The 72,089-nt window shown below is 35.7% G+C and overlaps 2 protein-coding genes across 8 annotated transcripts; one reads left to right on the plus strand and one right to left on the minus strand.

The window, feature by feature from the left end:
- The first annotated feature begins 9,170 nt into the window (after positions 1-9,170).
- On the plus strand, positions 9,171-45,773 carry LOC132300448 (putative disease resistance protein RGA4). 7 transcript variants are annotated; one of them, XR_009480438.1, is made up of 10 exons: positions 9,171-9,498; positions 13,354-13,437; positions 13,681-13,755; positions 23,337-23,566; positions 23,655-24,484; positions 28,736-28,822; positions 28,975-29,037; positions 35,441-35,486; positions 36,038-36,161; positions 42,287-42,755. XR_009480438.1 is itself a non-coding variant. In XM_059797514.1 (9 exons), the coding sequence occupies exon 1, from the start codon at positions 11,770-11,772 to the stop codon at positions 12,754-12,756; it is 987 nt and encodes a 328-aa protein (XP_059653497.1). In that variant the 5' UTR covers positions 9,515-11,769; the 3' UTR covers positions 12,757-13,220; positions 13,354-13,437; positions 13,681-13,755; positions 23,337-23,566; positions 23,655-24,484; positions 28,736-28,822; positions 28,975-29,037; positions 35,441-35,486; positions 44,077-45,773. The 7 variants fall into 7 exon arrangements, 6 of the variants coding, with proteins under 6 accessions (XP_059653497.1, XP_059653496.1, XP_059653498.1 ...); XM_059797514.1 differs by lacking the exons at positions 9,171-9,498; positions 36,038-36,161; positions 42,287-42,755 and adding exons at positions 9,515-13,220; positions 44,077-45,773; XM_059797513.1 differs by lacking the exons at positions 9,171-9,498; positions 35,441-35,486; positions 36,038-36,161; positions 42,287-42,755 and adding exons at positions 9,515-13,220; positions 44,077-45,773.
- Positions 45,774-45,788: 15 nt separating this feature from the next.
- LOC132301576 (receptor-like protein EIX2) lies at positions 45,789-49,644 on the minus strand. The gene is made up of 3 exons (XM_059798817.1): positions 49,639-49,644; positions 46,552-49,553; positions 45,789-46,057 (listed from the first exon to the last, which is right to left on the minus strand). Exons 1-2 carry the CDS (start codon positions 49,642-49,644, stop codon positions 46,572-46,574), a joined length of 2,988 nt encoding a protein of 995 aa, XP_059654800.1. The 3' UTR covers positions 45,789-46,057; positions 46,552-46,571.
- Between the last annotated feature and the right edge of the window lie 22,445 nt (positions 49,645-72,089).

Below are 72,089 nucleotides of genomic sequence, written 5' to 3' on the forward strand. Positions count from 1 at the left end.
GGGTTTGAGCAAGAACCCGGTTAACGATTCGGAACCCCGGGTTCAGGTCGTTACAGAAGTCCTAATTTTGAAGAAATCAGCAAATTAAAGAAAAAGTTGTCTAGTGAATTCGAGATGAAGGATCTTGGTGTAGCAAAACAAATTCTTCGGATGAGAATTAACAGAGATGAGTATAAAGGTACTTTGTAGTTGTCTCAGACTGAGTACGTTGAACAGGTTTTGAAGAGGTTCAACATGAATAATGCTAAAGTAGTGAGTACTCCCTTAGTTAATCACTTCTGATTATCTCAAGATCAGTGTCCGAAGACAGAGGATGAGAAAAACTTCATGGCTAAAATTCCATATGCCTCAGCCATTGGAAGTTTGATATATGTCATGGTGTACACAAGACTAGACATTGCATATGCAGTGGGAGTAATAAATAGGTTCATGAAGGATCCGGGCAAGCTACACTGGGAAGCAGTGAAGTGGATATTGAGATATCTACAGGATACCATAGATATATGCCTATGTTTCAAAAGGGGCGAGGTGGAGCTTTATGGTTATGTAGATTCAGACTTTGCTGGTGAGATGGACCACAGAAGAATTACTACCGGGTATGTGTTCATGGTGGGTACAACTGTAGTTAGTTGGGTATCGCAAATACAAAGGATTGTAGCGTCATCTATTACAGAGGCAGAGTATGTGGCAATAACAGAGGGCAGTAAGGAGATGATTTGGTTACAAGGTTTGTTGACATAGTTGGGATTCGAACAGGTGAATAATGTTTTGCACAGTGATAGTCAGAGTATGTGATGGCTGTGTCATCTTTATCCTTTTTCTGACATTCATTTTATATATATATATATATATTATTTATTTAATTAATTTATCTATTTGTTCATTTCTTCACTTGTTGCCTTAGGATTTTGTGTTCGGGAGTATTTTCCGACATCGCTTGCATCCACTTCAATTTAATTTATTGTTAATGCCTAATTAAATTGTGTAGAAAAGCATGGTAGCTTGTTTTTATTTTAGAGGGGTGTGATTGCTTTTTTGCTTCAGAATCATATTCATTTTTCGGGGTGCTTTGTGTTATTAACTTTTTGAGATATTTTATCTTAGGAATCTTTTTACAATTATTTTGTGAGATATTTAGAAGAGGGACCATTTTATAATTTTTCAAAAGTGTGAAAGTGTCACCTTTTCTGTAATACCCCTAATTTTTAAAAGGATATAACTGGAATTTTTTTATTTATTTTATGTGCATTTTATTGATTTATTGATTAGTTGATTTATGTGCATTTAAATATGATTTATCTGGCTATGTGTTTAAGGGTTTTTATTTGCTTAATTGATAATTGTGTTTGTTTAAATTCATTGTAATTGTTTTTAATTTAATTATTGGTTAATTTAAAGTTTTGATTATTAGTGACTTAATTGACGTGTAGTTTTTGGTAGCTTATATAATTTAGGTGTGTTGTATTTATGGTTTAGATTTAGGGTTTTATTTTCGTGTAGTCGCCGACTTAAATTAGGTTTTACGTAAATCTTATAAATATACGGTTATATAATTTGACTTAAGGTTGGGACGTATATATATAAATCTTATACGTCTGCTAGGGTGAGGAAATTAAAACTCAATTCACGTAAGGGTTTATGAGGGGAAAAACAGAGAGGTTTCTTGAGAAGGAAAAACAGAGGGAAATTGAGAGAATCAATTAGGATTGCAGCCATGGATTGAAGGTGGGATCAAGGAAGAAAGATTCGATGGCTTGTGGAATAAAACTGGAACAGTGGGAGAGTTGTAGGTAGTCTACAGTTCGTTGCAGAATTTAGCAACGGCGATGAAGGTTTCAAACCGGAATCTTAAGGCAAGTTTCAGTCTATTCCTCTCCTGTAAACTTGTGTTCTGTGCATTCTAAATGGTCTCCAGGAAGTTAATTAAACATTAAAACGGATGTGTTATGCATGATTAAATCAAACTATAATCTGTAGTGTGCCTTTATTTAAACTGTAACTATTTCGATTGTGGCTAAGCTTTTGTCAAAAAAATTCATAAGGGATTTTAAAGAGTTTCTAGGACTGTTTGGATCTAAATTAGAACCTAAGAAGTTTTAAAAAAACAATTCAGACAGAGACTTGGAATTTTGCCGGTTTTAAATAACTAAAATCGGTTCGTACATAAACTGTTTTGGATTATGTATTAAACTTCTGTAAATTATTTTCCTAATGGAATGTGAGGAGTTTCTAGGATTGTTTAGATTTAAATTAGACCCTAAGAAGTTTAAAAACAATTGGGACAGTGACTGGAACCTTCGTCGGAAGTGAAGGGGATGAACGGACGAAGCAGAGGCAAGCAGAGACGGCTCTCAGGGAGAGAGCCGGCTCCCTAATGATGGGAGCCGGCTCCCATGAAGAGAGAGCCGGCTCTTCATGAGGAAGAGCCGGCTCTAGAAGCTTAGGAGCCGGCTCCAAGGGTTTCCAGAGCCGACTCCCCTGGTTGTTAACACCTATGGGTGTTTTCAGGCGGTTTTCTGGGTTTCAGGGACTTGGATGTGACTTTGGGAAAGTTGTGGGAGGTTTTAAAGGTTTAAAATTAACCTATTGAAGCTTGAAACCAGTTAGTATAAGCTAGTGTGCTAACCTTAAAAGGTGGATCATGAAAAATAAACACGTGATTATACATACTGTTAAAGAAGGAGGAAGGATGAAGTTGTTAATTTGTTTAGCAACCTAAACGAACTGTGAAATTTCTTATTTGATGTTATATAACGGATGTATATAACTTAATAAAGACCAAAAATATTGGTTTAGGATATGGTTATTGACCACATGAACTTTAGATGTTGAGTTGCATGCTGTCGGGAGTTGTAGAAGCTTTTGTTGCCAGTTTGGATTTAGTGATCTAAATGGACTGGTCTGGAATTTCATATAATGTGCTCAGCTCATATTTTCTGTGTATCATTATGTTATACTCTGGGATTATTGGAGGATAAATTAGACGTTATGAAATTTAATGTAATATGTTCAAGTTAAAATTCTGAATATTATTATGTCATGCTATATAGGTTAATTGAGGAACTGCTAAATTACTGTTCATTCAATTATGTGGATATGGATGATTTAAATTGTTGATTATGCTTTAGCAATTTAAATGGAAGTTTTATAATTATAATCATATACTGGATGCATAATAGGATTTTAATAATACCTGTTTTCTATTATGCTGGTTCATGGATATACTTGATGTTCTAATGAATGTGCATCATTGGTGGATCATTTACATTATATGTACCGGTATGGGACGGTGATATATCAGGGATGGATTAGATCAAAAAGCTAAGTCCTACCCCTTCATACATACGGAATGGATTAACTAAAATAGTTAAATCCTACATGGATGCATGGCCTGTCAACTAAAACAGTTGAACGACATAACGGATGTTTGTTTTATTTTTCTGCATTAGGAAAGAATTTATATATATTTATGGTACCGTGATACGAGCTTGAATCTCCTGATCACGGTTAGGGTGCGTATATTGCAAAGGTTGAGTAGCTAGATATAGCTAATGTTCCCTGGTAGGTCTAGGTACTTGACCGCTGAAAAGCGTGTTTTATATGTCACCTTCTACCCAGGCTGAACTATGTTATAGGCTAGTGAGCATCCTATAGTGTATGTATATATATATGGACTATGGTAAATATTGCCGAGCTATCAAGGATGTATCTGCGTATCGGGTTAATATACGGATTGTAGTAGATTGGAACTTGCATGTGGGCCTGACCCACTTCCGGTTACAGACACTCACTCTTCCGGTTACATAAGATTTCCTTTCTATTTTGGTTTTGGATTTTAATTCTGTAAATTTATTTAAAGTTTTGGAATTAGGGGTCCACTAGGTGGATTCCCGAGTTGTACGAATTTGGAGGATTTAAATAATATTGATTTATTATTCAAAGTTTGGGCATTGTTATTTTAGTTTCTTTCAGCGCATTATTCTTTATTAGTAATTCAGTTTTTTTTTTTTTTTTTTTTTTTTTTTTTTTCCTGCTTGTTTACATATTGATTGTTTGGTATCTCTCGGATCTGTGCTCGGACTTGATCACCCGTGGCTCTAGAATCGAGGGGTATCACATTTTCCTTGGAACCATTTGTTGACTTTTGGTTGAAATACTTGGAAGCTTAGAATGATAACATGTGTAGGGTTGTGATTAAACCTTGTGAGGATGCTTAGGATGGTGACAAGTGGAGGGGTAGGATTGAAGTGTGTATGTGAGAGATAGTGCTGGTGTGGTGAAGTGTATACAATACACTAAGTTAGTGGAAAAGTTAGAGAATTAAGTTGTCTTCTTCATTTCCACCATTGATGACACAGAACCCTAGACTCCATTGCTCTCTTTCAAGCCTCATCCCTTTGGCTTTTGTCTTACACCTTAAAGACAAAAGCTTCTTCAGTCCATTGTCTACGACACATTTTCTTGGATTTCCACTTTGCTTCCATTTCCTTGGGATTCTAGGGATTCAATTCTCTAGTGAGGTAGGGGTGTCCTATGTTTATATCTTTAGTGTTTTAATATGTTATTTGAGGTTAATATACACTGTATGCATGTTATTTAAATTCTAGGGTTGCATATAGATGAATCTTGTATGTATCTAACCTAGAGTTTCATTTTGTGCAAGACTTGTATATGATTAATCTGTTGTATAGTTGTTGTTTCATTTAGTAGAGAATTAAATTCTAGTATTATTTTGTTGTTGTAACTATAATATTCTAGAATTATTCCAGTCATTAATTATGTATGAAATTAAGCTATGTTGTTGTCTAAAATTAGGGATTTAAGCTTGTTTTGATAGCATGAATATATTACCTATGTTGACAACCTTATAGTAGTGTAGTTGTATTTACATTGAGAACTTGATATTTCAAATGCCATTGTAGTTTGATTGACTATTAAGTAGTTCACATTGTTTTAGTAATGTAAACTTATTGATATATAGTCTTTGTAAGTGAATCATTGTGTGTATATGTGCTACCTTGGCCTTAGGAGTATGGTGGTCATCATTTTGTTCAGAAAGTTCATGAGGTTATAAGTTGTGTGTGTACGACATGCATAACAAGGTTGAAGGATAGGCATTATCCGAACATTGAAACAGTGGACATCGAGTCAGTAGGGTGGAAGGTCCCTAAGAACACTTGGTCAGTAGGGTGTGTTGCTACACCAATCGTTTCATATACGGGATTTTAATTGATTCTGGCATGGATAATCATCACATTGCATCATGGAGTCGCATTCGTGAGTTGCATCATAGTGGAGTCTATGTCTGTGGGTTGAGTTATAGTTCTTGGAGTGGTATGAACTTTGTTATCCTACTAGCCTTGTGGTAGTTGCTTTTACAAAGTATTCTATTATGTGATTTCATAATTTAATTTCAGTTGACAACCAATTTATAATTGTAACTCGTGGTTTGGTACTTGATATTCTTAATTGGTTTAGCATACTCCTATGTTGTGGATTATAGTTAAAATGCTTCAAAGTTAGTTTTAGGATGATCCCCTAGCTTCACCTTGAAACTAGACATTTGGAAGCATGATCCACATGTGTTTGTTTATATTACACTTTTAAGACTTTTAAAACTTTAGGTTATACGCATATACATCCTCCTACGGAGTAATTCAAATTACTTACCCTAGTTGATCATTGTTTTTCAGGCAAGGAGACACTCTTCTTGGATGTTCATCATCCCTAGCTTGGCTTGAGTTTCATTTGAATACCTTTTGTATATTTTTGACATGCAAATGTTGGCATGATATAGCTCTTTTGAAGTAGTTAATCTATAACTTGTTTAGAAACATGCCTTGCTTCCCTTTGGATGTGTAATATGAATTTAAGTACTATATTTTGATGCTACTTTAATTTGTATGTATTGAGGCCAAGGGCGAAGAACTTTCTATGTATGTAAAGGATGTCATTTTTCAATATGCTTTTATCTTCTTGACATACCTTACACTCGGGGGCATTTAGGTTATTTTACATTATTTTTCATTTTTGGTTTGGACCATAGTTGATCAGAAGACTCATTTTTAGGGGAGGGTTTCTTCACAAACTTTTTTCAAAAAGTCTCATTTTAGCCCTGAAAATCAAGTGTTTTCGAAAAATTACTACTCGCAGCCAAATGTTTTTTCTTCTTGACATACCCTGCACTCGGGGGCATTTTGGTCATTTTACGTTACTTTTTATTTTTGGTTTGGACCATAGTTGATCAGAAGACTCATTTTTAGGGGGGGGGGGGGGGGGGGAAGGGTTTATTCACAATTTTTTTCCAAAAAGTCCCGTTTTAGCCTTGAAAATCACGTGTTTTTGGAAAAAAAAACTGCTCGGAGCCAAATTGATCGTACTAAGCACATTTTGGCAACTTTTTTTGTAAAACTTCAGAAATTCATATCTTCTTCGTTTTAACTCCAAATCAAGTGATTTTTGAGTCAAAGTTTATTAATTTTTCATTGTGTATCCAATGGTATGCACGGTTGCATCCATTTCTATTTGAAATGATAATTTTACCCCTAGTGGCGTCTTTGACCGTTTTAAACCCCAACTTCCGCATTTGTTTCCTTTTGAGTCTCGTGACTTCTCGGGAAGTCACTTTGGCATCTTAGAGGTGGTATTCATCTCTAAAGACTTCTTCTTTTTCATTGCTTCCGCATCTAGGATTCGTTATCGGGTCAGTTTTCGAGTTACTCGCTAACACACCTGGTTCTTTGAAATTCGGGCCGTCACAAAAGTGCGATACATCTGGCAAAGAATTTAGCATTTCATTCAAGGACCAAGCATATATGATGTCGGTATCACTTCATCAGATCTTTGTTAGAAGATGGGGTGTTGACACTTGAGCAAATACTTAGCACCAAGAATCCGGTTGACATGTTGACCAAGACAGTGACCATGGAGAAACTGAAGCTGTGCACAGCTTCAATTGGTTTTATAGCTTGAAGACAGAGAGAAACGCACCGACATACATGGGACATGGATGAGAAGAAGATGGAATGAGTTTATAAGTGCTCCAGTCTCCAAGTGGGAGATTATTGTGGCTTTGTGGAGTCTGACTAATTTTTAGGAAGATTTAATTATATTGAAAATTCAGTTTCCTGATCTATTTTTGATTCCTAATTGGTTTTGGACTCTATAAAAGCCAAGTTCTTGTAGGAAAAATTATTTGGGGCTATATATATCAACTATAATTAGATCTTAGAGTGTGGTAAAAATAGAGAGAAGAAAAAAGAGAAGATCATCTTACCTGTTGTGTGATTGACCAATACAAGAGAGAGCAATTGAGAGAGATTGAGAGAAAATTCTCCATTGTAATTCTTCATCTTCTTCATAGTGAATTTGTTCGGTGTGCTCCATGAACGTAGTTCTAAGATTTGGGTGAACCATATATATCTTGTGTTCTTATGTGTGATTTTTTTTGTTTTTTTGTTTTTTTTTTCGTGATTACTTATTTATTCCTTGAACAGAGTTGCTTATTTTGCGTTTCCGCTACAACAATTGGTATCAAATCCAGTTAATTGTGTAGAGCAACTCCAACACTAGCACATGTTGACATAATGACACTCGATATCATTGATTTATAGGAATCACTTTTTATAATAACTTTTAAAATATCAACAAATTAAATATTATTATGAAAAAATATGAAAAAAATTCAACAAGGTGAAAGAATACAAAAGAATAATTGTGTATACTTGCTTTGATATCGAGGCAATTCTAAATCTTCACTGGACATATTTTACTAATGTTTTCACACAAGTCCTTAACAATAATATTTTTGGTCTTGGTGACCAAGAAAGGGCATGCTCTGCCTAAAAGGTTCCTATTCAAAAATTTAAAACGATCAAAGTCAAACTTGTGTTGTGACGATTCACTAGGATTTCAACGAATCGGATATATATATATATATATATATATATATATATATATATATATTTTTTTTTTTTTTTCTTTTTGTGCCTTGAATCTTTGTAGTTATGCTATGAACAATATTTATCCATGAATATATTAACATCAATTACCAAGAAAAAATCTCATTGGTTTGTCTTGGTACTTTTTACTGCCAGTTCCTTGTTTCTTCATTTATAATGAAGCAATCAACTCTGGACTGTGTTACTACCAATGATCATTCTTAAAATACCTTCATATTTCTTGTCACTAATAATTTGGTGCTTATTCACTTCGTGTTCTATTTACTAGACTGTCACCATTTGTAGGCATGTTCAGGAGAAAAATGTTTAGTCTCATGCAGCGACGACCTAGAAATTTCTTTTAGTGGGTGTGATTTTAAACAATAATGAGGGCACGAGTGAGAGAAGAAAAAAATCAGTGGGGTAAAAGGATAAAGTTATGGGGCATTTATATATTTACCCCAAATTTTCTAGGTAAAAATAAAAAATTTTAAAATTCCCCACTGGTCCTCACATGGGCCCTTGGGTTCGTCCCTGGTCGCATGCTTGGGACGGTTATGTTTGCTTGGAACAACATGATAGGGATCATTTTAAATCATTCTCATAGCTGTGTACTCAAGTCTAATCTTAAAAAATATGTTGCCAAATGTCTGCTTCAAGCCAACAGTCTGACACTTGTTGTATACCTATGGACACGTTTCCGACATGAATTGAAATCTTTTTGAACTATGGTGGAGATGCCTGATCTTATTTTATGCATATCCTTCAAAAAATTTCAAGCATTTCAGTGTATGCTTGCATAATTCGAGAGTGTGTTTTTGAAGATACACTCTAATTACCGTTTTGTTAACATAGGATCTGTTTGTTTGGATATAATTTTTTTTAAAAATTTATGTTTTTAGTGTTTGGTTGTTGTAAACTAAAAAAATCTAACAAATAACTATAATTAACTCATTAACCCCACAAAATAAATTCGAACTACATTTTTATCAAAAATTAAATATATATATTTTACTTAAAAAAAAAAAAAAAATCTTTTCTAAAGAATAAGTGGGGTGACTAGATTATGGCATATGAATAATTAAAAATATCAGATTCATATTTGTAAAAGATAAGCAAATTTATGGTCTTTCTAGTGTCCATATTAATGAATTTATCTTTCTATTGTCATTCAAGAACTAAATATGCTAATGATAAAAAATAAAAAAATATATATATATATTTTTAATTTCGTCCTGAAAAGAACTTCCATAATGTTCTTAGGAAAACTTTTTCACTTACAAAAAAATTGATTGATAAACTAACCCCCTTGTATTTCAAAAAGTTACCCAATGCCCAATTCTACTACAGTATTTTTTATTTTATTTTTTCAGCAATTTACCACGCAAATCATCTGTGTCTTTTTTTTTTTTTCGAAAGATAAATCATCTGTCTTACGGAGTAGTACTAACTGCGGTTGAGAGAGAGTTGGATGGGCGCGAGGGAGAGTTGCAGGAATGAGCTTCGAACTGTATTCCGTCAGCTCAGCGATCGTTGCCTCTTCTCTGCCTCCAAAATGGTATCCAACAAAACCCAAAACCCAAAACCCTAATCCCCCATTCAAAACCCCTCTCTTCCATTTCAAAGTACAATCTTGAATTTTCACACACACACACACAACGCACACACACATATATTTATTCATGAGTACACGTTTCTGTGTATTTGTTTCAGATTACATTGAACTGATATATATATATATATATATATATATATATATATAATTCTACATTTGATTGTATAGCATTATTTATATGAGTTGAAATTTGAGACACAAAAACAATGTATTGTGTTTAGATGAATAAACAACTAGATCATGAATATTATAGTCAATCACTCGCCTAATTAGTTTCGAGTATTAAATTAATATCATCATCAATTCAATGGCGGAGTTTACGCCTAATTTGGAGAGGTGCACATGGTGTTTTGCTGGCCAATTTTCTTTTTGAGAATTGTTTAGAGAGATGCACATGGTGTTTTGCTGGGCAATTCTCTCCTTGTGAATTGTACTATTGACTATCCTTGTTCAATAGCTCCACAAACAATCTGTAAACCATCTATCTCATCAAGAAGAAATGGCTGAAACAATTCTCCACAACACTGTGACTGAAATTCTGAAGAAGTTGGGCTCGACAGTTCTCCAAGAGATCGCCCTGGTGTGGGTGGTAAAGGATGAGCTTCGCAGACTCAAAAACACGGTTTCTACAATCAGAGCAGTCATTGTTGATGCAGAGGAGCAGCAATCCACAAACCATGAGATTGCAGACTGGTTGGAAAAGCTCAATGATGCACTTCATGATGCTGATGACTTGTTTGATGACTTTTCCACCCAAGTTCTTCGGCGTCAGGTTAAGACTCAGAATAAAGGGCTAAAGAAGGTAGGCGTTTTCTTCTCAAGCTCTAACCAGCTTGCTTTTAGCCTTAAGATGGCTCATGAGATTAAAGCCATTAAGGAGAGACTAGATGAAATTGCAGAAGATAGGAAAAAATTTCACCTAACTGAGCAACCTTTAGAGATGCGAGTTGAGAATGGTAAAAGGGAGGAGACTCACTCTTCTGTTCATGCAGAAAGTGTTATTGGGAGGATGCTGATAAAACATCCATTATAGAACTTTTATTGGACGGTAACGTTCAAGAGAATGTGTCCGTTGTTGCATTAGTTGGAATTGGGGGACTAGGAAAGACCACACTTGCACAATTAGCATACAATGATGAGGGTGTCACTAAACATTTTGAACTTAAGATGTTGGTGTGTAAATTTGATGTTTTTGATGTGAAACTCATTGTAGAAAAGACCATAGAGTCTGCAACAGACGATAAGCCTGAAAACCTTTCCATGGATAAGTTGCAAGAAAAGCTTAAGAGAGAAATTATTGGAAAGAAATATTTGCTTGTGTTGGACGATGTGTGGAATGAGGATCGTGAGAGATGGCTAGAACTGAGAGTTTTGTTGATGGGTGGTTCTAGGGGAAGTAAGATATTAGTAACAACCCGTAGTGAATTAGTTGCAAATGTTATGGGTGCAAATTCACCATGTCTTTTTAAAGGCTTGTCTAAGGAGGAGTCGTGGTCTTTGTTTAAGCAAATGGCATTCAAACATGGGGAAGAGTCAGAGAATACATGTCGATTAACAATTGGGAAAGCGATTGCACAGAAGTGTAAGGGAGTTCCTCTTGCCATAAGGGCTATAGGAAGCCTACTATACTCTAAAGATACAGATGTTGAATGGTTGCTTTTCGAAAGTAATGATTTGGCAAAAATAGCTCAAGTAGAAGATGTTATTTTGCCAATATTAAAGTTAAGTTATGATCATCTTCCTTCAAATCTGAAGAAATGCTTTGCATTTTGTTCCTTATATGTGAAAGATGAAAAGATTGATAAGCAATCATTAATCCAATTGTGGATTGCAGAGGGACTCATTCAATCATTGTATGAAAATCAACACTTGTAAGATGTGGGAGATTTGTATTTTATGGATTTACTAAGAAGGTCCCTTTTTCAAGATGTTGAAAGAGATGAATGGGGCGATATAATAAGTTGCAAAATGCATGATCTAGTCCATGACCTTGCACAATTGGTGGCAAGGCTTGAGAACTCCACTTTGAGGAAAGCAGAAAATGTTACAGCAACAACTCGTCATGTGTCATTTGGTGTTTGTGATTCATCACGGGAAATTTCAACCCACTTGGTCCAAGCTAACAAGTGATGAACATTTATTTGGAAGAAGGATCAAGTTTTAGATGAATCAGTTTTTGAAAGAAATGTTTTAAGTTTTAAAAAGTTACGTGTGATGGTTGTCCACAAGTTGAAGATCCAGACCGTGCCAAGTTACATAAGCAAACTGAAACATTTAAGGTATCTTGATCTCAGTGACAGTGATATCTCGACTCTCCCAAATTCTATAACCAAGTTGCAAAGTCTGCAGACTCTAAAACTCAATCATTGTTACAGGCTTGTAGAATTGCCAAGAGATATAAGAAAATTGGTCAGCCTTAGGCATCTTGAGCTTCACTACTGTCATTATTTGAGTGGTGTGCCGTGTGGATTGGGCCAGTTGACCTCTCTTTTGACATTAACTAGATTTGTAACCGACTCAAATGGCAGTCGGTTGAATGAATTGCAAAGCCTAAACAATCTACGTGGAAGATTAAGTATTAGAATACTTGGACTTGGGGACTTAAGTAGCCGACAGTGTTCAAAAAATGCAACAACAGCAGAGGAAAGAATGGATGGAACAAACTACTTGGAGGAAAAAGAATACCTTAAGATCCTGGAAGTATATTTTTATAAGGATGAAGATAATCAGGTATTGTTGGAAACCCTACGTCCACACCCGAATCTGAAGGAGCTGAAAATATATTATTATCAGGGAGTGAGTTCCCCAAGTTGGATGATGGTTGACATTCATTTATTCATCCCAAATGTAGTCAATATTGATATAGAGAACTGGCATAGATGCAAACATCTTCCACTGTTTGGGCAACTTCCTTCTCTCCAATATCTTAAGCTTTATGATATGGATTCTATGGAGTACATAGACAACAATACTGGCTGTGGTGTGGAGACCCTCTCTTTATTGAGTGGAGAAGCAGCAGCAGCAAGAAAAAGAGAACCAACACTAACACCAACATTCTTCCCATTGCTGAAGACACGCACACTCTGGGACTTGCCTAATCTGAAGGGATGGTGGAGGAGCGATGCAGAAGAAGAAGCAACAAGAACAAGTACTATTGCAAGCTTACCAGACCAACAACATTTGAAGTCACTGCCTCATTAGCTCCCATCATTTCCTACTCTTTCCACATTATCCATTACTAATTGCCCTAATCTGGCATCAATCCCAATTCTGCAACCATGTCTTGAAGTACTACATCTAGATCGCGTCAGCAAGAAGCTAGTACAACAACTTCTAATGATGACGATGTCGTTGTCCTCTTCATCTTCTTTGCTTCTTCATCTTCCCAAATTAAAATGTCTGAGTCTTGGGAGAATTTACAATCTAGTTACACTACCAGAGTGGATAGGCAACCTCACATCACCTGAAAAGTTTCACATTTTTTACTGCCCCAAATTGACATCACTGCCCGAAGGGATGCGTTGGCTCACTACACTCCAAGAACTCAAAATTACATATTGTACTGACGTGTTAAATGATAGATGCCACAAAGAAACAGGGGAAGATTGGCCAAAAATTGTTCATATCCCAAATATTTATATATCACGATTACATTGACATGCAAGGTAAATCCTCTTTGGTCTGAAGTTTTTGATTACCATAAAACTCAGTCTTATTCTTCTATCTACTTGTTCATTGCCTCTCTATTTATTTAACTGCAATTGATTATTTATTTAATTTTTTTTTTAAATGGAACAGGTTCACAGGACTTGGTGGATGAATCATTGCTTGAAACAAAGAAGATAGCTCATTTTGTTCTTGGAATTGAAATTACCCCAGCTGGTAATTGTCCTCTCTTGTATTTTCTTTTTAGATTTTATTTTTGACTAGAAATATGTTGTTAATCCTCACTTTCCTTTATTTTTATATGATATATATGTTTTTAGCTTGTGAATTTCCGTGAATGACATATAGAAAGGAGACGATTCTTTCGAAATTTTCTTTAGTGTTATCATTTTTTTTTTCTTTTTTTTTTCTCACCTTCTTAGGAAATGTCAAATGTTCAATTTCTGCATGTGTTTTCAGGCAGCTTGAGGAGCACATAATTGGATTACTTTTAACTGTCTACTTCTTCCTGTTCGTGCTTGTTTAATATCAAAGGTGAGAAATCTTATTAGCTTTTTCCTTTTCTTCTCTCTCTCTTCCTCTCCCTTTTTTATTTTATTTTTTATTTTTTATTTTTTAACTTTTATGAACCAGGTTGTGAACTTTTTACATTTTTCCTACCATGGCAACTTAATAATTTAAGAAAAAATTCCATTAAACACAATGAAAAATGAACTGTCATTCTCTTGGTTGCTGGAAAAAATTGTGCAAGGATAATTGATTCAAGGTAGGGCCTAAATGACCTAAAACAATATATATATATATTTTTCATAATTTGTGTTTGTATAAAAAAGGAAAAAGAATAATTACAGGCGCACAGAGGGCATACCCTCAGAAAAGAATTGAAAGAACAATTCTTAAAATGAAAAAATTCAAATCAAAGCAAATCAACATTGTAGATATCAAGAACTTCAAATAAGATTTGTCTAGCAGCATCTTGAGGAAGTCTAAATAAATGACCATGCAACCTGCCGTTTCTTTCTTGCCAAATGCTCCACAATGCAGCCACAAAAATTGAATAAATCATCTTATTGGTCTGTTGAGAGAACCAGTAGAGCAAGTCTTCGAATGTGAAAAATAAAGAAATATCAAATTTCCAGCCCATAATATCCACAATCCATTTCCAGAAACTAATTGCATAAAAACACTCAACAAAAAGATGGTCTCTGGTATCACACTCCTGTAAACATAAAGAACACCTTGAAGCTAACTGCACCTTCCTGCTCTGAAGATTTACCATTGTACGAAGCCTATCTTGAAACAGAAAAACACCAAACACAGACCATCTAGGTCGAGATTTTCCCCAACAAAATTTAAACCAATCCACATCTGGATGAGTTAGTCTGCAACTTTCCCAAGCTGATTTGAAAGTAAAAGGACCTCCATCCCACATAAGACGATCTGCTCTAGCATGAATAATCAAAGTCTGTGCATAATCCTTAATTGGCCGAAACATAATGTCTTGTAAAAGCTCCAAATTCCATTCACCATTGTCCAAAAGATTAGACAAAGGAGTATCCCAAGTAAACCCCAGCCTTCTAACAATTCTATGACCAAATTTCTGAATCAATGTTTGGCCTTCACACCAAGGGTCTATCAAAATCTTAAAACTATGCCCAGTACCAATAGAAAAACTAATATTGAGATGCATAAGATCCCTGGAATTAATCAAATTCTTCCAAAGAATTGAATGAGAAAACTTTGGAACTGCATTCCAATAAGTAGAAGTAGAGGAGTACCTGTTCTTAAACCATGGAACCCAAATTCTGTCTGAGTTTTGCAAATAATTCCAAGCCAAAACGCACTAGGAAGTATGTTGTAAATCAAGCAATTTTCTGATACCCAGCCTACCTTCCTTTTTAGGTCGACACAATAGGCGATTTCAAGATTGAAAAGAATCTGTATATTGCCGTACTTTGAATGGTTTACAATGCTTTAGTTAAATAGGAAATACAAGGGGCCAAAAAAAGGAAACTACAGGCTGACTACAGGTTGTAACAGCAAACTACAGGCTGTAACTACAGGTTGTACACTAACAGAAGCTATAGGCTGTACACTAACAGAAGCTATAGGCTGTACACTAATAGAAGCTACAGGCTGTACACTAACAAAATTTCCTAATCTTACTCATTGACTATCTATATTTACACGCCTATTATATCCCCTAAAATCTGGTATTATTAAAACCGAATATCTCTTTTTCAACACTCCCCCTCAAGCTGGCTTGTACATGTCTTCTATAGCTAGCTTACTTTTTAAAACTTCAAACTGTCTCTTGTGTAGTCCTTTGGTAAGGATGTCTGCAGCTTGTTCAGTAGTAGAGACATAAGGAATGCAAATCATACCACAGTCAAGCTTTTCCTTGATAAAGTGTTTGTCAACTTCCACATGTTTGGTTCTGTCGTGGAGGACTGGATTATGAGCAATTGAAATGGCAGCCTTGTTGTCACAGTAGACTCTCATTGGAGGAGAAACAGTAACCTTCAAATCTTCAAGGAGTCTTTTTAACCATATAGCTTCGCAAATCCCATGGGCAAGTGGTCTGAACTCGGCTTCTGCACTACTCCTCGCTACTACATTTTGTTTCTTGCTTCGCCACATGACTAAGTTTCCTCCAACGAAGGTGCAATATCCTGAGGTAGATCCTCTATCAACTATACTGCCTGCCCAATCAGCATCTGTGTACACCTCCACTTGTAAATGACCTTGTTTCTTGAACATAAGTCCTTTACCTAGTGAGCCCTTTAAGTACCTTAGAATCCTGTACACTGCTTCGAAGTGTTCCTGTCCAGGAGAGTGCATGAACTGACTCACCATACTGACTGCAAATGCTATATCTGGGCGTGTGTGAGATAAGTAAATTAGTCTTCCCACCAATCTCTGATATCTTTCACAATCAACCATATTCTCGGGTTCAGCAGCTTCTAACTTCAGGTTGACTTCAATTGGAGTGTCAGCAGCTTTACACCCGAGTAGTACTGTCTCATTAAGCAAATCAAGTACATATTTTCGTTGATTCACGAAAATTCCTTCTCTTGACCTAGCAAATTCCATTCCAAGGAAGTATTTAATGCTCCCAGATCTTTGACTTCAAAATCTTTAGGAAGTTTCTTCTTCAGTCTGGTCAACTCTTTAATGTCATCACCTGTCAAAATTATATCATCCACATACACAATTAAAACGGCAATTTTCCCTTCCTCACCATGTTTGTAGAACATGGTATAGTCTGCCTGACTTTGATGATACCCATGACTCTTCACAGCCTTTCCAAAGCGTTCAAACCACGCTCTTGGAGACTGTTTCAAAACATACAAGGATTTTTGAGTTTACAGACTTTGCTCTGACCGTGTTTTCCTTCGAACCCAGGTGGCAAGCTCATAAACCCAGTAAACACTTCTTCTTCCAAGTCTCCAGTTAAAAAGGCATTTTTTATGTCCAATTGATGTAATGGCCAGTTAGAATTGATTGCCAACGACAATAAAACTCGGATAGAATTTATTTTTGCTACAGGAGCAAACGTCTCTTGGTAATTAATGTCGTACGTTTGCGTAAAACCTTTCGCCACAAGTCTTGCCTTGCACCTTTCCACACTACCATCAGCTTTACACTTAATAGTGAAAACCCATTTACACCCAACAGTTTTCTTTCCTTTGGGCAAGTCAACTATCTCCCACGTTCCACTCCTTTTAAGAGCATTCATCTCCTCTAACACTGCTAATTTCCAATTCAGATCATCTAGTGCTTCCTGAGTGTTTCTTGGAACAAACAAGTGAGAAATGTTTGAAGTAAAGGTCCTATGTTTATGGGAAAGTTTATCATAAGACAAGTATTTGGCAATGGGATGCTGGGTACAGGTTCGGATTCCTTTTCTAACAGCTATAGGGATATCAAGGTCTACAGGAACTTGGCTAGGTGACTCTGTACGATCAGAAATAGTAGAGACAACTGTAGACAAGTTAGGATTTAGAGTACCTTGAGTGTTCAGGGAGTCATTGCTCGGGACCTTTGATTGGCCTTGCTCAGGTACAATAGTAGGCTCTCTACTTTTTTGATGTGTCTTTTTCCTGTTATAAACCAGAAGCTCAGGATTCGGTTGTTTTGGAACCGTTGGTAGGATTTCTCCCCCTATTGGAGATACAGTAAGGCTCGACAGATTCGGACTAGGAGGCCCCGGGTTTCCAGATTCTAGAACATCATTTCCCTGTTTAAAAAGATCAGTGTTTGGAGTAATAGAGTGTGAGACAATAGTTTTAGGTAAGGGAATATTAGTAGAAATCTCCCAAAAATTTTCCTCACTCTCTTTCTCCCCCTGAAGAAAAGTTTTTTGAAAATAAGGATGATTTTCTAGAGAAAAGACATCCATACTAATAAATATTTTTTTTGTTTTCGGATTGAAGCATTTGTACCTCTTTTTATTCTGGGCATACCCAACAAATACACATTTTTCAGCCCGAGGATCCAATTTAGACCGAAGTCTACTAGGTAAATGGACAAAGACAGTGCACCCAAATACTTTCAAAGGCAGGTTGGAATAAATCCGAGTTTCAGGAAAAGATATTTTAAGGCTTTCAAGGCGTGTAAAATAGTTAAGAACACGAGTAGGCATCCTGTTAATCAAATATGTTGCTGTTAAAACGGCTTCACCCCACAAATACTTAGGAACATTCATTGAAAACATAATGGCACGAGAAACTTCAAGTAAATGTTTATTCTTTCTTTCAGCAATTCCGTTTTGTTGGGGCGTGTCAACACAAGTGGATTGGTGAAAAATTCCTTTTTCTGTTAAAAAACTTCCTAAAACTTCATTAAAGTATTCGGTGCCGTTATCAGTATGAAGAATGCGAATTTTTGTTTGAAATTGATTTTCAATCATCATATAAAAATCCTTGAATAATTTTTCAACTTTAGATTTTGCATTCATTAAATACACCCAACACAAACGTGTATGATCATCAATAAAAGTCACAAATCATTTTTTTCCAGAAAGAGTTGTGATCCTAGAAGGGCCCCAAACATCACTATGGATTAAATAAAATGGTTTTGATGTTTGGTAAGGTTTGGGAGAATACGTAGTACGATGACTCTTTGATAAAAAAACAATTCACATAATAAAAAGATGAACAATCCAATCCTTTAAACAAAGAAGGAAATAATTTTTTAAGATAAGGGAAACTAGGATGCCCTAGTCTAAAATGCCATAGCATTATTTGTTCTCTAACAGGGATAGAACGAAAACTACTCAAACCTTGAGCCTTTTTATTACTTGAAATATCATCTTCAAAATATTAGAGACCATCTATCATCTTAGCACTGCCAATCGTCTTCCCCAAGCTCTAGTCCTGAAATTCACAATAGGATTCAAAAAAGATAACACGACAATTAGAGTCTTTGGACAATTTACTAACTGGTAAAAGGTTACAAGCAAGCTTAGGGACATGAATTTAGACTTAAGATCAATAATTTTTGAAAGTTTTACCAAACCTTTGCCTGCAATAGAAGAATAAGAACCATCGGCTATTCTGATTTTTTCAGAGCTAGAACAGGGTGAATAAGTTTGAAATAAATGGAAAAAACTTGTCATATGGTCAGAAGCCCCTGAATCAATGATCCATGGGGTAACACTAGAATTTGAACGACAAGATAAGGCCTTCGGGTTGTTACCTGTTTGAGTAGGAGAAGCATTAGGAGTACCAGATGAGGAACTGAATTTCAGCAATTTTAGAAGATGATCCATCTATTCTTTGCTGAAGGGAAGTGCCTCAGCTTCATGAGCTGATGGGGCTCGGTTGAATCTGCCTTCCTGCTTACTCTTCCAATTCGCTAGTTTACCATGAATTTTCCAGCAGGTTTCACGAGTATGGTGAGGCTTGTTGTAGTGGTCACACCAAAGACGGGGCTTTTCATTATGTTTCCTGCCAATATTTGCTTCAGATGCAACCAGGGCAGAGGTCTCAACAACACCATTTGATAACTTTTTTCCAAGCATGACCAGCCTGCGACTTTCCTCTCTTCGAACCTCGGAGAAGACTTCACCGATTAAAGGCAAGGGTTGTCATCCAATTATTCTGCCTCTCACTTCATCAAACTCGACATTGAGTCCAATGAGAAACTTGAAGATGCGGTTGTCTTCCACCTTCTTTTTGTAATGGTTGCAATGTTCAGGCGATTTCCACTCATAATCGCTGAATAAATCAAGGTCCTGCCACAAACGTTTCAGAGAGTTGAAATATTTTGTAACACTATTATCTCCTTGACGGATCTCTCTGAGTTTCAGCGTTAGTTCATAGACTTGAGACTGATTTCCCAGGTCTGAATACATCTGGTTGACATTGTCCCAGAGTTCTTTTGCTGTGTGGTAACACATATAATTAGAACTGATGTCCTCCTCCATAGAATTCACCAACTAGGTCATTACCATCGAATTCTCTGCATCCCAGGTCGAGTAGGATGGATCTTCAGGTTTTGGTTCCTTCTTTTCTCATGTTAGGTAGCCGATTTTGCCTCTGCCTCGGATGTACATCCGCACGGACTGGGATCAGCGAAGGAAGTTTTCACCGTTTAGCCGAATTGTGGTAATCTGGCCGAATTGTGGTAATCTGGACCGAGTGTGTTTGAGAGTTTTGGACTTGGGACTCAAAGGTCTTGGTCTTGGACTTAGGTATGTCATTAAACATGGTGATTAGGGTTGTTTGGAAGAGAAAAAAAAAAAAAAAAAGAGACGGCTAGGGGTTTTTTTTCAAAAGAATCGGTAAGATGCTCTGATACCAAATAGGCGATTTCAAGATTGAAAAGAATCTGTATATTGCCGTACTTTGAATGGTTTACAATGCTTTAGTTAAATAGGAAATACAAGGGGCTAAAAAAAGGAAACTACAGGCTGCCTACAGGCTGTAACAGCAAACTACAGGCTGTACACTAACAGAAGCTACAGGCTGTACACTAATAGAAGCTACAGGCTGTACACTAATAGAATTTCCTAATCTTAGTCATTGACTATCTATATTTACACGCCTATCATATCCCCTAAAATCTGGTATTATTAAAACCGAATATCTCTTTTTCAACAGACACATTAAATCCCAACTCATAAGATGCAATTTCTTCATATTCTCTCTGCTGCCCCACAGAAAGTCTCTACACAACTTTTGAATGTGATTTAGAACAACAACTGGCAAGGGAAAAACACTACACCAATATAAACAAATTGGAGTAATAACAGTCTTAATTGACTCGGCCTTCCCTGCAACTGACAGTAAATTGTTACTCCAAACAGTGAGCTTTTTTGAAATTTTGTCGATAAGCACATTGCAATGAGCTTTCTTTAGACCTGTGGAACACAAAGGTATGCCTAAATATTTGAAAGGAAGCAACTCTTCTTTGCATTACAGCAAATCAATTATATTTCTTCTTCTTCTAACAGCCGTAGAAAAAATAACACTTGTCTTTTGATAATTAATCTTCAAGCCAGAGGCCTCACCAAAGATATTAAGCAAACCTTGCAAGGATCTAGAATTTGATATGGAAGCTTTACATGTGATCAATAGGTCATCTTCAAAGAAAATGTGACATGTAGTAGAACCAGCCTTCAAAGCCGTATGAAATAATTTAATCCTCCCATTATCAACTTCAGAGTTAATGAATTGAGTGAGTTGATCAGTCACCATAGTGAAAAGAATGGGGGAAAGAGGACATCCTTGATGCAGCCCCTTTGTAGGTTGAATAAATCCTGCAGGAGAGCCATTAAGGAGGACAGAATATCTTGTAGATGATAGAAGATTGGAGATCCATTTAATCCAATTGGAACTAAAACCAGCAGCTGTCAAAGTTTTTAAAAGAAAACTCCAAGAAACTGAATCAAAGGCTTTGGAGATATCAGCTTTCAGAGCCATAATAGGATGCTTATATTTGAATTCACTGACCATTTCATGCCCCATGATAATAGCATCCTGATTTTTTCTACCTTTTATAAAGGCATTCTGTTCCAATCCAACTAATTTAGGCAAAACCAGAGAAAGTCTAACAGCCAAAATCTTAGAAATGATTTTGTAAACTAAGTTACAAAGAGCTATAGGCCTATAGTCTTTTGGCTTAGCAGCATTACCTACTTTGGGAATCAAAGTAAGAAAGGAGCTAATCACCCCTGTAGGCAGATTTCCTGAATTAAAAAAGTGGTGAACAGCTGCACACACTTCAGTCTGCACAATAGACCAAAAAGATAAAATAGAGCAGGAAAGCCATCTGGACCTGGAGCCTTATCAGGTTTGAAATTCATAACAACAGCTTTAATTTCCTCATTAGTTATAGGGGCATAACCAATTGATCTTCAGCTGATAACAGATACCTAGTTTGAATATCAAATGGACCATCAACCTCTGCACCTTGGTAAATATCCTGATAATAATCCACAAAAGTTTTACTAACCACAGATGGATCAGTAGAGACATGTCCAGTATCAGTTTCAATAGATGTAATAGCATTGAATTGTTGATGCTGTTTCAACTTATGATAAAAGAAACCAGAACATCGATCATTCTCCTTTAACCATAAAATCCTTGACTTCTGCGCATATAGAATCTCCTGAGATGACAAAGCATCGTGATAGATGTCTCTAGCTTTTTGCTCTTCATCAAATAAGACATCTGTAGGGGAAGTTAAGAGGTCCACTTGAATATCTTCCAAATGCTGCTTTGATTGAAAAACCTTCTTTGCAATATCTCCAAATGTAGTCTTGTTCCAATACTTTATAGCTGCCTTAACATTTCTCAACTTTTTGACCAATATATGAATTGGATTCCCTGAAACCTCATCATCCCAAGCTTTTTGAATCACTTCCACAATACCCTCTTGCAAACACCAGATTTTTAACATTTTGAATGGCTTAGGACCAGTAGCAAATTGTCTAAAGATGTTGATAATGACCCCATAATGATCAGAAGAAGTAGAAGCTAAGTGAGACATTTTTGTACCTGTAAAAAGCTGAAGCCAAGCATCATTTGTAAAAACCCTATCAATTTTAGCTAGAATTCTTCTATCTTTTCTCTGTCTATTACACCAAGTCCACTTTCCATTAGAAGCAGTTAATTCCACCAGACCTGCTTTCTGAAGGCTTTCATTAAAATTATCAAGGAGTCTTTGAGGAACTGTTCGCCCTCCCTTTTTATCAGAGTGGTATCTAGTAGCATTCCAGTCACCAACAACAAACCAAGGACCAGTAACCATTGTAGCTTGCATAATCAAATGATCCCACAATCTTCTCCTACCTGTAACATAATTAGAGGCATACACTGGAGTACAAAAAATACCTCTCCAGTCTGGATTATATGAACTTGCAAAAGAATACTTTGATCCATCTCTGAAAGCACAGCAACTGAAAACATTATTGGATCCCAACCTATCCATAACTTGCCTAAGTCATGAGAATTATAATTGTGAAGCCAATTCCAAGATTTGTTAATTTTTCTGGAAATAGAATCAAATTTAGGCCTTCTCACCCTAGTCTCTTGTAATAGACAAAATGAGCTTCATTTGATTTAATCCATTGCGTCACCTCTTTTTGCCTTTTAGGCTTTTTCAAGCCTCTCACATTCCAAGAACAAATCATTCAGAATTTGGGGGATGGGAAGCACCCCCTTCACTTCTAGTCACTCTAGAAGTAGCCAACAATCCTGTGATATTCTTGTTCTTAATAATAGAAGGCTGTAAATCAACTTGAGGAGCAGCCTTTTCAGAGATATTAATCACTTCTTTCTCCTTAGGATCACCACAATCATCGACTTTTGCCTTATTATACCTAAAACAATATTTACTTGAGTTTTCATGGTATGTGCATTAAGTTATGGCAACTTTGCCTATTGTGATGAAACTAGATCCATAGACTGTGCCTAGAGGCATTATGCGTTAACAAAAGTATATGATGTCACTTCGATAGAAGAATTTCAAGCATTATGTACTTGCCATTTGACAGGCAATCCATTAAAACTTGTTGATCATCCGTACCTTAATCACAATTTACATTGATCGTTAAGGCGGGATTTTTTTTCCCTCACTTGATAGAAATTTTTTACTTGTTTGTTCAGCATATGAAGTTTCTGCAAATTTACAGAGAAACAGGGTGGAATCTGCCAAAAGGGTGATTACAAAAACCATCAAGCGTGAGCAGCCACAAAAAAATTGGACAAGGCTTAGGGATTATTATCAGTAGTCTATACTAGATTTTGTTTGATGAAGATGAGTCAGGAGAAAGAATCTTAGGCAGTTACTGGAGATTTGTTCTCATTGGTACTCGTGATCAAGGCTAAGAATTAAGGTTCCAAAACTTGATTCAGGTCACTATACATTTTATTTTACATTTTTCTGCCTGCATAAGACTTAATTTCTTTCTTCCCATGTTGCAGGAATGAAGCAATGGGCTTCTCTGTGGAGCACGGATATTCAATCCAGAGTGGGAGTATAAGCTGTGAACCTTAAGACATTTACAAGTCTAGGATTATCAGATTACTGGTAAGACGCTTTACCCTTCAGCAGATTTTTTCGAATTTTGCTTTACAACTAATAATACAGGTTGTCCTCCCTTATGGGGGAAATGATTGACCAACCTAGTGTCGTTTTTGTGAGTGATTTTATTAGTTCTCAGGCCAGAATTTGGATATTCTGAGTGGTTTGACAATATAAGTTTACCGTAATGCTGTGTTGCTCAAAAGTATGGCAAGTCAAGAACAGGAATGCTGTTTTGCTCCTCAGAATTTTCATAGATATGTTCTCTGCAACTTTTCCTTGTTTTCTGATATTCAGACGGTGCATTAAACACTATATTTCCCTATATTTTGTACTGATGTAAAGACAGTTTTTAGAATCAGTTATTTAATGATGAAATTCACTTGATGACAAAAGTTTAAGTATGACCACACCTTGAATGAGGTGAAAATTAAGAAAATATTGGTTGAAGATTACATGGATCTTACAATCACTAGAGATGCAGGACTAGATTGCTTGTAGACTGCAAGATCGTTCTAAATTTTATTAATTTAATACCACAACTCGACTTAATCCTGTGGATTGAATCTACATCACTTCATCTTAGATTCAAAGCATAATTCACAAGATTAGTAGGACTCGTTGACGTATCTTAACTTGTTTACTTCACAAATTGTTGCAGGAGAGTGTACCACAACCAGATGAAACAATGCCAGACACAATGGTGGGAAAACAGCTGATGAAGAAACAGGTAGAAAAACTCCTCCACCTGCTCTGTGATTGTCCTTACCCGAACCCGAGGTCAGCTCAGTCAAACTCATCATGTCTAGGGTCAACACATCATTCTCAAGTCTTAATTATGCTTAAAAAGGCTTTAAAACAACTCTCTAAGGCTTGGGGTTTAAATGAATCAAGGAAGGAACAAAAAAAGTTACCAGCTGCTACAGTTTGGTCGACCAGAATAGAGCACCGGTCGGCCGAAACGACACCCCCCCCCCCCCCCCCCCCCCCCCCCCGCGCGGAACCGGTAGACCGAAGTAGCCATTTCGGTCGGCCAGTTGTGACCCAAACAGTAGCTGAGGCTATTGGAATGGTCGGCCCCTTCGAGCTCAGAATCAGATACTAGATTGCTACAAGTGTAAAAATGAAGAAGAGCTTTGAATGGAACCCTGGAAACTGATCTAAATCTATCCCAAACACATTGAGAAGTAACATACTACGTTCCATGGTCATATACATCAAGAATAATTACAATGCAACATTTCTTTCCCCATTCAAATGAGAAATATGCAAGATCTTTACAATAGCCCCATTCACATCAAAATAGAGTCAAGAGTACTTAGTTATTTTACAAAGCCTTGTTAAACAAACTTGAATACATTCTTGCCATGAAGTTCTACAAATGAATGGCTCTCAATACAAAGGTTGCAAAATACACTTCTAATTCCTTTATGCTTGTGGTGGATTATCATCCGCCACCTTCTTTCTGTGACCTGAAAAATGTTAATATAAAGAGGTGAGCAAATTGCTCAGTAGGTGGTGCCTAAGACACACCTCTTGTGACCCCGTGGATCCATACAATGAATAGAAATAAAGACAACGGGATCATGCTATGCCGGGGAAAATACAACAACTTCAAATCGAAAATAAACAATGCCGTGCCATGAAATGCAATGCCATACTATGGATGTCTCATATATTTCAATGCCATGTCAATAGGAAATTCATGCCCTTTCAAATCAACATTCAATATCACACATGCCTTTCAAATTAAATTTCTAAAATACACATTTTAAGCCTTCATTCAACATTAATCTAGCTTGATAAGCATAATTTCTATTTCATAAAAGCATGTTTCATCTTAAGACGTCAATTAACGCACAACTACACATTTCACATACAACATCTAAGCAACTTTTGCAAGAATTTATATAAATTAAGCATGCTAGGCAATAATTTAAGAAGAAATAATTCACAAAAGTACAAGAACATGTGAATTAGGAACCCCTACCTCACTTAGATGCAAAAACCCCAATTCTCAAGCCCTAGATTCGAAATTGCAAGGTTGCCAAACAAGGAATTGTTTACATCAACGTGTAGATCTCGCCGAGCTCTCCGATTTGTCGCAAACGGCACCAACAATTTCTCAAAATTGAGAGAGAAATCAAAGTTGAAGTCTTGATAAAAAGGAAAAGAAAAATGGAAGGAAAAAGGGTGAGAGAGAGAGATAGCCGGGGAGAGCGAATGAGAGGCCAAAATGGCCTCTTGGCCACACTAATTACATTCCACCACTTCATAATATCTTTTTACTTCTTATTTCTACCACAAAATATATATATACAAACAATCTACATTATAACCACACAAATCACATTAAATAAAATAAATGAGATGCAAATGGATCCAAACAAAATCTCCGTACACGACAATTCCGGTAGCGGGTCCCATCCGGGACCGTCCGGCTTGAAAAATAAAAAAATGTCAGAATGGCAACTGATGCATTTCCAAGAGTCTTGAACTCAATGGAATGCCCCAACCAACTATTGGACACACCTAACACACCCGACGGTGTCTGGCACGCAAAACGAGAAAAGACAAAAATACCTTTTTAAAAATCAGAAAATTTCGGAAAAAGGAAAATGGTGAAAAACAGATATATTACAATCTCCCCAACTTAAAAGGATTTCGTCCCCGAAATCAACCCACCTCACAAGAGAAAGACGAAAGGATACAAAAACGGAGTACGTCTTTGAGTACCCCACGTAACATGCTATACCTCAAAATCCTAATCCAAAGAATCTCACATCCTACGTCACTCGTAACCTTGTGCTAGTGACCCAACGCAACCTCGACCGAACAGTGACCACAGCCACACATGATTACATCCTCTATTATACGACCCGAATCTGTGGGCCCGAACTGTTTAACCGGGTCCTTACCCGAACCCGAGGTCAACTAAGGGCAATTTCATCCTTTCCTACGCTCACTGGGGATACACAGATCATTCAAGGATCCAGAGTCTTTCTAAAACACAACTTAGAAGGAGAAGTCAAAGGTACAAGTTAATGGGCAGGGTTAGCCAGCTAATGGAAAGGTCAATCAGCTGATGGCCCTTCGTCAGCTGGTTGAAAGTGCGTAATCAGCCGGCTGATCCACAGGGTCGGTCGGCTGAAACGATCCCCAAAGTTGAATACTCTCGGGACTTTAGAAAAGAGGACTGTCGGCTGACCGATCATCTAACGTCGGTCGACTGACAAGGGGGGTTTGGTCGGCTGACTGTGCTTATTAGCCGGCCGAAACAAAATTTACTCTGACTCGACCTAGTGGAATACCAAAAATTGCACTGTCAGCCGGCTGATGGTCCTTGTCAACCGGCCGACAGGCCCTGAGAAGCTGCTATCTGCAGCAAATAACACTAAAAAGACTAGGCTTGTTATGAGCCAACCCGCACAAAACCTGATACGCAACCTAATTCCGAATTCAAAGCAAAACATACAATTGGAAGGCATTTATAATTTCTTAAAATATAACCTCATTTCCCCCATTGGCCCATTCAACATCATACATCTACATAGTCTCAAATTTACATCAAATTATTATCAAGTGTCATAATTACAGTACAACCATGCTTTACAAAAGAAATACATTTTTATGGTGACACTTTACAAAAGAATGGGTTTCCAAAATACAAAAGTTAGCAAAACTGAACTTCAAATCTCCGAACTAAGATTGTGGTGAACCGTCATTCGCCACTTCTTTCCCAAGCCCTGACAAATGTAGAGGAGTGAGCACAACGGCTCAGTAGAGATTGCCTCATCACCATCACATACAATGCAATGCATAAAATGTCAATGCAACCGCACCTCACACCATGCCCTTGCTTATTCACACATCCAATCCATACCATCATGTATCCACACTTCACTTCCCCACTATCACACATCTACACCCTCACCTCTTTTATACCTATCAATACCTTCTTCTATTCAACCCAATTAAAAAACAAGGCCAAGTATTTGGTGAAGATTGGATAAGGACAATATATTAAAATCCTATTATATTGGGCTGGACATGGGTGTAATCTTTATCAGGAAGAAGTTTGTGGTTATGAAGGTAGATCGCTTCTGCCCACACATATGCAAATATGGTACGAGTAGTGTACGCTTTCCCTAACCAAACCTTTAGCTGTATTAGGCCATCTCCAGCCCTCTTATTATAGGGCTGGTCTAGCGAGCCTGGCTAGCTCAATTTTGGGCCACAGCAGGCTCGCTTAAGGGAAGCGGGCCCACTAGTGCTCACGGGCCTGGCCTGGCGAGCTGGCACGTGATCGCTTAAATATTTTTTTTAAAATTCTTATTCAAAATGATGTCGTTTTGATGCTAGAATTAAAAAATAATAATAATAAAAATAAAAAATAAACAATTGCAAAACGGTGCCGCAACGGCTATTTTTTATTTTTATTTTTTTAAAAAGGAGGCAACGGTCCAAACAGTAAGGACCATGTTGCCCCCAAAAGCTATTTTTTCCATTTTTTTGGTATTTATTTTATTTAGAAAATTAATAAATAAATAATGTAGTCCTCAGGCACTATTTGATTGACCCAAATAGTGCCTAAGGACTATATTGACTTACAAAATAAATAAAAAATAATTTAAATTTTTTTTACCTAAAAAAAAGTGTTCCCCCCCCCCCCCCCCCCCCCTAACAACTATTTCTTTTGAAAAAAATGTGAAAAAAAAAAATATTATTCATCGTTATAAATAACTCCTATCATCATCCAAACCATATCCAACACATCTTTATTCTTCATTCTCTACTTTAAGCTTCATTTAAGAGAGCTCCAAATTTTTTGAAATTTTTTATGGTATCTTCCAAGAATCTCCTTTCATTCAAGTTCTTTGCCCTTTGAGTTTGTTGAGAATACTTCAATTTCAATTGTTGAGAACCCATATATTTGTTATGTGAATTGTGATATCTGTTTTTGGGCTCTGTTCTCATATAGGTATTCCAAATTGTTGTTATAAAGAAGAGAAGACTGTAGAAGAAATCAGAGGAAGTTTTTGTGTTCTGTGCTCATCTCTGATCTCCCGTACGTATGCGTGTGCATCTCTCTCTCTAAAACACACACTCTTTCTCTACCTCTTCTTCATCTCTCTCTAAATACACTTTTCCAATAATCTCCTTTCATTCAAGTTCTTTGCCCCTTTGAGTTTGTTGAAAATCAGAATAAATTTTCCGTAGGTATGCGTGTTCTTGCAGTCGACGATGATGGGTGTTCTTGTAGTCGACAATGCCAGTATCAGGGTTTGATTCCTTTTAGCTTCGCTTCCTTCATTTTATACGTATTTGTGTATTATCAAAGATAGGGTTGTTTTTATTGTTAAATTTTTGGCTTGTTTTGTCTATTTTAGTTTTTTATTTGTAATTGTTTTTAATTCATGATAATGGATATTGCATTATTTTTTTCGGTGAGGGCCGTGAGGCCAAAATTTGGAGAGCAGAAGTTTCTTACGTGGCTCTTGGAAAAACTGACGTGGCTCTGGAAAAAATTGAGAGGCGACTGCGGATGGCATTATGAACTAGGGATTATAAAACTGTCCACGAAAACTAGGTTTTCAAAAATTATCATAGAAATATGGGCTGACCTGTAACGACTCAAACTCGAGGGTCCGAATCGTTATCTGGGTCCTTAACCGAACCCAAGGTCATCTAAGGGCAATACAGTCATTTTCAAGGTTCAAGTATAATTAGAACGCATTCCTCGTCTTTATGGTACACCTTAGTATCGTGAAATAGGTTGGGACTGGGCAAAATGGATAAAAGAACAACAATTGGGGAAGCAACAAGAATCGTTCGACTTATCAATTTAGCAAGTGTCAGTGTTAAATTTCTGAGAAGACTGTTTTGATTTAACAAACTCAGTACTTAAATTATCAATTTTAAGTCCAAGTGATTTATTAAACATTTTTACCTGTTCAAGTTCCTTTTCCAGAAAATCAACCTTATGAAGAAGATTCAAATTTTTATGGCCAAGTTCTTCCAAATTTTTATTAGAGACAGAAACTTCTGACTTATAAATATCTCTATCAAGTTTTGCAAGATTCAATTTCTCTAACAAATTTTCAAAATCCTTTTTAAACTTAGACCACTCAATTTGCATGCTTGTGACAGAATAAAAAAAGGAAGGTAAATGCAACATATCAACAGAAGATATATTTTCATACATGATGCAAAAATTACAACAAATCAACAAATATGATCTACTCAATATATCGAGTAACCCGCTTTGATTCTAAATGTGAGGTTACGCGGTGCGGAAGCTGTTAGTTGATTTAATTGTTATTAACTTCTTTAATGACCTAGATGAGATTATTAGGTCAACTTGCCCAATTGTTGTGATTGATTAAATTACCTAAGCAATATGATCAATTAAACATCCATAATCACAAAGATAAATACTGAAAAGTAAAGCAAGTAGAGTTAGAGAGATGGCACCAGGATTTTTAGCGAGGAAACCCAATTGGTAGAATAGACCAATTGTTGTGGGAAAAACCTCGACTGTGCAGTCCAAAGTAAACCAATCCACTATGTTTGAAACAAAGTACAATGGACTTTGACTCAGACTCACACCCTATTGTTCTACCAAACACCAATCGCTGACAATCTTCTGGCTTTGCAAGGTCTCGTCCAACAGCTCTTGACCTCAGGCTTACTCTTGATCTCTGTAGAAGGATTGTTGGTAGATCAAACAACACTCCTCGAATGCTTTGACCCTTTCAAAGTGTGATCGTTTCACCCCTTTTCTTCAAGATTTGAACTTTGATGTAAAAGAAATAAATCTGTTCTTTTGGAATATTTGAATCTTTAATTAAGTTCCAATTTTGATAAGATAGAGAACAACACTACTAAGTTACTCATGAATATATGTGTGTGCTCTAAAAAATAAAATCAAAAAAATCAAATTTGATTTTCTGAAAAATCTCTCTCTAAAGGCTTTATCAAAATAATGAATTTTTGTTCCTTAAAGCCATACCTCAATAATGAATGAAAGAGGCATTATATAAAAGTTTGGAAGACCTAAGAATACTTGTAAAACAAGTGAAATTCGTGTATAGGTTTTAGAAGGAAATTTGGACCAAAAAGGAATCAAAACAGATCAGGAAACTGAAGTTACCAAACCTGATTAGAAGTCTTGAACTGGTTCAAAGAATCTTTGAACCGGTTCAAGATGGCCAGTGCACAATTCGAAGAACCCTTTTGATTCTTGAACCGGTTCAAGAAAGGCTGAACCGGTTCAAGATGGCCAGTCTTGTGCCGGTTCAGGATTCTTTGAACCGGTTCAAGATGGCTAGTGCATAATTCGAAGAACCCTTTTGATTCTTGAACCGGTTCAAGTTGGCCAGTCTTGAATTTTTCACAGAACCCTCAGATGTTAAACCTGTTCGAAAAATTCTTGAACTAGTTCAAGTTAGGCAGAATGTAATTTCTCCCTAAAAACTTTCAAAACTTCCTAAGTGTTCTCACACACTCACAAAACTTCCTAAAGCCTTGTTCTCATCATCCCGGAGTGTATTAAAACATGAACACTTGAACTTCTTCAAATCCGCATCCGATCTTCAATCTTGAATTTTTGAACTGAAAAATTACAACTCGATAGGACTTGTTTTGACAACGAAATTAGCCAATTACAAAATAAATATTTTTACAATCTCCTCAATATATATATATATATCTCACAATCAATTACACACACACATGCTTACATGTATGTGTGTGTATATATATTGCTATTTCAAATATATGGTTGGCCAGCATAGGATTTAAATCTAGTTGATTCCTCGTCAACCAAGTCCACAAATCAGTCCAGAAGGCTGTCATTGTTCTGCTTTTGTCCAATCAACTATGGAGACTAGGGTTCAATTATGGAGACTTTTCTCTACATTTTGTTTTCTAGCAATCAGTGATGAGGACCACTTGAGCATACCAGCATTCAAAATATTTGGAGAGGTCCACATGGTTCTTCACTTCCACCATTCTCTTTTTTATGAATTGTATTGGTAGACTTTTCTTCCATCACTCAATTATAAAACATTGAGGATAACTTGTTCAGCAGCTCCACAGAGAATCTATAAACCATCCATCTCAACAAGAAGAAATGGCTAGAACAATTCTGTACAACACTGTAACTGAAATTATCAAGAAGTTGGGTTCAGCGGTTCTCCAAGAGATCGGACTGGCGTGGGGTGTAAAGGGTGAGCTTCACAAACTTGAAAACACGGTTTCTACGATCAGAGCAGCACTTGTTGATGCAGAGGAGCAGCAAGCCACAACCTGTGAAGTTGCAGACTGGCTTGAAAAGCTCAATGATGCATTTTATGATGCTGATGACTTGCTCGATGACTTCCCTACTGAAGTTCTTCGGTGCCAAGATATGACTCAGAACAAAAGGCTAAAGATATGCTTTCAGTAGTTGGATGGCTCATGATATTAAGGTCATTGGAAAGAGACTAGCGACAATTGCCAAAAATAGGAAAAAATTTCACCTCATTGAACAGCCTATAGAGTTGCGTGTTGAGAATACAAAGAGGGAGGAGACTCACTCTTTTGTTCTTGTAGAAAGTGTTTTCGGGAGGGATGGTGATAAAAGTATCGTAGAAATGTTATTGGACAATAACATTCAATAAAGTGTGTCGGTTGTTGCAATAGTTGGGATTGGGGGGACTAGGAAAGACCACACTTGCACAACTAATATACAATGATGAAGAGGTCACTAAATATTTTGAACTTAAGATGTGGGTATGTGTTTCCGACCCCTTTGATGTGAAACTCATTGCACTAAAAATCATGGGTATTGAAGCTTGTAAAGGCCTCACGTTTGAAGATGTGCAAATTCGCTTGAGGGAAAAAATTGATGGGAAAAAATATTTACTTGTGTTAGATGATGTGTGGAATGAGAATCATTACAATTGGTTGAAACTGAGGGATATATTGATGGGTGGTTCAATGGGAAGTAAGATTTTAGTAACAACCCGTACTGAATTAGTTGCAAATGTTACAAGGGCAAATTCATCGTATATTTTAGAAGGCTTGTCTGAGATGGAGTCATGGTCTTTTTTTAAGCAATTGGCATTCAAACAAGGGGAAGAGTCGGAGAATCCATGTCGAGTAATAATGGGGAAGGAAATTGTAAAGAAATGTAAGGGAGTTCCTCTTGCCATAAAAGCTATAGGAAGCCTATTATACTCTAAAGATACAGATGCTGAATGGTTGCTTTTCAAAAACAATGATTTGTTGAAAATAGCTCAAGAAGAGGATGTTATTTTGCCAATACTAAAGTTGAGTTATGATCACCTTCCTTCGAATCTAAAGAGATGTTTTGCATTTTGTTCCCTATATTTGAAAGATGAAAAGATTAGTAAGCGAGAATTAATCAAATTGTGGGTTGCAAATGGATTCATTCAGTTAGGATATGAAAATCAACAACTGGAAGATGTAGGGGAACTGTATTTTATGAATTTACTGAGGCGGTCCCTTTTTCAAGACGTTGGAAGAGATAAATGGGGTGACATAATAAGTTGTAAAATGCACGATCTTGTCCACGACCTTGCACAATCGGTGACAAGGCTTGAGAACTCCACTTTGAATTCAGGTGCAGAAAATGTTACTGAAAGAAGTCGTCATATGTCATTTGTTTATCGTGTAAATTCATTATTTGAAATTCCAACCCACATGATGAGAGCCAACAAGTTACGCACATTTATTTTGAAGAATTAAGATTTATAAGAAACAGTTTTTGAAAGGATTGTTTCTACTTATAAATGTTTACGCGTGTTGGATCTATCCAAGTTGAACATCAAGACAGTGCCGAGTTACATAAGCAAGCTGAAACATTTAAGGTATCTTGATCTCAGTGGTAATGTTATCACAACTCTCTCAAATTCCATAACCAAGTTGCAAAATTTGCAGGCTCTAAAACTCAATAAGTGTTACACACTTGTAGAAGCCAAGAGATTTTCAAAAATTGGTCAGCCTCAGGCATCTTGAGCTTGATGAGTGCGATGCCTTGACTGGCATGCCGCATGGATTGGGGCAATTGACATCTCTTCTAACATTAACAAGGTTTGTAGTGGACTCAAATAGCAACGGCTTGAATGAATTGGGGAGCCTAAACAATCTACGGGGAACGTTAAAAATTGTACGCCCACATCGGGACTCAAGTAGTCAGTGTGTTGAAAATGCAACAGCAGCAGCAGAAATGATCAAGAAAACAAACTACTTGGAAGGGAAAGAATACGAATACCTTAAATCGCTGTTATTATATTATGGGGAAGAGTCATCGTTGGATTCCCTACGTCCACATCCGAATCTGAAGGAGTTGAAAAATAGGGTATTACAGGGGAGTGAGTTTCCCGAGTTGGATAATGGTTGACCAAATTGGCTTATCCCTCCCAAATATAGTCACAATTTATATGTATGGCTGTCACAGATTCAAACATCTTCCACCATTTGGGAAACTTCCTTCTCTCCAATATTTGACTCTTTCTTTTATGGATTCCCTGGAGTACATAGACAACAGTAGTAGTGGCAGTGGCAGTGGTAGTGAGCAGTCTTTACCCTCTTCTCCATCTTCATCCAGTGGAGGAGGAGGAGCGGCAACAAGAACAAGATCAGAACCAACACCAACATTATTTCCATCCCTCAAAGAACTTGAACTCTCTTGGTTGCCTGATTTGAAAGGATGGTGTAGAAGCGAATCCGTAGAAGCAGAAGCAACAGCAACGGCAACTTTACGAGACCAGCAGCAGCATCAACAACAACATTATTGGCTCCCATCGTTTCCTTCTCTTTCTAAATTAACCATTGAATATTGCCCTAACTTGGCATCAATGCCTATTCCATGTCTTGAACAACTACAACTCAATAAGGTCAGCAAGGAGCTAGTTGAACAAGAGTTAATGATGATGATAGTGTCCCACACCCCAACAATGTCTACGTCGTCCTCGTCCTATTCATCTTCTTCGTTTCTTCATCTTTCCAAATTAAAGTCTCTGACTTTAGGTTCAATTGAGGATCTAGTTACTCTGCCGAACTGGATTGGCAACCTCACATCACTGGAATAACATTCCATTCGCCACTGCCCCAAATTGACATCACTGCCCGAAGGAATGCGTTGGCTTGCTGCATTACAAGAACTGAGAATTACATTTTGTGATGACGTTTTATATGATAGATGCCAGAGAGAAATAGGGGAAGATTAGCCAAGGATTGCTCACATCCCATATGTTTATATTAAACAATAAGATTAGCATCCAAGGTAAATCCTTTCTCATCTTAATTTTTTTATTACCATAGAACTCCATTTTATTCTTCTATCTTCTTGTTCATTGTCATAATTTTTTACAAATCATTATTTCAACTCCTCAAGTAAACAAGATCACGGTTCATTCTACGAATTGCAACTACCAATTAATAATTGGCCTCTCTTGTATTTCTTTTTTTAGATTTTATACTCTTTATGATGCATTTTTGAGTAAAACTATATATATATATATATGTTTGCTTGTGCAACTACCATGGATGTAGAGTTAGAAAGGAGATCATACTTTTGAAATTTTCCTTTACCATGATCTTTTTTTTTTTTTTTTTTCCTTTTCCTTTTGACCTTCTTGGGATATGTCACATGTTCAATTTGTGCATGTGTTTTCAGGCAGCTTGAGGAGCACATAATTGGATTACTTTTACGGTCGCCTTCTGTAACGTTTCCAACTTTCTCCATTTTTCATTTTTCTGGGAATTTTGTCGTTGCAAGGGCATTTTTGTCTTTTCACATCTTGCGTACCGGACACTGCGGAGTGTGTCGGATGTGTCAGAGAGTTGTTTGGGGCATTTCATTGAGTTCAGAGCTCTTTGAAATGTAAGGGTTGCCGTTTCGGCATTTTTCCCTTTTTCTGGCCGGACGGTCCCGTCTGGGACCTGCTACCGGTATTGTCGCGTACGGGGATTTTAGTTAGGTCCATTTGCATATCATATATTTTATTTTATGTGCATCATGTGTTTTATGTGATATGTGTATAATTGTTGTATATTTACATGTGTGGTGGAAAAAGAAAAGTCAAAAATTTAAAATGTTGGTGGTGGGACCCACCACTCACATACTTAGTGGCCTAGAGACCACATTTGGTCTCTCACTCTCTCTCTCCCCGTAACTCACTCTCTCCTCCTCTAGTTCTTCACTTTTTCTTTTTCATTTTGGAAGCAAACTTCAAGTCTTGATTCCTCCTTCATTACTTGGAATTTTTGGAAGCTGTTTGCGGCGTAGCGGAGAGCACGGCGAGATCTTCACATCTATATAAGCAATTTCAGTTTTAGTGCACTCTAGGGATTCCGGTTTTGGGACCCATTTTGGGAGTTTTTTCATCCTCCTTGAGGTAGGGGTTTCTAATCCATGCATTCTTGTGCTTATGTGAGTTAAATTCTTGCTATTTGTCGTTGATATGCTAGATTGTGTTGATTTTGTTTTAAAATGGCTTAAATATGTATATGAAGCATGTAATTATGTGTATTACTTTATTTGGATGGAAAGCATGTTTAAGTGTTAATTTTCTATGCTCATTTTGTTGTTAATTTGCTAGAAATGTTACGTGAGAACATGTGAAATTTTCTTGTGTAGTTTAAGTTGAAGAATGATGAATACATATGTATAGCATGACATGTCCATGCATGAGTGTTGGGAGGAAAAATGGGAATGGTTTGTTGGAAATGAAAAAGGGGAATTTTTGGGAAGAAGTTTTGATTAAAATGTTTTTATGAAAACCCGGTCGCCGCGAAGTCACCAAAGGGCCGTGGCGTTAATATAGCCTAGAGGGAACTAGGAAGAGTACCCTAGCGTGGTTGAGCTATCTCGGCCCCAAATGATGTCGCGGAGGTACCAAGGGTCGGGAACAGTATTCAATCCTTCTCTCGTGTCGCTGCGGAGTCACCAACGGACGGGTTATATTAACAGTTTGAAAAGTGAAGGATGGTTTTTTTTTTTTAAATGGGGAGCGATATAGTAGAAATGGGGTTATATTAACGGACGGGTTATGATTTTTTAAAAGAGCGAATTGCGTAAAGGCTTGAATGAGATAAATTACCCATTCACAGCTCTAGTATTTATAGATAAAATAAGCACATGTTCATATTACAAGAAAGGAAACTAAATCAAATCATTGCATATTCTATGCCTAGACATATGCGTAAATAAAGTCAAATACATGATTTGTGGTCATCATATCTCACAAATAATATGGTAAATCACATCCCATGATTTGGGCCTATCATATCTCGGCTATTATGGTAAGTTATACCATAAATCATGATATCATAAATGCTAACACTCCCCCTCAAGTTAGTGCGTGGATATCTGAAACGCCCAACTTGGACAATGCATTCTCAAACACAATCTTGCTAACGCCCTTTGTAAGAATGTCTGCAAGCTGCTGAGAGCTTGTGACAAATGGAGTGCAAATTTGACCCGAGATTTGCTGCTATGCTAATAGCAGACTTGTTGTCGCAGTTGAGTGAGAATGGAAGCGACACTGGAAGGCACAAACCTGTCATCAAGGTTTTCAGCCAAAGCAACTCACCTACCCCAAGAGCCATAGCCCTATACTCTGCTTCTGCACTAGATCGAGAGACAACATTCTGCTTCTTACTGCGCCAAGTAACCAAGGTACCACCAATAGTGGTACAATAACCTGAAGTAGACCTCCTATCTGAAATTGATCCTGCATAATCAGCATCTGTCTAAGCCTCAACACGTTAAGTGACCATGATTAGCAAACAAAATACTATGGCCTGGACACCCTTTTAAGTAGTGAAGAATCCGAATAGCTGCATCAAGGTGTGGGGCACGAGGAGAGTGTATGAATTGACTCATGACACTCACGGCATAAGCAATGTCAGGTCGAGTTATGGATAAATAGATGAGCTTCCCCACAAGTTGTTGATTTTGACCAATATCTGACAACAACTCCCCCTCAGAATCAGCCAACCGATGATTCTGCTCAATTGGAGTATCAGCAGGACGAGCGCCAAGCTGACCAGAAGCAGAAAGCAAGTCAAGAACATACTTGCGTTGAGAGATGAAAATGCAAGTCTTGGAGCGAGCCACCTCAATGCCCAAGAAGTATCGTAGGGGACCAAGATCCTTAATCTCAAACTGACGGCCAAGATAGCTCTTAACCTCATTAATTCCGGTAGTATCATCGCCGGTAAGAATAATATCATCGACATACACAATGAGAACAACTGTCTTACCGCCTGAATGACGTAAAAACAAGGTATGATTAGCTGCACTTTGATGGAAACCAAACTTGAGCATAACAGTGCCAAAGCGATCAGACCAAGCTCAAGGAGACTGCTTGAGGCCATATAGAGAACGACGAAGATGACATACCATACCAAAATGAGCAGGAGAACGAAAGCCCCCCGGAGGAGGAACCATGTACACCTCCTCCTGCAAATCACCATTAAGAAAGGCATTCTTGACATCTAACTGAAATAGAGGCCAAGATCGAATTGCAGTAATGGAAAATAATACACGGATAGTATTCATCTTGGCAACAGGGGCAAAAGTCTCTTGATAATCTATGCCATAAGACTGAGCATAACCCTTGGCAACCAATCAGGCCTTGTAACGAGCAACTGACCCATCTGGATTATACTTGACTGTAAACACCCAACGACAACCCACAGCCTTTCGTCCAATAGGAAGCGGAACCATGTCCTAAGTCTGATTTTTCTCAAGCGCTTGTAGTTCTTCTGTCATAGCATCATGCCATTGAGGTTGTGCTAGCGCATCTGCAACACTGGAAGGAACAGGAACCGAGGCAATAGAAACAAGAAAACTCCGATAGGAGGGTGAGAGAGCATAATCAGAAACAAAATTAGAAATAGGGTAAGTACAAGAACGTTTTTCCTTTCGAAGAACAATGGGCGATCATCAAGCGAAACAATAGCTTGAGAAGGCGGAGCTGGTGCCGAAGGAATAGGGCAGTCGATCGTGGGAGTAGAAGCTTGTACCTGTTGTCTCCGATTATAAACCTATGAAATTGGAACAATTCCCCCTACTGGAGGGGTATCACGAGGAGGAATTATAGAAGAAGAAACAGGTAATGGTAGAGGAGTTGAAGACGGAAGAAGGTGATCATCCATTATATTCAATGGGAACCATTCACTCTGAGAACCAACTGAACCACTATAGTATGGTGCATGCTCAAAGAGAGAAACATCCATGGATATAAACCGCCGACGACTGGGAGGATGGTAACACCTATAACCTTTTTTAGAGTAAGAATAGCCCAAAAACACACATTTCAAAGCCTTGGGGTCAAGCTTTGTACGAGTTTGCCCCTACTGCTGAACAAAGCACACACACCCGAAGACTCGTGGAGGAATAAAAAATAGAGATCAATTGGGATGTAAGATTGAGAGTGGGGCTGCAAAGTTAAGAATCCTAGAAGGAGTCCTATTAATGATGTAAACAGCGGTAAGAACTGCATCTCCCCAAAAGGACTGGGGAACATTCATGCCAATGCAGATTGCTCTGGCTAAGTCAAGGATGTGGCGATTCTTTCTCTCAGAACGACCATTCTGTTGAGGAGTTTTAACATTAGCCAGCTGATGCGCAATCCCAAATTCTGTACATAACCGTTGTACCTCCCCATAAGTGTACTTTGTACCCTGGTCAGATTGGAATTTTTTAATGGTACAACCAAATTGAGTCTGAACCATTGTCATAAAATTTTTAAAAATGGTGTATACCTCATTTTTGGTTTTCATAAGATAAACCCAAGTAACACGACTGTGATCATCAATGAACAACACGAAATATCGAAATACAAGACTAGAAGTAACTGGGCAAGGACCCCACACATCTGAATGAACAAGATCAAAAGGTGTTAAAGCAGATTTATTCCTACTAGCAGGATAATTGGAACGAACATGTTTAGCCATATGACATGTTTCACAGGATAAATCTGACACTGCCACGTTACAAAATAAGGAAGGAAATAAATGTTTCAAATAACCAAAAGAAATATGTCCTAAACGCATGTGCCAACGCATAAGCTGGGTTTTATTAGATGAAACAGTATTAGAAAATGAAGCTGAATGTGCTTGCGATGACAAAGGAGCATCCAACAGGTATAAACCATCCACTTCACGCCCAGTGCCAATCGTCCGTTTCGACACCAAATCTTGAAAAATACAATGAGGGAAAGAACGTTACACTACAATTTAATTGTTTGGTAACGCTACTAACAGAAATAAGATTTGTAGTCAACTTTGGAACATGAAGTGTATTTGACAAAGTTAATGAAGGAGTAACTGATATATGACCCTTCCCAGCAATGGAAGATGGAGAGCCATCCGCAAGGCGGACCTAGCGTTGGCCAGAGCAGATACTATAAAATTGGAAGAGTGAGGACATACCAGTCATATTGTCTGAAGCACCAGAATCAATGATCCATGGTGTTGAAGATGTAGATACACTATGTGCAGACGCAATAGTACCTGAGTGGGCATAAGTGGAGGTTAGCTGAGATGATGCCTCCATTTGGTTGAAGAATTGCTTGAACTTGTCCAAATCAGCTTGAGTCAAGGTAACTGTGGCAGAAGATGTAGAGCGAGACTGGTTGTGTAACAGAATATGCAGAGGATCGAGGCTGTTGTTTTTGTTACGGTGGACGTCCATGTAGAGCATAACAACGAGATTTGATGTGACTAATTTTTTCGCAATGGTCACACCGTCCACGTTGTGGTCCCAGAGGAGGACCTGTGGTAGTGCTTTGAACTGACCGGGATGGTGAAGTTCCTGAAAGGTTGGGAATCCGAACTGCCATAGCAGAACGATCAACAGAAGCAACTCCTAATGGATGAGTCCGGCGGCTCTCATCTGACAACACATAGGAATATGCATCCCCAAGAGTCGGGAATGAAGATAAGCCCAATAAATGAACACGAGCATACTCAAACTCGTCGTTCAACTCGGCAAGAAACTGAAACACTCGATTCTTCTCCACAATTCCTGCCTATAAAACTGCATCATCTGGATCCTTCTAAGAGTGGAAGGAATCATAATATGACATCTCCTCCCAAATAGCACGAAGCTTGGCGATGTAACCTGAAACTGTCAAGTCACCCTGAGAAATCCTGGTGATATCTCGCCCCAGCTGGAAAATTCGTGCATTATTCTGCCTCTGAGAATAAGTGCATTGAACTGAATCCCAAATCTGCTTAGCAGTCTTCATAAACATATAGCCAACAGCTATGTTTGGTTGCATCGAATTGACTAGCCAAGACATAACCATAGCGTTATCTGCAAACCACTGTGGATATGCATTCTCTGACTCAGCTGGCTCTTTCTCAGAACCAGTAATATAGCCAATCTTGCCTTTGCCACCAATGAACATCTTGGCAGACTGTGCCCAAATCAAATAGTTGGAACCATCCAACTTCACTGTGGTGATTTGAAGTCCTGGATTTTTGATGAGTTGGTGGGAAAAATGGCACCACCACCCACAGAACATGAACCAAGAGAATTAACAGTCGAGGACCCTGAATCTGCCATAATATGTCACACGACAATAAAAAGAACTCCAAAAACACCACAAATTCTGTTAATAAATCAAAGGGTCTCCTCAGACCATAAACAATGTCTCCTCAAACCATTCCCGAAAAATCCAAATACATACCTTTTTTAAGGAGCGCTGCCCGCTTACATATAGCCAAACAGCCTCCTTTTTAATATTCGGAGCCTCTTTGTAAACTATATTTTTTTTACCCAAGCCCTTCTAGGTGTTGGAAACCAACTATCCCAATTTACCCAATCCTAGAAGAGTGAAAAAGAAATTGTAAAACTTAAAAATACCTGTTTTCGTTCACAAAATAGCAACACAGAAAAACATGTGTAGGCAACGTCACACGATGTCACAAACAGCCTAAGGTAGCTGTCGCACAAGTAGCAAGGCTGCTGAAAGGTGTGGAAAGGTGTTGGCTCTGATACCAAGTAGAAATATATAAAAAGAAGAGAAAAGAGAGAATTGCGTAAAGGCTTGAATGAGATAAATTACCCATTCACAGCTCTAGTAGTTATAGATAAAATGAGCACACGCTCATATTACAAGAAAGGAAACTAAATCAAATCATTGCATATTCTATGCCTAGACATATGCGTAAATAAAGTCAAATACATGATTTGTGGCTATCATATCTCACAGATAATATGGTAAATCACATCCTATGATTTGGGCCTATCATATCTTGGCTATTATGGTAAGTTATACCATAAATCGTGGTATCATAAATGCTAACAGACATACATAGCATTGCATTTCATGGCACATCATTGTTCACTTTGAATTTGGAATTGATGTTGTATTCTTTCTCGGCGTAGTATGACCTCTATCCTCTATTCCTATTCATTATTTGGATTCACGGGGTTACAAGAGGTGTGTCTTAGGCACCACCTACTGAGCAATTTGCTCACCCCTTCATATTTAACATTTTTCAGGTCATGGGGAGGAAGTGGCGGATAATAATCCACCGTAAGCTTGAGGGTGCTAGAAGTCCATTTTGTTAACTTTTGTATCTTAGAGCTATTCTTTTGTAAAAGCATATTTTGGGATGTAATTAAACTTGCTATCATGGCCTAGTGCTTCAACTATGTGCTTTAGCACCATTTTGATGTAAACTAAATTAAAAAGAAATGACTATGATGAATCCTTATTTAAAAGCACTTTAATGATGTTGTGTCTTGTTAGAATGTTGATGTTCATGACAATAGTATATGGTTTTAGCACTTGAAATGTTTTGAGATCAAGTCTAGAGCATTTTAAAAAGGGTCCCTACATCATTAGTCCATTTCAGCATTTTCCAGTAGCAGGTGGGGCGCGCAGAGCCATTTCGGTCGACTGAAATGCCTGCTTCGGTCGACTGGTTCGTCCAAAGACTTTAGGAGCGGCTGAAGTCCCATTTCGGTAGACCGAAATGTCTGTTTCGGTCAACCGGTCCGGAAGTTGCTTCGGCCGACCGAAGCTCCACTTCGGTCAACCGAAGTGCATCTGTTTTGCTCTTTTTGTTCCTTTCTTCAAAGTAATCTATCCGGAGTCTTGGAAAATTGAAATGAGCAGTCGTAAAGCTTAACCATGACCTTAAGGGTGATGTTTTGACATTAGAAATTATGGGTTTGACATAGATGACCTCGGGTTCGAGTAAGGACCCGGCTAACGGTTCGGACCTCGGGTTCGGGTCGTTACGCCTTCTTCTTCTTGCTGTTTGTGTTTAGTTAATGGCAAAAAGGTGAGACATTTTTTTTTTTTCACTTCTATGGACCAGGTTGTGAACTTGTTACACTTTTCCAACCATGGTAACATAATAATTTAATAACAATGAAAATGAACTGTCGTTCTCTTCAGTTGTTGGAAAAAATTATGCAAAATGTATAAGAGAGAAAAAAATCAGGATATTCAAGGCAGGGACGAAACGACCATCCTTAAAACAATATTTAGTCCAGTTTTCATGGTATGCATTAGGTTATGACAACTTTGCCTGTGATGATGCAACAAGGTCTATAGAGTATAGACTGTGCCTGCTGTCATTATGTACTAGGAAAAGCAGATTACGACACAGAATAATTTCGAAGATTATGCACTTGCCATTTAACAAGCAATCCCATACAAAAGATAGTTCTCAACTTCTCATATATCGTAACAAATCTTGAGATTAGATTTGGTTTCAGTGTCTTTTAAAGGGTGTTTGTTAGACTCAGATGTTTCACATATCATAATAAATCTTGAGAGATCGGAATCAGTTTCAAAATGTTTAATAGGGTGTTTGTTAGACTTAAATAAGCATTTCTGAATATTTGTTTATCCTAAATTAGAATTAATGCAATCATTAATATTCACTGTTCTCTAATTTCCCGGCATGTGTTCTATGCTAAACAGCAAATTAATTATTCAAAAGGATAACAGAAAAAGGTAAAAGCAAATCAGTTAAGAAAAAGAACAGAAAAGTAAAGATGATTCAAACCTGGTCAGGACACTTTTCTTCGTCTTTCCTCTTTCTCATAGTTGCTCAACCTATACAGAAAACGACTTCTTGGAACTTCAATGTAAACTTTGGGGATATGAGCTATTTTCCTGTAATCCTTGAACCTCCTTGTTTTTTTTTCCATAATCCTTTGAACTACGTCAATGCAAAGGATTAAGGTTGCAAAATCTGTTCAGGTCACTATACTTTTTTACATTTTTCTGTCTTGCAATATATGAAGACTTGAATTTCGTTCTTCCCACGTTGCAGGAAGGAAGCATCGACAGATATATTCAATCCAAAGCGGGAGTATAATCTGTGAACATTGTTAAGTGGTGGACAAGACAAGCTATTACCAAGGCAATACGAAACAAGCTTAGGATTATCAGAATACTGGTAAGACACTTTATCCTAGAGGAGATTGTTTCGAATTGTGCTTATATGAGTGATTTTTTTAGTTCTCAAGTTAGATTGACAAACCTGGTGTCTTCTTCGTTTGCTTATATGAGTGATTTTTTTAGTTCTCAAGCTAGATTTTATATATTATTAGTTTGTTTGGCAAGGGAGGTAATACGTTCTTTCAGCCTATCAGACAAAGCTAGAGAAGTGCATCCAAATCCAAGTATGGTGAACCTTAAAAGCCAGACATTGATTGAATTTAGTACGTTGTTTGGGATTTACAAAATAGAGATACAGGATCTTCGTAGACACATCACTAGGTTCTTTCATTATTTACACAAAATAGCTAAAAAATTGTGCCTTGTATATGCGTCATCATTCCTCACATGGGCCGGAGTTTGGGGCCTTACACAGTTACTCTAATGCAATTAACATTTACCTTTCCAAAAAAAAAAAAAAAAATGGTTTTAGAAGAGTTGAGTTTTTATTTTTGCAAATATCATATTTTTTTCTAAGCAAGAAAATAGATCTCCTATTCCATATCTTAAGTATATATGTAATCTTTTAGTAAAATATGTAGAATTATACAGTTCATTAAATTCTAGGTAAATAGAAATCGAAAATACAAGTTTTGGGTCAAATGATTTAAAATAGATTTTTTTATTTTGGAGTGGAAAATGAAATACTTAGAGGTAGTTACAGTTATATATTTTCATTTATTCATATGTAATAGGTGGTTTTAGTAACTATGGTGGTAAGCATTGAGAGACATGTTGGCATGACCCTTATATTTTTTGTTGAACTCATGCATGAATGCGTATAGATTACTGTGTATTATTTCCTTGGTCAATCTGTTCATAAATGTGACTTTTAAGTGTGCTCTTCTTTTTCTTTGTTTAAAATTGTGCAACTCACCTATGTTCACATAGAGCTTGTTTCAGATCTTTGAAGAGACAACCACCATGACTTCCAATTCTTTTCATGTCTACTTGCTTGTTGCCTACGATCACATAGCTAAATCTTGTGTCTATCTATCTGCATAGAAATTTATTGTGCACAAATCAAACTTTACCCAGGTTTTGCAATCAGAAAAAAAAAAAAATTTGAAAAAAAAAATAATAATAACCCTCATCTCAAAAGGAGCATTGTAACAACATAAGGTTATTTACACTGCTAATTATTGAGTATGACGTTTTCAGCTACAACAAAGAGATGATTTACTTGATCTTCTGCACTTACAAATGCAATTAATCACCATCGTAAAGTAGCAGCTTCAAATTATTAAATGTACATAGAACTAGGTCTAAACCTCCCCACAATTCTTAACGAAGGTGCTGCATAGTCCTTGATAAATTAAGCAAGCCATACACAGTAATTCTGAGAAAAAAAAATCCCTAAACACTCACCTGTTCCTTCATCTCGGGAGCAAATCGGAACTTCCCACCATCACTCTTGGCTGCAATTCCAGAGCTCTCTCACAATCGGACCTCTTCTCACTCTACTTTCTTCAACAATCACACACACACACATTACACACATTTGTTCTTCTCACTCTACTTTTCTGAACCTGGAAGTCACACACATTTGTTTTTCCTAAGCAAACCAGATTTTATAACACAACCAGGCCACACAATACAATTGGTTAGGAAGGCATACCCTCCTCATTACATTACCATAAAAGAAAACCACTTATTAGAAGAAAAAAAACCTGCTGTCAAGAAAAGAAGAAAGACAAACAAACCAACAAAGCAACCAAATTATCACACCAACAACAGATCCACAACCACATTCAAAATCTAGCTCCCGGTTGATCCAAAACGTCCAGCAGGGAATTATTCATTGTATCAGCAATCTGCAAAAAAATAGATTTAACCAAATGTCCAATTCAACACACATAAAATATGATTTTTGTTCAACCACAATCTTTACATTTGAAACAAAATTACTTCCTAGTTTTTCTGAGGGAACTTAGAACTAAACCAGTCCACTTTTTCAAAACCAAAGTCTGTGGTATTCTTTTTCAAAACCAAAGGCTTGATCAGTAGTCAGAATGATTTTGGTTTTCCTGAATCAAAGAGGGTTTGGTTTAAATGGATATTTCAAAAAAAAATTATTTCCTTTTCCTGGTTATTGTTGTTTTCATCTATTTGTGTTAGATGGGTTTTTGCATAGCAAATGTAAGTTAATATATATTTAAAGTGATAATTCATATAACATTAGCATGACTACAAAAATAGACTACCAAGTGTACAGTATATTAGTAAATAGATAAAGAGCATGAACAGAGTAGCAACTACAAGAAGGAAAAAATAAAAAATTAAAAGGAAAGAAATGTGGAAGCAAAACCTTGTAGAAGATCATGTTCTTCATGTTTCATTAGATCTCTTGAACTTGTTGCGGAACCAATTCACCTTTATCAATATAGCCACATAGATCCGGTCTTTCATATCATCAAGAAGCTGAAAATAAGCATGCCTCCATGTCCTTTTGAGGAGAAGAGTACCACAAACAATCCAAAATCCAACCACAAATCCTGGACCCATACCAATATAAAACCAAACCATTTCATGCTCTTCTTCCTCTTCCTCCATCGAGCTCACACCTCGACCTTGAGATTCTTCTTCTCTTGTGCAATTGTTCAGAGGGGCTCCACAAAGTTCAGCATTGCCAATGTAGCTAGTTGCATCAAAACTCTGAAGTTGGGTGCCCGTAGGAATTCTTCCATTTAAGAAGTTGTATGACAAGTTCAAGTAACTCAGAAATGTCAAATTAGACATGCTTTGAGGAATTTCACCCAAAAGATAGTTTCTCGAGATATCAAGGGATTCTAACAGTTTCATGCCCCCAATGTTCTCCGGTATCTTTCCCGTAATTTTATTATGAGACAAGTTTAAAAATCGCAACGCATCAAGACTAAAAAAATCATCTGGGATTGAACCAGATAAATTATTATGTGAGAGATCTATGCTCGTAACAAGTCTAAGGATTTCCTTGTACTCTGATTCTCTCCCTTTTGTCACCAATGAGAGAATATCCATGTAGACTCCAAGTTGAATATTATTCAAACTTTCTACATTTACAGCAAATATGTCATAATGTGTAGAATTTGCGATAGTCAGCGCACTAATATTCTTCAAACATTTTGGTATTGGTCCTGATAGGCTATTATTCCCAAGATCAAGAATTATAAGCCCAGAAAGTTGGCATATTTGTGATGGTATATTGCTAATAAATTTATTGGATCTTAAGCTGAGAACCTTCAAGTCTAAAATGTCTCCAATCCAACTCGGAATGAATCCGGTAAATTTATTTCCACCTAAATTAATGAGTCTCAAATAGGTGCAGTTTCGTATTGATAAAGGTATTTCTCCAAAGAAATTATTATCATACAATTGCAAAGATTCGAGAAACCTCAGCGAACCCAATGAATTTGGAATTTTACCAGATAGGTGGTTGCTTCCCACGTTCACATGGGTCAGATGTTGCCAATGCATCAAGCAATGAGAAAGTTCACCTAATAATATATTATTTGATACATCCAGAACCTTCAACATACTTTCTCCATTCATCTCTTGGCACAAGAATGAGGAAATGGGTCCAAAGAAAGAATTGTTTGCAAGGTTCAAATATCTAACATTTGGAGACAAACGTGGTAATGAACCCTCAAAACGATTAGAACTAATATCAACAAAAATAGAGTTTAGGGACACGTTCGATATGTCTCCATTTATCTGGTTGTTAGAGAGATGGATAAAATCAATACCTGACACCCACTTCCACAACCATTCTGGAGCTGCACCTGAAATTCCCGATTGGGAAATGTCTAATAAGTACAAAGATACTTGTGTTTGTAGCCATGAAGGAAAACTTGGACCCATTTTGCAGGATCTCATACTAAGCATCTCGAGTTGAAAGGGAGGAACCCAATTAGAGTTCACGTTGAAGAAAAGAGAGTTTGAAGACATATACAAAATCTTCAATTTTGAGAGTTTGGCAAAATTCACTTCGGAAACAATGCCTCCTAAGGAATTATAACCTACCCATAATTCCTCAAGATTTGAGAGGAACCCCATACTCTTTGGAAAAGTGTCACTCAATTTATTATCAGAAAGATCTAAGAATCTCAAGGACGATAAGTTTCCAATAGATGCTGGAATGGGACCATACAATGAGTTCACCGCAAGTGACAAATATTCAAGATGTTTCAATTGCCCAAGCCCGTCTGGGATTTCCCCTGTAATGATGCTAGCTATTTGACCATATAGGGAATTGCCGGATAGGTCAAGAGACTGAAGGTTACTAGTGAAATTAAACAACAAATCCGGTATCTTGCAATTCAAATTGTTATAACCAAGTTCAATGAATTTAAGAGACGTAAAGTTAACATAAGAAAGAGGTGGAATCATTTTCTCAAGTTGGCACGAGGGCAAATGCAGCTCTGAAAGGTAAGGAAGCATGCTCACCGATTGAAGCCAATCGACTGCCTTGTGAAGGTCAGCACCGCTCATTAGAAGGTATTCCAAGGAACGAAGACGAGCAATCCAACTAAGATCATCAGCATAAAGTACAAAATTAAATCCTAGATTGAGATGACGAAGGCTCGATAGATTGGCAAGCTGATGAGAAATCGGCCCTTGGAGATTGCAGCCGGACAAACGTAGTTCTGAAAGGGAAGGAAGGTTGCTCAGTTGTCTATGCCAATCAACCGCCTTGCCAAGGTCGATCCAACTCATGTCAACGTATTCCAAGGAATGAAGACCAGCAGTCCAACTAAGGTCATCAACATAAAGTTGATCATTATCAGTTTTTAGATCAAGAACACGAAGCCCAGAGAGATTCCCAAGTTGATGAGGAATCAATCCCTCAAAATAAGCATAAGAGAGGTTGAGATATCTCAAACTCGGCATAGAACCAAAGAAACTTGGAATAGTAGAACCACTGAAATTGTTCATACTCAAGTCCAAGTAAATCAGAGATTCTAATTCCACCAAAGAGGAACTAATCTTCCCACCCAACAATTGCGTTTCATAAGATTCATAATCATCAAAGTGATTGTATGGATTGGAGAGGTGAAGCTGGATGACTCGACCAGTAACATTGTTGCAGCGGACTCCAGTCCAAGTACAACAATCTTGTTGGAGTCCGGACCATGAGGATAGCCTGTTGGAAGGATCCCAACTGATACCTTGTTTGAAATTGAGAAGAGCTGTTTTTTCTTTTTCACTGCAAACTACATGTGAAGTACCATCACATAATAATAATAAGGCAGTTGAGAATGATAGCAGCCAAAGCGTGACAAGCGCTATGCGGCTACTCATCATCATCATCATCATCTTCTTCAATTCTATCTGATTACAAATTTATGATATCAAATTCGTTGATCATATATGTAAAAGAAAACTCAGACATTATATATATACACACTGTATATACCTTCATTTCTGGATCTTTTACCAATGGGTAGGGCCCATGTAGAAATGAAGATCAACTGCCCACCACAAACTTCCCTGCCACGATAATGGATCCATCCAATTTGACTTGGGATACTGTTCACTCATTTCATTGTCAACACCAATGGCAAAACCAAAGTCTTGAATAACAGAAATTAAACATGGATTTTTTTATTTTCTAAAAGTTCCACTTGTCTGAGTTTGAGGCTGAGAATGATCACAAGTCTTGGAAAACTTGAATTACAACATCAACGTTAGCTTCAAAAAAAAACATAAAATAACAATAAAAAAAGATAGTAAAATACAAAGACATAATATGTTTAGCTTTAAATACTAAATTATATACGAATGCAATTTAACCTTTTTTATTATAATCATTTAAGTCAAAAATCTGTTTGTATAACCTTTTTCTTATTATATTTTTTTGCTTTAGTTGTTTTGTAAACCGTAAATTACACGTAAATTACACATTACTAACTTCAGTACTTAATTAGCAATTTTGAAAACTTTAAGAAGTTGAAGCTATAAAATTATTTGGTAGTCAAAGTGTGTGTGTGTGTGTGTGTGTGTGTGACTCTCTCTCTCTCTCTCTCTCCCCGTATATACAACTGGTAGTTTAGATACATAAAGAAAAATAAAAATATCAAGAATTTAACAAGAAATAACAAATAAAAACAAAATGAAAATAGAACCACAACTAAATTATAAAGAAATCTCAATATTAAGTTTTATTAAATTAGTCAATAAAATATTAAATGAACCAAAACTATCTAATAATTAATTTCTCTCCGTATGACTATGTCCAATAACTTCATTGACTTGACTTAGAATTTTCTAGTGGAATGGCTTATTGCACAATTTCAAAGTGACAATGACACATGTAGATGCACATCTCAAATTCGAAAACTTATCAGATGCTTGTGAACACCTTTCATAATCAATTGCATTAGTCATCAATTTTAGCAAGCAATTACCATTGAAATTAAACCAATTAGATAATGTAGTCAATAAACTTGTCGGTGAAAACAAAAATTAGTTAACATATAGCCACTAAGTTTTCTTTGATTTTGATTTCATTAAATGTAAAAATTAGAAAAAGAACAAAGAGAAATATATTGAAGTTGCTTGATATTATTAGACTGAACTAAGTAGCACCATATGAGAAGTTTATCAGAATTATATTTGAAAACAAGAAATGAAGATGGAAGTATCAACTTTTTACCACATGGAAGTGTGATTTTTAGTAATGCTTTCCACTTGCCTGGGTAGTGTCATTTTCCTGTTTTTGAGGCTGAGAACGATCAAAAGACTTTGAATGAAGACTTGACTTACAACACCAACATTAGAATAAAATAAAATAAAATAAATTTAAAAAGTAGGAAGATACAAAGAAAATATCAAATATAATATAGAAGATGGATCAAGTACTTAATTATATATGGATGCAACCACAATTAAGTTAATTAACTATATTCAACTTTTTTATTATAATCATTTAAGTCAAAAATCTGTTTTAATAACATTTTGCTTATTATCTTTCTTTGCTTTATTTATTATTATTATTTCAGATAAATTTTTTGTAAACTATAAATTACACATTACTAACTTCACTACTTAATTAGCAATTTTGAAAACTTTAAGGAGTTGAAGTTGTAAAATAATTTGGTACTCACATACATATCTATATATATATATATATATAATACTAGGAGTCCCAGGCACATAAAGGAAAATAAAAATTTTAAGAATTTGATAAGAAATAAAAAATAAAAACAAAACGAAAATAGGACCACTTAGAATAACTCTCTCTCTCTCTTTCTATGTCATTGACTAGAGAAGTATAATTTAGGCCCATTTGGAAATGAAGATGCTGAAACCACCCACAAAACTTTAATCAACTGGAAAACTATGTCTACCAATCACCAATTTCACAAAAAAATAATTAGGTGTTCTTAGTTCACTAATTAAGGGGCTTATAGGGCATTCCTCAATAGCTAATTGGTAGAGGCTTCAGTCCCCTAAACGAGTGTGTTTGTGTTAAAATCTCTCATCTTCCTAATTTGCTAGGAAAAATAAAAAATAATTAAGGGGGCATCTAATTTTGGTTCCCAAAACTAATTTACACTTAAATTAAGGCCCCTTAAGTTGTTTAATTAATTGCCATATTTTAAAGAAATTATATTGCCAGTGGAAAAGAAAAATTAAAAATAATAATAGTAGTTAATTTGGCTTCTCCATATGAATATTTCTGACTCTACATGCTAACAAGTCGTTATAAAAATCACGACAAACAAATTTAAAGCTAAATTGCATAATTTTAAAGTGAAGCTACAAGTCGAGTAAAGTTCAAACTTTTACATGCGAACGTAGCCGACCTGATATTTCATGAGACTTCAGAGCCAAAAACTTACTAATTGAACCACTCACTTGGAGTTGAAAACAAAAAATAAATAAATAAAAAAAGTTACATTTTGATTTCAAGACTGGTGATATTGAATAATTGATGAAAGTTTCTTATGAAAATTTAATCAATTATGCATATTATAAAACAAATACATCACAATATTTTACCTGACGCTCGAAATCATAGCATCATAGTCTATATTTTGGTGGTGTCAAAATAGAAACTTTTACCGAATACTTTTGGACCACTTATTACCATCTGAGAACCTTCCATTGAACAAAAGATTCATTAAATACTTTTAATCCACTTAAATGAAAAATTATTATATGATCCCAAAATTATTCTACGAACTATATGCAATCGAGCCTTGTATGTGACCTCGTAATTGACCACGCTAATAGTCCGATGTCCATGTGTTAATGGACCCACATGGATGGTTATGCTTAATGACTTGACTTAAAGTCTTCCAATAATCCAATGCGAGAAGTTATTGCACAGTGCCAGTGATGACACTTAATGGCCACAACAATTTTAAAAAGCAAATGACATTAAAGACTTGTTGACTTAGAAAGCAACCTACCGTGAGAATCACGGGGAGTCCACGACCACAGGATATGAGATTTCATTTTCTTGCTATTATGATAAAATTATAAAGAATAAAAGTTAAGTTAAAAAAAATTTTTAAAAAAAAACTACACTGACGTCCTTTAAATTTGAATAATTTTTTTTTTATTTTATTCAATCAAACAAAATGAAAGAAAAGTCTATTATTTTATGCCATTAAATTAATTTTTATAATTAAAATTTAATTTTATCCATCTAATTATTTTATCGAATGTCCATCTCATATATATATATGTGTATATATATACATATGTTTTGTATAAAATAAAAAAATATAATATAAATAATACAGTAATTGTATATATAATATATAAGATTTAAACTTATATGCAATTGCAGTCATTACAATGACTTTTTTAATAACAAAAATTTAAAAATCTTTCTTTAATTAAAAGTATAGGAATACATATAACAAAAATATATGAGTTCAAATATTATTTTTTAATTAAAAAAAAAAAAGAAAAGGGAAAAAACTAAATTCACACATTAGGGGGGGGTCACGGACACTCCTTCCAGGGGTCCCGTACCAGTGTCGGACACTTTTCGGATACCGACACCCGTGTCCGAGGCTCGGACACATGTCCGACACTTCTGTAAAGTGTCCAAATATTATTTTTTATTGGACACACGTGTCCGAGGCTCGGACACACGGTCCGACACTTCTGTGAGACAAAATTTATTTTCTCTCACTCCTCTCTGAGTCTCTCCTCTTCTTCAATTATCTCTCTTCATAAACAACATATATATATATATTTAGGTTACATGAACAAAACTTTGTGAAAGACTGAAAGTATATATGTTTATTCATATACATATTTAGTTCATTATAGTTATATCTCTTCTGCACATCTTCGTTTAGAATTTAGATTAACTTTATTTTTCATTTATTTTCTGTTTTGTCTTGTCTATTTTTTTTTTCTTATAACAGAGATGAAATTATTGAAATTGATTATGTTCTTTATTGTTGTTTTATTTATCTATACAAGATTCTAGTAATTATATTTTCAATATAAATTTATATATATATATATATATATATATAGGCGTATCCCCGCCGTGTCCGTGTCCTATTTTTTAAAAATTTGTCGTGTCGTACCCGTATCCCATATCCATGTCCGTGCTTCATAGGGGGACATAGTTAGATGAATTGCATAAAACCAGAGTTTGACTTGGTGGGGGTGTTTTAGGCAAAAAGTTAAAAAATAACCCACCTCATTAGTTGAGAGAATTTTTTTTTTTTAACAAAAGGAAATTAGTAAAAAGATTTATTGCAAACCCTACAAGTCAACGGGGTTAAATGTAGTTTACCCAATAAAATAAGATTAAAAAAAAAAACATAATGAATGTAACATATTGTATAATTTGTATTACTTTTGTACTCTCTATCCAAATATTCACGTAGTTAGATGAATGGCATGAAACTGGAGCTTGACTTGGTAGGGGTGTTTTAGGCAAAAAGTCAAAAAATAACCCACCTCGTTAGTTGAGAGATTATTATTATTTTTTTAACAAAAGGAAATTAGTAAAAAGATTTATTCCAAACCCCACAAGTCAACGGGTTAAATGCAGTTTATCCAATAAAATAAGATTAAAAAAAAACCATAATTAACGTAACGTATTGTATAACTTGTATTACATCTGATAGTTCACTTCACATACACGTGTGAATAATGAGCACGGTTAGATGTAGTATGACACTTATTTGCCTATAAAATAAGATTAAAAAACTATATTAATGAACTATGGTGTGAAAAAGGATCTCACCCAATTTTTTTGACATGGGACCATAAAATTATCTTGCATGTTTACTTTGTACTCGCTATCCAAATATTCTCCGAAATCTAAAATGCATGAAATTGGTAAGGTTGTTGGAAATATGAAGCACTCTAAGAGACTTAAAATTAACTTGAGAAAGAGGTGGAATCATTTTCTCAGGTTGGGAATAAAACAAATATAATTGTGAAAGCGATGGAAAACAAAAATAAGAAGAAATAACAAATAAAAACAAAAAACAATCAAACACTGATAACTCAATATTCAAAAAACAATCAAAGGTTCCTTAACTTCTTCTTCTTTTTCTTTTTTCTTTTTTTTTTTTTAAAAAAAAGGGAGAAGTCATTTAAAACTAAATATGTTCATATATACATAATTAAGTTATTAAGGTGTTGTGAATTGATAATTCAATTCAATGCTTAATTTTTAATTTTATAAAACAGCAGAGCACATAAATAATGCAAAAAAAATATAATTATGTGTCCGAGACACACAAAAACTTACTAATTTCCTTTTGTTAAAAAAATTGAAAAAAAAGTTACATTTTGATTTCAAGACTGGTGGTATTGAATAATTGATGAAAGTTTCTTATGAAAATTTAATCAATTATGCATATTATAAAACAAATACATCACAATATTTTACCTGACGCTCGAAATCATAGCATCATAGTCTATATTTTGGTGGTGTCAAAATAGAAACTTTTACCGAATACTTTTGGACCACTTATTACCATCTGAGAACCTTCCATTGAACAAAAGATTCATTAAATACTTTTAATCCACTTAAATGAAAAATTATTATATGATCCCAAAATTATTCTACGAACTATATGCAATCGAGCCTTGTATGTGACCTCGTAATTGACCACGCTAATAGTCCGATGTCCATGTGTTAATGGACCCACATGGATGGTTATGCTTAATGACTTGACTTAAAGTCTTCCAATAATCCAATGCGAGAAGTTATTGCACAGTGCCAGTGATGACACTTAATGGCCACAACAATTTTAAAAAGCAAATGACATTAAAGACTTGTTGACTTAGAAAGCAACCTACCGTGAGAATCACGGGGAGTCCACGACCACAGGATATGAGATTTCATTTTCTTGCTATTATGATAAAATTATAAAGAATAAAAGTTAAGTTAAAAAAAATTTTTAAAAAAAAACTACACTGACGTCCTTTAAATTTGAATAATTTTTTTTTTTTTTATTCAATCAAACAAAATGAAAGAAAAGTCTATTATTTTATGCCATTAAATTAATTTTTATAATTAAAATTTAATTTTATCCATCTAATTATTTTATCGAATGTCCATCTCATATATATATATGTGTATATATATACATATGTTTTGTATAAAATAAAAAAATATAATATAAATAATACAGTAATTGTATATATAATATATAAGATTTAAACTTATATGCAATTGCAGTCATTACAATGACTTTTTTAATAACAAAAATTTAAAAATCTTTCTTTAATTAAAAGTATAGGAATACATATAACAAAAATATATGAGTTCAAATATTATTTTTTAATTAAAAAAAAAAAAGAAAAGGGAAAAAACTAAATTCACACATTAGGGGGGGGTCACGGACACTCCTTCCAGGGGTCCCGTACCAGTGTCGGACACTTTTCGGATACCGACACCCGTGTCCGAGGCTCGAACACATGTCCGACACTTCTGTAAAGTGTCCAAATATTATTTTTTATTGGACACACGTGTCCGAGGCTCGGACACACGGTCCGACACTTCTGTGAGACAAAATTTATTTTCTCTCACTCCTCTCTCAGTCTCTCCTCTTCTTCAATTATCTCTCTTCATAAACAACATATATATATATATATATATATATTTAGGTTACATGAACAAAACTTTGTGAAAGACTGAAAGTATATATATTTATTCATATACATATTTAGTTCATTATAGTTATATCTCTTCTACACATCTTCGTTTAGAATTTGGATTAACTTTATTTTTCATTTATTTTCTGTTTTGTCTTGTCTATTTTTTTTTTTTTCTTATAACAGAGATGAAATTATTGAAATTGATTATGTTCTTTATTGTTGTTTTATTTATCTATACAAGATTCTAGTAATTATATTTTCAATATATATATATATATATATATATATATATATATAGGCGTATCCCCGCCGTGTCCGTGTCCTATTTTTTAAAAATTTGTCGTGTCGTACCCGTATCCCATATCCATGTCCGTGCTTCATAGGGGGACATAGTTAGATGAATTGCATAAAACCAGAGTTTGACTTGGTGGGGGTGTTTTAGGCAAAAAGTTAAAAAATAACCCACCTCATTAGTTGAGAGACTTTTTTTTTTTTAACAAAAGGAAATTAGTAAAAAGATTTATTGCAAACCCTACAAGTCAACGGGGTTAAATGTAGTTTACCCAATAAAATAAGATTAAAAAAAAAAAACATAATGAATGTAACATATTGTATAATTTGTATTACTTTTGTACTCTCTATCCAAATATTCACGTAGTTAGATGAATGGCATGAAACTGGAGCTTGACTTGGTAGGGGTGTTTTAGGCAAAAAGTCAAAAAAATAACCCACCTCGTTAGTTGAGAGATTATTATTATTTTTTTAACAAAAGGAAATTAGTAAAAAGATTTATTCCAAACCCCACAAGTCAACGGGTTAAATGCAGTTTATCCAATAAAATAAGATTAAAAAAAAACCATAATTAACGTAACGTATTGTATAACTTGTATTACATCTGATAGTTCACTTCACATACACGTGTGAACAATGAGCACGGTTAGATGTAGTATGACACTTATTTGCCTATAAAATAAGATTAAAAAACTATATTAATGAACTATGGTGTGAAAAAGGATCTCACCCAATTTTTTTGACATGGGACCATAAAATTATCTTGCATGTTTACTTTGTACTCGCTATCCAAATATTCTCCAAAATCTAAAATGCAAGAAATTGGTAAGGTTGTTGGAAATATGAAGCACTCTAAGAGACTTAAAATTAACTTGAGAAAGAGGTGGAATCATTTTCTCAGGTTGGGAATAAAACAAATATAATTGTGAAAGCGATGGAAAACAAAAATAAAAAGAAATAACAAATAAAAACAAAAAACAATCAAACACTGATAACTCAATATTCAAAAAACAATCAAAGGTTCCTTAACTTCTTCTTCTTTTTCTTTTTTCTTTTTTTTTTTTTTTTAAAAAAGGGAGAAGTCATTTAAAACTAAATATGTTCATATATACATAATTAAGTTATTAAGGTGTTGTGAATTGATAATTCAATTCAATGCTTAATTTTTAATTTTATAAAACAGCAAAGCACATAAATAATGCAAAAAAAATATAATTATGTGTCCGAGACACACAAAGGGAAAGAAATAATGCGAAACAAATAAAAAAAAAAAAAAAAATAAGACACTAACAAAGTTGAACCAAGTATAATTAGAAACCCTTTGATCTAATTAACTATAATAGAGGTAAGACCCAATGTATACACATTAAGAAATTAATCCAACTAGGACGGCCAAGCTAAGGGGATAGCTTACAAGGCTGAAAAGCCCACAAATACAACACAAACATGACATTAATCCTATTTGGACTTGGTCATTGTAATTGCCTATCTCAGGCTTCTTATTTATATAAATTTACTTTATCATTCAAAAAAAAAAAAAAAAAAAATCCAACGCACACATGCACTCGCTATTGTCCCAATGAAGACGAACCCTCAAGCTCCCAATGTTGAAGTAGGAGAATGAAATCTCTGCAGAAGGAAAGACTCTTGAAAACGTGGGACACTTGGTTAAACTATCTAATGCTTTCCACTTGACTGGGTGGTGTCATTTTCCTGTTTTTGAGGCTGAGAATGATCAAAAGACTTTGAATGAAGACTTGACTTACAACACCAACATTAGAATAGAAAATTAAAAAATTAAAAACGAAGTAGGAAGATACAAAGAAACTATCAAATATAATACAGAAGATGGATCAAGGTGCTTAATTATATATGGATGCAACCACAATTAACTATATTCAACTTTTTTATTATAATCATTTAAGCCAAAAATCTGTTTTTATAACCGTTTTCTTTTTATCTTTTTTTGCTTTATTTATTATTATTATTATTTCTGAGGACTTTTTTGTAAACTATAAATTACACATTACTAACTTCACTACTTAATTAGTAATTTTGAAAACTTTAAGGACTTGACGTTGTAAAATTATTTGGTACTCAAATATATATATAACTAGGAGTCCGAGGCACATAAAGGAAAATAAAAATTGTAAGAATTTGATAAGAAATAATAAATAAAAACAAAACGAAAATAGGACCACTTAGGATAACTCTCTCTCTCTCTCTCTCTCTCTCTCTCTCTCTCTATATATATATATATATATATATATATATATTTCATTGACTAGAAAAGTATAATTTGGGTCCATTTGGAAATGAAGATGCTTAAACCACCCACAAAACTTTAATCAACCAGAAAACTATGTCTACAAATCACCAATTTCACAAAAAATAAATAGGTGTTCTTAATTTATTAATTAAGGGGCTTCTAGGGCATTCCTCAATAGCATAATTGGTAGAGAGTTCAGTCCCCTAAATGAGTGTGTTTGTGTTAAAATCTCCCCTCTTCTTGATTTGCTAGGAAAAATAAAAATAATTAAGGGGAGATGACCTTAATAAGCTCCTTAAGTTGTTTAATTGATTGCCATTTTTTAAAGAAATTATATTGCCTGCGGAAAAGAAAATATATTAACTGCACTAGCAATGCTTCAGGAATTCTTCCATATGAATATTTCTGGCTATGCATACTAACATGTCGTTATAAAAAATATGACAAACAAATTTAAAGCTAAACTGTATAATTCTAAAGTGAAGTTATAAGTTGAGTTTACATGCGGACGTGGCCGACCGATATTTCATGAGACTTCAGGGCCAAAAACTTACCAATCGAACCAATCACTTGGAGTTGAAACCAAAAAAATAAATAAATAAAAAGTTACATTTTGATTTCAAGACTCATTAGGTATTGAATACTTACTGAAAGTTTCTTATAAAAATTTAATCAATTATGCATATTACAAAACACATACACCACTATATTTTACACGGCGCTCGAAGTCAAGATAAAAACTTTTGTCGAATACTTCTGGATCACTTATCACTGTCTGGAAACTTTTCATTAGAAAAAATATTCATTTAATACTTTTGACCTGAGAAATTATTATATGGTCCAAAATTATCGGACTAACCATATAATGATAAGTGAATAAAAAATGCAATCGAGCTTTATATGTGGCCTTGTAATTGACCACGCTGATAGTCCCATATCTATGTAATAATGGATGCACATGGATGGTAATGCTTGATGACTTGACTTAAAGTCTTCCAATAATCCAATGTGAGAAGTTATTGCACAATGACAGTGATGACACTTCATGGACACATCAATTTTAAAAAGCACATAACATTAAAGACTTGATGACTTGGAAAGCAACCCACCGTGAGTATCACGGGGGGTTCACGACCACAAGATATGAGATTTCATCTTCTTGCTATCCATCTATCATGATAAAATCATAAAGAATAAAAACTAAGTTAAAAGAACACCAATAATAACAGTAAAAAAATATATATATTATAAATTATACTGACCTCCTTCATATTTGAACAATAATTTTTTATTTAATTAAACAAAATAAAAGAAAAATCTATTATTTTATGTCATTAAATTACTTTTTGTAATTAAAATTTAATTTTATGCATCTAATTATGTTATCGAATTTTCAACTCATATATGTATGTGTATATATATATACACACACACACGTATTGTATAAAATAAAAAATATAATATAACTAATACAATAAGAGTAAGTCATTGTAATGACGGCAATTACATCTTATATGTAATTGTTGTCATTACAATGACTTTTTTAACAACAAAAATTCAAATTTTTTTTTTTAATTAAAAGTATAGTAATGCATATAACAAACATATATGAGTTCAAATATTATTTTTCAAGAAAGCAAAAAAAAAAAATAAATAAATAAATTCACACATTTGGGGAAAAAATGTTCTTATTCAAGAAAGAAAAAATAAAGAATCATTAGCTAAATTCACATAGTTAGATGAATTGCATAAAACCGGAGCTTGACTTGCTGAGGGTGTTTTAGGCAAAAAGTCAAAAAATAACCCACCTAGTTAGTTGAGGGAATTTTATTTATTTATTTATTTTTTTAACAAAAGGAAATTGATAAAAAGATTTATTGCAAACCCTACAAGTCAAGGGGGTTAAATATAGTTTACCTAATAAAATAAGATTAAAAATAATAATAATTAACGTAACATGTTGTATAACTTGTATTACATCTGATGGTTCACTTCACATATACGTGTGAACAATGAGTACGGTTAGATACAGTATGACACTTATTTGCCTATAAAATATGATTAAAAAAACTCTATTAATGAACTATGATGTGAAAAAGGATCTCACCCAATTTTTTTGGAATGGGACCATAAAATTATCTTGCCTGTTTACTTTGTACTCTCTATCCAAATATTCTCCCAAATCTAAAATGCATGAAATTGATATGGTTGTAGGAAAAATGAAGCACTCTAAGAGACTTAAAATTAACATAAGAGGGTGGAATCATTTTCTGAGGTTGGGAGTAAAACAAATATAGTTGTGAAAGCGATGGAAAAGAAATAACAAATAAAAGCAAATAACAAATAAAAACAAAAAACAATCAAAGGTTCCTTTCTTTTTCTTTTTCTAAAAAAAAAAAAAAAGGAGGATTCATTTAAAACTAAATATGTTCATATATATAATTAAGTTATTTGTTCAAACTGATAAAAGAGAGAGAGAGAGAGAGAGATGGAGAGAGAGAGACATTTCATGGCTACAACAACTGTGTACTTCATATACATATATTCTAACCTAATAAGCCTATGTAGACTTATATAAAGGATACAAGGTTAACTAACTAACACAAAGGCCTACTAACTAAATGTACTTACATAATGACCCAACATCTATATATATATATATATATATATATATATAAACATTCTAACACTCCCCCTCAAGCTGGAGAATATTTATCAAATAATTCCAATTTGGAACAAATAGTTCTTAACCGGTTATGACCCAGTGCCTTGGTAAACATATCAGCTAATTGATCTTCAGACTTCACGAATAGAGTAGAGATGCTCCCACGTAATATTTTTTCTCGAATGAAGTGACAATCAACTTCAATATGTTTGGTCTTCTCATGAAACACAGGATTTGATGCAATGTGAATTGCTGCTTGATTATCACAGAACAATGGAGTAGGAGCTTCAATTGTTAACCCAAGTTCTTTTAGAAAATGTTATATCCATGTCAACTCACTAGTGGTATGAGCCATTGCCCTATACTGAGCTTCAACACTAGATCGAGCTACCACCGTTTGCTTTTTTCTTCGCCATGTAACAAGATTTCCTCCTACAAATGTGCAGTAGCCTGTAGTAGATCTCCTGTCTGAAGGAGAACCAGCCCAGTCGGCATCTGTAAAACCTTCCACCCTAAGATGACCATTTGATTTATTTAGTAACCCAAAACCTGGAGCTTGCCTGAGATATCGGATAATCCGAAGAACAGCAATCCAACGTCGCATTCTAGGGCTCCATGAACTGACTTACAACACTAACTGCATATGAAATATCAGGTCGAGTGATAATGAGATAAATTAATTTCCCAACAAGACAACGAAATCTGCCTGGGTCATTAAATAGATCACCCTCATCAGACACAAGTTTTATATTTGAATCCATAGGAGCATCAATTGGACGACCACCTGTGATAACCCTCGGATCCGAGACATGGGTTGATCAGGCCCAAGCCCAAACCTGAGGGAATATCAAACAATCAATATTTTAATGAACACAGAATACAAAGTGAATAAGAAAAATATATTGAGCTAGAAGAAACTAAAATAATAAAATTAAAAATCCTCAATAATATAATTGTTAAAATCCGATAATCCAAACTCCATAAGTTTAACAACTCGGGAATCCATCCAGTGGACTCCTTATTAAAATCTCAACTGAAATTAAATCTGTTACTAAACATAGAAAAGATTCATATGTAGTCGGAGGAATGAGTGTCTGTATCTGCTCTGCACGTCCAAGCTCTAACTCTGGAACTGATGAACACCTGAAAAATAAAGAGTGGGTCAGGCCCACATTCAAGTCCTGATCTACTACAACCCAAATAGGAATCCGATACGCAGATACATCTTAGAAAGACCCAACAATATCTAGAGTAGTCCATATATGTATATATAGTACACACTATAGGACGCTCGCTAGTCCAGCAGGTCTGTCTCAGCCTGAGTAGAGATACCATGCAAATCGCACATAACGTGGTCATGAGTACCTAGACCTACCAGGGAACAACACCTATGTCCAGTTATCCATCCTAGGCGATATACACGCCCTAACCATGGTCTTGAGACTCAAGCTCATACCATGGCACCATATAATAGATATATATAAAATTCGTACTCCTAATACAAAATATCAACCATCTGTATTATGGTTTGATATATGTAACAAATCCGTCCTAAATCCAAAGTAGGTTATTCAATTATTTTATTGATATGACACAAGTAGGTGATGGACTTAACCAATATGGTTAATCCATACCTTAATCCAAATTAGGTAGAACTTAGTGTTTGAACTAGTCCATACCTAGTATATCACCGTCCCATACCGGTACATACAATCCTCCAGTTAACATAGTTGACTATATGGTATTAAATAGTCATCAAATATACTCCAGAATATGCACAAGATAAATTTAATGCATATACATAAATAACAGGCATTCAATATAGAGCCTAAAATCCAATTCCAATAATGCAAACTGCTATATTAAATTCAAGCATTCACATCCTCCAACATAGTCCATGAATTGATACAGTTAATAGAAATTTAAGTATCAATTAAACCCAACCTAAGCATAGGTAATTTTAATTAATTCACTATACTTATAACCCTGTGGAAACATGATTTTACATAATTAAATCATCCATAAAACTTGCTTAGTTCCAGTGGATACAACAGTGTGCAATTGACTAAGTTTTCTTTAAACTTTATATTGCTCATTCAATTAATCCCAGTTTAGATTAATGTTCCTCTATACTAAGTTTAGGTCTAAAACAGTTCCATACAATATTTAAAATAGTTTAAACGAAGTCCCAATACTCTGTACAGTCCAAACCACGCACAAAAATCACACAGTATGAAATTTCTGGGCAAGAGCAGGCTCCAAATTTTCAGAGCCTGCTCTATTAAGGTGAGAGCCGGCTCTAAGGTTGCAAGAGCTGGCTCCACACCCTTGGGAGCCGGCTCTAAGAGTAGAAGGAGCAGGCTCTTCCTCTTTTAGAGCCTGTTCTTCCTCCCTTAGATGCCGTCGTCCGTTTCTGCGTCTTCTTCTCCAACTCCGGTGATTAACAGAGTCTCTGTGGTGTTTTTAAATCCTTGTTCTAGGTTCAAACTCAGTCCTAGGTACATCTTAAACCACTCACATCTCACCATAACATGTATTGAACACAACTTTTTGAAGCAACGACTACAGAATCTCAGTTAAAAACTTAAGTGATTTAAAACAGATTTATTCAGTGAAGTCGAATATTATTTTTAATACTTGATTCAGGGTTTAATCTTAGACCCAGATTCATTACAAGTCATCAATATATAATCATGATCTCAATTTTAATCAAAGCTTAAACGCAACCACAGAAAAGAACAAGTAACAGAAACATCAAGGATTATGCAAATCACTTATTTCAACGAGATTTATATAAATCATACATGCATACAAGACTTGATATAATGTTTGTTTAATCCATTTTTAACCTTTAATTAATCCCTGGAGTCTAACTAGGCATGCATAGAACATGAATTAAAGGGGAAGAGAAGAACAGAGACTTGCCTTTTCAGAGTTGAAACACAAATTCCACGTCTCCGAGTTTTCCCTTACTCTGTTTTGCTATGCCCCCCTTGCTCACTCTCTGTTTCTTAGCAGTCCCTTGTGTTACAGACGTAAACTTATGTATTTCTAAAACCCTAAACCCTAGTAAGCGTACGTTTTTATAGGCTTAGATATAACCCTAATCCATGCATAACTCGGCCGATAGAACAATCTAGGTTAAAATACAATGTCGGCTGAGCTTAAACCTAATATAACTCTATGTGCCACCTTCCATACAGTCACGTAGAAAAAAAAATTAACTGTAAATAACACAATTCACTTTTAAACAATTAAAGTAAACTCATTAAACCATTTAAGTTAAGGAAATTAAGTTAAGTAAAGCAAACCAACTAAATAATTAATTTCAATTACAACAATTAAATAAATTAAATAAATGAAATTAAAACAAGTAAGTAATCAAATGCAACTAAAACAATTAAATCAAACCAAAGAAATAATCAAAAGCAATTTTAAACAATAAATTAAATACCAGGACTATCCTTTTGAAATTAGGGGTATTACACCACCCAACATACCTGTTTCTTCTAATAAGTCCAACACATATTTTCGTTGGGATAAACTTATACCCTTCTTAGATCTAGCAACTTCAATACCCAAGAAATACCTAAGTGTACCCAAGTCTTTAGTGTGGAATCGATATTGCAGAAACAACTTCAGCTTAGCAATGCCGTCAGAATCATCACCTGTGATCACAATATCATCAACATACACCACAAGAAATATGAAGCCAGCTTTAGTGCGCTGGTGAAATACCGAATGGTCGGTCTGACATCTGTTAAGGCCAAATTTTAATGCCGCCTTAGAGAATTTTCCAAACCAAGCCCGTGGAGACTATGTCAATCCATACAGGGCCTTTTTAAGGCGATAAACAGTATGAAGATGCTCCCCCTGAGCAACAAGCCCAGGTGGTTGCTCCATATAAACCTCTTTTGCCAAGTCACCATGCAAAAAGGCATTTTTAACATCTAACTGAAACAGAGGCCAATGCCTATTAGCAGCAAGAGAAATCAAAACACGAATAGATGAAATCTTAGCAACAGGGGCAAACGTCTCATCATAGTCAATACCATAAGTCTGGGTATAACCTTTGGCAATAAGACGTGCTTTTAAACACGCAATAGACCCATCTGGAAGATACTTCACAGTATATACCCAGCGATAGCCAACAGGTTTGGCACCTGGAGGTAATGGAACAAGATTCCACATGCCATTCTGATGCAAAGCATCCATTTTATCTTGCATTGTTTTCCTCCAACTCGAATCAGACAAAACATCCTGCACAGTCTTAGAAACAAATGTAGTAGACAACTGAGAGGAAAAACATGAAAAGGATGGCGATAAAGAATTATAAGAGACATAATGAGCAATAGGATGATTAGCGACACACGAGCGAATACCTTTACGAAGTGCAATAGGCAAGGAATCAGACATAGTGGATGGTGTTGGATCCAAAGACTCTGAAGACGATGGAGGTGGCACAACAGCAGATGGCTTTAGTCTTCGAGTGTATACCTGTAACGGGGCAGGCGAAGGAGATTGAGGTTGAAGAGACAGCGAGGGAAGAGAAACCGCAGGAAGAGACGACTTAGGAGTGATATCAAGAATTGAATCAGGATCTGAAAAATATGGGATGGACTCACAAAAGGTTACATTCACGCTAACAAAGTACCGTTGAGAAATAGGACTATAGCAGCGATAACCTTTATGAGAACGATAGTAGCCAAGAAATACGTATTTTATGGCACGGGGGCCTAGTTTATCAAAACCAGGACCAAGATTGTGGACATAACATACACAACCAAAAAATTTAGGAGTAAGAGAAAACAAGAGAGAATTAGGAAATAAAATAGAATATGGAGATTTGCCATATAATACAGAGGAAGGCATACGGTTAATAAGATGACACGCAGTAAGAACAACATCACCCCAAAACCGTTTAGGCAGACGCATACGAAACAAAAGAGCACGGGTTACCTCTAAAAGGTGTCGATTCTTACGTTCTGCGACTCCATTTTGTTGAGGAGTATAAACACAAGAATTTTGATGAATAATTCCTTTATCACAAAGATATGTATCAAAGGGGGTTGCAGAATATTCCTTAGCATTATCAGAATGTAGAATACGAATTGGGCATCCAAACTGAGTTTTGATTTCTTTTTGAAATTTTTTAAAATTGAAAAATAACTCAGAACGATCTTTCATTAGAAACAACCAAGTCAGGCGAGAATAATCATCCACAAATGTCACAAAATAATGAAATTTATTGATTGAAGAATGTTTTATTGGACCCCATACATCTGAATGAACCAAATGAAAAGGACTAGAGACACGATTATTAACCCTAGACTTGAAAGACACGTGATGGTGCTTACTAAGTTGACAAACTTTACATGACAAAAATTTTAAATGACTAAGACTAGGAACTTGACGCTTCAAAACTTGAAGTGACGGGTGACTAAGCCGACATTGCCACTGGAATGGAGACAAAGAAGACTGAAGAGCCACAGGATAAGGTTTCAAATCAAAGTAATATAAGCCACCAGCTTCATGTCCCGTACCAATCATCTTCTTCGTCTTTAGATCTTGAAACACACAAGAAGTAGGATAAAATATAACAGAACACTAGAGTGATTTAGTAAGTTTACTGATAGACATTAAATTAAAGGGAAATTGAGGAACATATAAAACAAACAAGAATTACTAAGTTAAGTTGACCCCAAACCTAAAACCATAGTGGACGAACCATTAGCAAGAGTGACACTTTGAGAGGAAGGTATAGAATTAAAATCAGATAGAAGAGAAGAACATCCAGTCATATGATTAGATGCTTCAGTATCTATGATCCAAGGACTGCGAGTGGAAGACAATAGACATGTGTGTGCAGTACCTGACTGGGCAAAAGTAGCCGTGGAAGATGAATTAGATGCTTGCTTATAAGACAAAAACTGAGTATACTCATCACGTGGAACAGGGACTGTATCTGATTCAGCTACATTGTGGGATCCAGAAGCAACATCATTTGGAGAGGAGGAAACTTGATTTGCATAACTAGATGGTTTGCCATGAAGGTCCCAATAAAAATTCACAGTATGATTAGAAAGCCACAATGAGTGCATTTTCGTAATTCCCTGCCACGTCCACATCCTCCCCATGAATCACAACCACCACGTGTGGAGCGTCCCCCACGACCGTCACGGTAAGCACTATGGTCACTCTTTGAAACTACCAATGCTGAACGATTACCACTTTGCCCAGTATTCAAAGTTGAGGTATCACTGGCAAGTGTAGCACGCTGAAGTCGAGAAAACACTTCAGCAAGAGATGGAAGTGTGGGACTGGACATAATCTGTGCACTAAAAGACTCATAGGCTGATGACAAACCAGTAAGAAAACGGACAATATTAAAGTCCTCACGTTGTTGTTGCATACTACGAACATCAGTGGTAATGGGCTGATACATATTCAGCTCCTCACAGACTCCCATAACTTTGGAATAATACTCTTCTGTACTGTGATTACCTTGTTCAAGACTAAAGTACTACTTACAGAGCTCATAAACACGAGTGATATTACCTGTCCCAGAATACAATTGTTGCAATCTGTCCCATAACTCCTTGGCAGTGTCCAAATAGAGTAAGGTTGAACTAATTTGAGGTTTAACACTGTGTAACATCACAGAGATGATCTGAGCATCTTCCTTTTCCCATGTATCAAAAGAAGCATCAGTGGCCTTGAGTTTACCTTTAGTCAGATGAGTACCAAGACCTCTACCCTTGAGAAAAATTGCAACAGATTTAGCCCACAGCATGTAATTCTTCCCATTGAGCTTAACTGAAGACATAGGAGAATGAAGATGGGATGTGGAAGAAAGTAAACCTGAACTGGAAGCCATGATGAACCCATCAAAAAACAGAGAAGAAGAAAAAAAAAATGTAGAATATGTATTCTGGCCGAACCTGGGAAAATCGGCCGGGTCTGAAAAATAGGCCGGATCTGGTCAAACGGGCCGGGTCTGGCCAAACGGGCAGGGTCTGGTCAAACGGGTTCAGATTTGGTCAACTGGGCCAGATCGGAGCTATCCCAGGTTTAGTAAACCAGGGTTGGAATAGCTATCCCAAGTTTAGTAAACCAGGGTTGGAATAGCGTCACTCCTACAGCAAAACACCACCATTCTCCTTCACAATTCTCACCGGCGAGAACCAAAACTCTGCCACCGACAAGAAATTCCAGCACTCGAGATTCGCAATGGAAAAATAAGGCTAGTACACACCCTAGCCCTTGCAGCGGTGACGGCAACCCAACAAAAAAAAAAAAAAAACGATCTAATAACGGAGCGGAGATGGATCGCGATGATGGAACCTCTGTAACTTGCGATAGCTAAGGAATCCTCGGCCAGCAAAACGAAAGGCTTCAGATCTGAGAACGACGGATAAAAAGCACTGAACATAACGACAGCTTCAAACCTCCGGCTCTGAACAGAACGGCGGCCAAATCTTCAGTAAAGAACAGAATCGGCTTCGATCTTGATTTCGATTTGTAGAAGAACAACCCAGATGCAATCACAACTACAATCTTAGGTTCCTATTGTTTCGTACCGCTCTGATACCATGTTCAAACTGATAAAAGAGAGAGAGAGAGAGACAGATCATGGCTACAGCAACTGTGTACTTCATATACATATATTCTAACCTAATAAGCCTATGTAGACTTATATAAAGGATACAAGGTTAACTAAATAACACAAGGGCCTACTAACTAAATGTAATTACATAATGACCCAACATCTATATATATATATATATATATAAACATTCTAACATTATTAAAGTGTTGTGAATTGATAATTCAATTCAATGCTTAATTTTTAGTTTTATAAAACAGCAGAGCACGTAAATAATGCAAAAAAGTATAATTAAGTGTCAAAGGCACACCAAGGGAAAGAAATAATGTGAAGCAAATAAAACAAAAAGAAAATAAGACACTAACAAAGTTGAACCAAGAGTATAATAAAAAACCCTTTGATCTAATTAACTACAACAGAGGTATGACCCAATGTATGCATTAAGAAATTAATCCAACCCACACATGCACTTGCTATTGTCCCAATGAAGACGAACCCTCAAGCTCCAATGCTAAAGTAGGAGGAGACCTTACCAAGTCTTGGTGAAGCTCCAAATATATCTTGCTTGTGGGAAAACAAAATTAAATTTCTCTCTATCAATTATTCTTCAATAATTGCATTATTTGAATGGAATAATCCTACTTGTGGAAAAGTGAAACTTAATGGAAAGAAGACACGCTGTCAACTTTTATATTTCTAAATTCTGGTCTTCGCAACTATTTTTTTTTCCTAAGAAATGACATCCATAATGCTTGACTTTAGTTTTATACATTTAATTTTGTAAATAGAGATGGTGTCACTAAACCACATGTTTTGGTGCATTACAATCATTTTAAGTGAATATAGTGACTTGAATCCTCCACCATCGTCACACATTTATTATTGTCTCAATGAATACTTGAACCTTTAAACTTGGATGTCCGAAGTGGAGACCTTAATAAGTCTTCATCAAGTTATTTATACTAATATTTATATTTTAGTAAATTCATCAGAATATTTTTTTGGCCATCAATCACATTCAACGTACATCCACGCACACAATCAGTACTATAACATAACTGCACTAGCAATGCTTCAGGAACACCATTACCAACGAGACAGTTTTTTTAACAACCGAACAAAAATTATTTATGGTACAAGAATTATTTCACATAGAATATTGAGTATAGCCGAACTTATTTATGTATAAATGAGTATGCAGCAACTGCTTTTCCTCCTATGAAGCAAAGTTTTATAACAAAGCAAAGTTTATTTTTTATTTTATTTTATTTATTTATTTTTTTTTTTATTCCTTGGATAAGAGAATTTGGCCTAGGAATAAGGTGGAATAAGGTGAAATTGTTGGAATAATTCTCTGTTCTCACAAATAATTAATATGATGTAATAATATTCTTATCACATATTATACTCCCCAAGTAAAATTATGTTGGAATTATATCATTTCAACACAAGGGTCATTTTTCTTGAAAATTGGAATCTATTAAAAAATAATGATGCCAACAAAAATTATAATATGTGTAGTAAATAGGCCTCCAATATCTTCTTAACTAGAATGCAAAAAAATTAAAGATATATTCACATACCTAAACCAAATAAAATAAAGAAAAAATAAAGAAAGAAATGAAAATAAAGATATACTTATCATGTTTTAATGTTTATTAATCTATCCATGTTAAAATAATATCTAAGCCCAAGTTTAAAGTTTATGAAGTAGAAGGGTGTCGAAACTATTTAGAGGTTTGTGTTAGGTTTTAATTAAATAATTTACATATAGATATCAAGAATATTTTGTGAGATATATTTTATAATTGGCTAATTTCGTTGTCAAAACAAATCCGATCAAGTTGTAATTTTTCGATTCAAAATTCTAAAAATTGAAGATCGGATGCGAATTTGAAAAAGTTCAAGTGTTCATGGGTTGCTACACTCTGAGATGATGAGAACAATGCTTTAGGAAGGTATGTGAGTGAGTGAGAACACATAGGAAGTTTAGAAGGTTGAAGGAAACAGAGATTTCACTTATGTCCATTGGGAACCGGTAGGAGAATCCTTGAACCGGTACCAAACCTTGGTCTACAATAGGTTTGGTCACTACCAACCTTGAACCGGTACCATAGTTAAGAACCGGTAGCCAAAATGCATCGAAAAGGCTTCAAACCTTCTTGAACCGGTACCAAGTTTGGGAACCGGTACCAAGAGTCCTGACAGCATTAGAATTTTCAGTTTCTTCTTCTGCTTGTTTCATTTTTGATCCCAACTTCTTTCCAAGTCATATGCACGAAATTTTTCATATTTTCAGAGGGATTACGACATTCTAAACTCTATATAAACCTTGGTAGGCTTCTTGGTTTATTTATGGCTTTAGAAAAAATCAATTCTATATTTTGAGAAAGCCTTTAGAGAGAGAAAAATTCAGAAAATCAAATCTAATTATTCTGAATTTATTTATGAGAGCACACACATATGTTCATGCGTGATTTAGTTGTGTTATTCTCTATCTCATCGGAATTGGAGTTATATTGAAGATTCAAAGATTCCGAATGAAGAGCAGGATTTAATTCTTCTACATCGAGTTCAGATCTTGAAGAACAAAAGTAAAAGTAATCACACTTTGAAAGGGTTGGAGCATTCGAGGAGTGTTGTTTGATCTACCTAATACTCTTATACAACTACCAAGCATAAGTCTGAGGTCAAGTTGTTGTTGGATGGGGAGTCGCAAAGCCAGAGGATTGTCAGCAATTGATGTTTGGTAGAATGATAGGGTGTGAGCCAGAGTCAAAGTTCAGTGTACTTTGTTTCAAACATAGTGGATCGGTTTACTTTAGACTGAATGGTCCACATGGTTTTTCCCATACAAACAGTTGACATATTTTATCAACTGGGGTTTCCTCGCTAAAAATCCTGGTGCAATCTCTCTAAAATTTTACTTGTTTTACTTTACAT

Source organism: Cornus florida, unplaced genomic scaffold (genome assembly GCF_030987335.1).
Source record: "Cornus florida cultivar Cherokee Brave unplaced genomic scaffold, ASM3098733v1 CherokeeBrave_3.0.0_Hap2_Chr03, whole genome shotgun sequence".
Taxonomy (NCBI): Eukaryota; Viridiplantae; Streptophyta; class Magnoliopsida; order Cornales; family Cornaceae; genus Cornus; species Cornus florida.

Coding starts and splice junctions, on each gene's coding strand:
- LOC132300448 (XM_059797514.1), top strand. CDS start 11,770: ATGGTTGTCCACAAGTTGAAGATCCAGACCGTGCCAAGTTACATAAGC.